We start from the raw sequence: 72089 nt of genomic DNA on the forward strand, positions 1-72089 counted from the left end.
AGTAGCTGGAGTAGATATCCATGTCTTGCAACAGACAATAGAGAAAACATTTACTCACCATAATGGACAAATGAGTAAATTGTTGATACAAGAGGTGTACTGAATTTTGTGCCCCAGTGTGGACATGTTCTTGGTCTTGTTCCCATTCTGGTGTGTGTGGGCCCATTTTAAATCTCTTCAAAATGTTACTTCACTAAAATTGAGGGCCCACTGAATCACGTTCGGCTTTGATCTGGATTACTGGATGATTTTCAAGGGGAGTAAATGTCAGATGTCAGGAGAGGCTACCTTGTGAGTTGCCATGTGAAAGAAAAGCCAAGGACAAAGGATTACTGATAGGCAGCTGTAGAATACCACAGTATGCTGGGAGAAAGCATCACCTCGATGATGCCTCAATTTCTTACTTCTCCTAAACTCAAAATCATGAGTTAATAAATTCCCATTGTTTAAATCAACACGTAGTGTCTTGTTTTAGCAGCAAGGAAACTACATAACCTTTTAACAGAAAAAGATCATGGCAGTCTTAGTTTGTTAAATATTCTGGTTTGGAGGTGTACTGGACTTTGTAGAATATTCTTCTACACTGACAATTGTCATTTTAATTTTTATACTAGTAAGAAATATAACATAAAATTCCCCAATGAATCATATTCAAGTATAGAATTCAGTGGTATGAATCACATTCACTATTCTGTGTCACCATCACAACCATCAATTACCAAAAATTCTACAATCACCCCAGTTATTCTGAACCAATCAAGCATTAACTCATAATTCCCCTGGTAAACTTTACTATAGTTTTGACTCTATGAAATTGCTTATCCTAATTCATTCAATATTTGTCCCTTTGTGTCTGGCTTATTTCACTCAATATGATGTCTTTGAGGTACATAAATGTTGTATATATCAGGGAATCATTCCTTTTCACAACTAAATAATATCCCATAGAATGGGTTACCACACTTTGTTTATCCATTCTTCTTTTGATGGAAACATATGTTACTTCAATATTTTGGCGATTGTGAATAATGCAACAATGATTATCAGTATGCAAATATATTTTACAAATCCTGTTTTCAATTCTTTTGGGTATATATTCAAATCTTTTTGGGTATATTTCAATTCTTTACGGATTGTCACATCATATAGTGAATCTGTACTTAAATTCATGAGGAATGCCAACTAGTTTTCCACAAACTGCAGCATTTTGCATTACCACAACAATGAATATTATTTCTTCACATCCTATCCAACAATTTTTCATTTTTCTAATAGTAGCCATTCTACTGACTGTGACATGGTATCTAGTTGTGGTTTTGATTTGCATATCAATGATGCTGAGTATTTTTTGTGTACTTCTGAGTTTTTTGTATCTTACTTGGAGAAATTCCTATTGAAGTATTTTGCCCAATTTATGATTAGATGGTCCTTTTGTAGTTGAGTTGTAAATTTATAAAATATATTCTGATTAAATCATTAGCAGATAGGTGGCTTCCAGATATTTATCAATCTGAAGGTTTTCTTTTTATTTTCATGATGAAGTCCTTTGATGCAAAAAGAATGAGGTACCATGTATCTCAATTTTTTGCTGCTTGTGCTTTAGTTGTATAATCTCCAAAATCCATGGCTGGCATAAGGTCTGGAAGCTGCTTCCCTATGTTTTCCTAGTACCATTTGATGGAGACTGTTTTATCCCAATTGAGTGGACTTGGCACACTTGGGAAAAATCAACTAGACTAGGTGTGAGGGTCTATTCCTGAATTCTGTATTGGGAAAGTGAGTCCTCCAACTTCATTCTTTCTCAAAATGGTAAGGAGTATGGAATGGTTTGGAGTTTTTCCCAGACTGATGAAAATGTTCTAAAATTGACTGTCGTCATGAATGCACAACTGTGACGATACTGTCAGCCACTGACTATACTTTGGATGGATTGTATGGTGTGTGACTATATCTCAATAAAACTGCATTAAAAACAAACAAACAAAAATACTAGGAAGCATGTATACAATAGTAGGATTAGAAACTGCAATCCGGTAAGAACTTTTCTATTGTGGTTCTGCTTGCACCCTTACCCTGAATCCTCATTTCGCTCTTGAAAAAAATGTTTCTTCATTTGATGTGTGTCCTTGGAACCATTTCCATAGAAATGGCAATTTCAGAAGCATGAAATAGGCTTCAGAGAAAGAAAAGAAAATGATCACAAACAAAAAAAAAAACACCTCCCAGTAAAGAAAGCCCCAGACCAGATGGCATAACAGGTGAACTCTACCAATCATTCCAAGAAGAATTAATACCAATCCTGCTCACACTTCCATGCAAGAGGAGGGAACACTACCTAACTCATGCTATGAAGCCAACATCATCAACCTAATACCAAGCCACATAGATACTACAGAAATAAAAGTAAAGACTATTATCCCTTATAAACATATGTGCAGAAATCCTTAAGAGGATATTAGTAAATTGGATTCAGTAACATACAGAAAGGTTAGATACATCATAATAGTGAGACTGAAAGCTTTCCTTCTAAGATCAGGAACAAGACAGAAATGTCCACTGTCACCACTGATATTCAACACTGTGCTAGAAGTTCTAGCCAGAGCAAATAGGCAAGAAAAAGAAATGAGGCATCCAAATTGGAAAGGAAGAAGTAAAACTGTCACTACTTGCAGAAGACATGGTCCTATATTTAGAAAATCCTGGGGAAAAAAAAAACACAACAAAACTACTTGAGCTACTAAACAAATACAGCAAAGTGGCAGGATACAAAATCAACACACAAAAATCAACGGTCTATCTATACGCTAGTAGTGAGCTATCGAAGAAGGTAATCAAGAAAAAAATTCCATTTACAATAGCAACTAAAAGGATCAGATAATCTGGAAATAAATTTAACCAAGGATATAAAGAACTTGTGCACAAAAAAGTAAAAAAACATTGCTAAAAGAAATCAAAGACCTAAATTAATGGAAAGACCTTCTGTGTTCATGGACTGGAAGGCTAAATGTCATTAAGATGTAAATTCTATCCAAATTGATCTAGAGAATCAATGAAATACCAATCAAATTTCCAACAGCTTACTTTACAGAAATGGAAAAGCTAATTATCAATTTTATTTGGAAGAGTAAGGGGCCTCAAACAGGGAAAAATATCTTGAAAAAGAATGAAGTGGGAGGTCTTATGCTTCCTGATTTTGAAGCATATTATAAAGCCACAGTGGTCAAAACGGCATGGTACTAGCATAAGATAGACATATTGATCAATGGAATCAAATTGAGAGTTCAGAAATAGACCCTCAGGTCTAAGGTTAATTGATATTTGATAAAGCTCCCAAGTTCACTCAACTAGGACAGAATAGTCTTTTCAACAAATGGTGTGGGGAAAACTGGATATTCATAACCAAAAGAATGAAAGAGGACCCCATATCACAGCCTATACAAAAATTAACTCAAAATAGATCAAAGACATAAATATAAGAACCAGTACCATAAAACTCGTAGAAGAAAACGTAGGGGAACATCTTTAAGATCCAGTGATAGGGGAACCTAAGATGGTAGCTAGGTGAGACAGGGCAAAAAAACATCTCCATGAAAAATACTAGATAAAAACCAGAAAGTGACCCAGAACACCAGTTCCAGCGATGCACCAGCTGGACAAGGTCTGCTAAGTCCACAGGGACTGTGCATATGGTGAAACCGGGAGTCTGCATTCTGAAATGAGTGAGTGAGCCGGCTGAAAGTTCAGCGGCCGTTCTGCAGTGTGGGGAAACTGTGGGTTGGCGTTTGGAAATGGACTGTTCTTTTTAAAAAAAAAAAAACCCGGGAGCAGCTGCGAATATGATGGGGAGAACTGCGCAGTGAAGCATGGCAGGAGCGGGCTGTACCAATGCCTCGGTGTCTGGCGTGGAGGATAGCCCTTCCCACACCCACTGCTGATTGTCTCGGGGCCAGGGGAGCAGAGGGGAGCCAAAAGGAGAAAGAAACCACACCCCTTGCAGCCATCTCCCCAGCAGAATGGGGACACTCCTGCCCGGGGCCAGACCCACAGCCCAGAGCCGTGCCAAGAAACCCAGTGGGACGGAGAATGTATCCCGCAGCACCGTACACACACCACAATATCGGCCATGGACAGTGGCCTTTATTGTACCCACAGCTAATTGTCCCAGATCTGGGAAGGTGGAGCTGTGCGAAAAAGGGGAAATTAACAGGCCCCATTCAACCATCTTTACATCAGGCTGGGAACACCCCTGCATGGCCTGGCAGCCCAGGGCTTCCCTGGAGGGCCGGTGTGCACTTGTGATGTAGCACAACCTTCCCTCAGCAGAGGTCCTGGAAGAGCACAGCTGAGAAGGGGGACCCACTAGGAAATCCTAGGGACCCTACGCCAATATCAAGGACTTCTGGGTTAGCGGCAGAGACAATCTGTGGCAAAACTGAAACGAAGGCTTAGCCTCTTGCAATAGACTTAAATCTCTGGGAACACCTGGAAGGTTTGATTATTAAAGTTTCCCTGCCTCCCTAACCACCCAGATACATGCCCCACATTCAGGGTGGACAGCACCAATGACACACCCAAACATGATGCACCAATTGAACCCCACAAGCATAATATCCCCACACACCAAACTTGGGGAGAACTGAGTTGAGGGGAAGGGTGAATCGCGGACGCCATCTGCTGGTTAGTTGCAGAAAGTGTACGCCACCAAGCTGTACATCTGACAAATTAGAGACTGGTATTTTTTATAACCTGAAAGAACCCTATCAAGTAAAGCAAATGCCAAATGCCAAAAACAACAGAAAATCTTAAAGCATATGATAAAACCAGACGATATGGAGAACCCAAACCCAAACACCCAAATCAACAAATCAGAAGAGACACAGTACTTTGGCACAATTAATCAAAGAACTAAAGAGAAACAACAAGAGCATGGCTCAGGATACAAAGGACATAAAGAAGACCCTAGAAGAGCATAAAGAAGAAATTGCAAGAGTAAATAACAGAAGATCTTATGGAAATAAAAGAAACTGTTGGCCAAATTAAAAAGACTCTGGATACTCATAATACAAGATTAGAGGAAGCTGAACAATGACTCAGTGTCCTTGAGGACCACAGAATGTAAAATGAAAGAACAAAAGAAAAATGGGGAAAAAAAATCAAAAAAATCGTAATGGATCTCAGGGATATGACAGATAAAATAAAACGTCCAAATTTAAGACTCATTGGTGTCCCAGAAGGGGAAGAGAAGGGTAAAGGTCTTAGAAGGAGTAGTCAAAGAAATGTTTGGGGAAAATTTCCCAAATCTTCTACACAATATAAATACACTAAGCATAAATACCCAGTGAACTCCAAATACAATAAATTCAAATAAACCCACTCCAAGACACATTCTGATCAGACTGTCAAATACTGAAGAGAAGGAGCAAGTTCTGAAAGCAGCAAGAGAAAAGCAATTCACCACATACAAAGGAAACAACATAAGACTAAGTAGTGAATACTCAGCGTCCACCATGGAGGCGAGAAGGCAGTGGCATGACATATTTAAAATTCTGAGAGAGAAAAATTTCCAACCAAGAATACTTTATCCAGCAAAACTCTCCTTCAAATTTGAGGGAGAGCTTAAATTTTTCACAAACAAATGCTGAGAGATTTTGCTGATAAAAGACCTGCCCTACTTCAGATACTAAAGGGAGCCCTACTGACAGGGAAACAAAGAAAGGAAAGAGAGATATAGAGAAATTTAACAGACGTATATAGAACTTTACATCGCAGGTCACTGGAACACAAATTCTTCTCTAGTGATCACAGATCTTTCTCCAGAATGGACCATATGCTGGAACATAAAACAAGCCGCAATAAATTAAAAAAAAATTTTTTGAATTTGTTCAAAGCACATTCTCTGACCACAATGGAATACAAATAGAAGTCAATAACCACCAGAGACTTGGAAAATTCACAAACACCTGGAGGGTAAAAATGAGGGGGAGATGAAAACATTCCTGGATAATCAAAAGCTGAGGGACTTCATCACCAGTAGAGCAGTCCTATAAGAAATGGTAAAGAGAGTTAAGCAGACTGAAAAAGAAGGGACACTAAACAATGACCGAAACTACATGAAGAAATAAAGATTTCCAGTAAAGATCGCATGGTAAATATAAATACCAATACTACTGTATTTTTTATTTGTATTTCCACTATACTTCCTACAGGATCTAAAATACATAAACTGTAATGATAAGTCAGTGGTTTTGGACTCCATGTAAAATATGTAATTATTGACAAGAACTACATAAAGGTGGGGGAATGGATTAGTATAGGAACATAGTTTATGTGTCCTATTGAATTTGGTATCAAAGAAAAGCAAGATTGTTATAGACTTTAGAGGTTAAATTTAAGCCCCAGGTAAACATAAAGAAAGTATCAAAGAATATGACCATAGAGATGAAAAGCAGAGTATGGGTTAAAAGAAATGGGGGAAGGGGCAATGGGGAGTTAAGAAATGAGTGTAGGGTTTCTGTTTGGTGTGAAGGGAAATTTCTAGTAATAGATGGTGGGAAGGTGATAGCACTGCAACATTCTAAATGTGATTAATCCCACTAATGGAATGCTAGGGAGGGGTTGGAATGGGAAGATTTAGGCTGCATATGTTTCCATAATTGAAAAAATAAAAAGACAGTCTAAATAGATGACAATTAAATGCCAAGGATAATCCTGGATGGGATGTGAGGATGGAGGAGGAGGCTCAAAGGGACACAGATGGGACATAAGGAAAAAAAAAGGGACATATAGAATGTAAGCTTTGTATCAATGTTGAATTTCTTGAACTTCTTAGCTGCGCTTAATGGGACTGCATAAAAGAATGTTCTTGTTCATGGGAAATGTATATGTGAATTGTATTGTTTGTTCAAAGATGTGTGCAGCTTGCTCTCATATGTTCAGAAGACAGAGCAATAGATGATGGATGACAGATAGGGAGGGAGGGAGGGAAAGAAAGAAATGGTGGTGTGACAGGATGTTAAAATTAGTGGATCGGGGTATCAGGGGAGGGGGGTCAGGGTATGCTGTCTATGGGGTTTGTATTGTTTTTGCAACTGTTCCTGTAAGTTTGAATTTATTTCAAAATAAAATTTAAAAAAAAAAAGAAAAAAAAAGATCCAGTGATAGGCGGTAGTTTCTTAGACCTTACACCAAAAGTATAAGCAATGAAAGAAAAAAACAAATAAATGGGAACTCAAAATCGAATACTTCAGTGCTTCAAAGAACTGTCAAAAGGGTGAAAAGGCAACCAGCTCAATGGGAGAATATATTTGGAAACATATCTGATACCTAAAATATATTTGGAAACATATCAGATAAGGGTTTGATATCCAGAATATATAAAGAAATACTACAACTCAACAAAAAAAAAAACAAACAAACCAATTTAAAAATTGACAGAAGACATGAGTAGACATTTTACCAAAGAGAAAATTAACAGTGCTGAATTGTGGGTGAATGTGATTGAAAGGGTAAGTTTAGAGTCATGTGTGTTACCAGAAGGAAAGCTTGAGGTTAAAACATGAGAATGTATAACACAGTGTATCTTGTGGTAGACAATGACTGTGATTAACTGTATAAATATTAAAACATTCTTTCATGAACTAGGACTAATGTATGACAGTATTATAAGGAGTTAATAATAGAGGGTTATATGGGGAAAAATCTACCTATTGCATACTATGGACTATAATGAACTGCAATATCTTAATATTCTTTCATCAGCTAACAAATGCACCAAACCAATACTGGGGGACAAAATTTGGGGGGGGGGGTATAAAAAAATAAGGGGTATGGGATGTTTTGGGTTTTCTCTTTTATTTTTATTTCTTTTTCTGGAGTAATGAAAATGTTCTAAAATTGATCATGGAGATGAGCATACAACTATGTGATGATACTGTGGGCCACTGTGTATTTTGGATGGATTGTATGGTTTGTGAATACAGCTCAATAAAATTCCATTTTAAAAAGGCACCATTAAGAAGATGAAAAGACAAGCCATAGACTGTGAGAAAATATTTGCAAATCACATTTCTGATATAGGATTTCTTTCAAAAATATATAAAGAACCCTCACAATGCAACAAAAAAAGGAAAAGAAATCAATGGGGAAAAGGTTTGAATACATATCTCACTAAATACATGTGAATGACCAATAAGCAAAGAAAAGATGTTCAACATCATTAGAGTTTTAAAAATGTAAGATCAAACCATAATGTGATGTTCCACACCAACTAGAGCTACTATAGACAAGCAATAATAAGTTATGATGAGGATGTGGACAAACAGGAACCCTCAGACATTGCTGGTGGGAATGTAAAATGAGATCCGAATTGGAAAAAATGTTTGACAATTTCTTTAAAAGCTAAATATACACTTACCATATGATCCAGCTAGCCCATTCCAAAGAATGTACACAATAGAAATGAAAATGTATTCATACAAGGTCATGTATATTAAAGTCCATAGCAGCATTGTTCACAATAGCCAAAAAATGGAAATAATCCAAATTTCCATCACAGGTTGACTGGAGAAACAAAATAACAGTCATAAAAAGGAATGAAATATGATACATGCTTCCTACCAAATGAATAAACCTCAAAAAGCATTTTATTAAGTGAACCAGGCTAGACTCAACAAAAGAAATATTGCATAATTTCACTTATAGGAAATGATAAGAAAAGGCTACCTTATAGAAGAGGTCAGTCATTGCTGGGTCTAGGGGTGACAGCAAGGATTGACTACAAACAGGCTTGAACTAATTCTTTTAAGCAACAGAAATGTCCTAAAACTGGATCATGGTGATGCTTGCACAATATAAATTTACTAAAAAACAAATGAACTGAAAACATGCAATGCGTATTTTTTATGCTATATAATGGTACCTTAATAATGTTTAAAAAGAACTAAACTGAAAATGTCAAACAAAAAATACAGTATTTATGATTAAAGAAAAAACTCACTAGATCTCCCAATAGCAGATTAAAGATGAAAAAGTTGTTAAAGTTGAAGACACAACAATACAAATTATTCAATCTGAACACATGCAAAGAAAACAAGAGTGAAACAAAACAAACAGCACCTCAGATATCTAAGAGGGCAATATCAAATCCTCTAACCTACATATCCAAGAAATTCAACACTACCACAACAAGATAAATTGAAAGAAAACCACACCTAGAAATCACAATCAAACTTCTGAAAACCAAAGAAAAAAATGTGAAAGCAGCTACAAAAGCAAACACACACACACACATACAAAACAACAAAACACACAAACACATTACATATGGGAAAACAGTGATTCAAGTAACTGAAAATTTCTTATAAGAAACCATTGGGGCTTCTTGGCAGGGCAAGATGGCGGACTGCTGAGCTGTATGTTTTAGTTACTCCTCCAGGAAAGTAGGTAGAAAGCCAGGAACTGCGTGGACTGGACACCACAGAGCAATCTGACTTTGGGCATACTTCATACAACACTCATGAAAACGTGGAACTGCTGAGATCAGCGAAATCTGTAAGTTTTTGCGCACAGGGGACCCACGCCCCTCCCTGCCAGGCTCAGTCCCGTGGGAGGAGGGGCTGTCAGCTCCAGGAAAGAGAAGGGAGAACTGCAGTGGCAGCCCTTATCGGAAACTCATTCTACTGATCCAAACTCCAACCATAGATAGACTGAGACCAGACACCAGAGAATCTGAGAGCAGCCAGCCCAGCAGAGAGGAGACAGGCATAGAAAAAAAACAACACGAAAAACTCCAAAATAAAAGCAGAGGATTTTTGGAGTTCTGGTGAACATAGAAAGGGGAAGGGCAGAGCTCAGGCCCTGAGGCACATATGCAAATCCCGAAGAAAAACTGATCTCTCTGCCCTGTGGACCTTTCCTTAATGGCCCTGGTTGCTTTGTCTATTAGCATTTCAATAACCCATTAGATCTCTGAGGAGGGCCCTTTTTTTTTTTAATTCTTTTTTCCTTTTCTAAAACAATTACTCTAAGAAGCCCAATACACAAAGCTTCAAAGACTTCCAATTTGGGCAGGTCAAGTCAAGAGCAGAACTAAGAGAGCTCTGAGACAAAAGGCAATAATCCAGTGGCTGAGAAAATTCACTAAACACCACAACTTCCCAAGAAAAGGGGGGTGTCCGCTCACAGCCATCATCCTGGTGGACAGGAAACATTCCTGCCCATCGCCAGCCCCATAGCCCAGAGCTGCCCCAGACAACCCAGTGTGATGGAAGTGCTTCAAATAACAGGCACACACCACAAAACTGGGCGTGGACATTAGCCTTGCTTGCAACCTCAGCTGACTGTCCCAGAGTTGGGAAGGTGGAGCAGTGTAAATTAACAAAGCCCCATTCAGCCATCATAACAGCAGACTCGGAACCTCCCTACACAGCCCAGCAGCCCAGAACTGCCCTGGGGGGACGGCACTCACCTGTGACATAGCACAGTCATCCCTCAACAGAGCACCCGGGGTGCACGTCCTGGAAGAGGGGCCCACTTGCAAGTCTCAGGAGCCATACGCCAAAACCAAGGACTTGTAGGTCAGTGGCAGAGACAAACTGTGGCAGGACTGAAATGAAGGATTAAACTATTGCAGCAACTTTAAAACTCTAGGATCACCAGGAAGATTTGATTGTTAGGGCCAACCCCCCTCCCTGACTGCCTAGAAACACGCCCCATATACAGGGCAGGCAACACCAACTACACACGCAAGCTTGGTACACCAATTGGACCCCACAAGACTCACTCCCCCACTCACCAAAAAGGCTAAGCAGGGGAGAAGTGGCTTGTGCAGAACAGGTGGCTCATGGACGCCACCTGCTGGTTAGTTAGAGAAAGTGTACTCCACGAAGCTGTAGATCTGATAAATTAGAGATAAGGACTTCAATTGGTCTACAAATCCTAAAAGAACCCTATCAAGTTCAGCAAATGCCACGAGGCCAAAAACAACAGAAAATTATAAGCATATGAAAAAACCAGACGATATGGATAACCCAAGCCCAAGCACCCAAATCAAAAGACCAGAAGAGACACAGCACCTAGAGCAGCTACTCAAAGAACTAAAGATGAACAATGAGACAATAGTACGGGAGACAAAGGAAATCAAGAAGACCCTACAAGAGCATAAAGAAGACATTGCAAGACTAAATAAAAAAATGGATGATGTTATGGAAATTAAAGAAACTGTTGACCAAATTAAAAAGATTCTGGACACTCATAGTACAAGACTAGAGGAAGTTGAACAACGAATCAGTGACCTCGAAGATGACAGAATGGAAAATGAAAGCATAAAAGAAAGAATGGGGAAAACAATTGAAAAAATCGAAATGGACCTCAGGGATATGATAGATAATATGAAACGTCCAAATGTAAGACTCATTGGTGTCCCAGAAGGGGAAGAAAAGGGTAAAGGTCTAGGAAGAGTATTCAAAGAAATTCTTGGGGAAAACTTCCCAAATCTTCTAAACAACATAAATACACAAATCATAAATGCTCAGCGAACTCCAAATAGAATAAATCCAAATTAACCCACTCCGAGACATATACTGATCACACTGTCAAACACAGAAGAGAAGGAGCAAGTTCTGAAAGCAGCAAGAGAAAAGCAATTCACCACATACAAAGGAAACAGCATAAGACTAAGTAGTGACTACTCAGCAGCCACCATGGAGGCAAGAAGGCAGTGGCACGATATATTTAAAATTCTGAGTGAGAAAAATTTCCAGCCAAGAATACTTTATCCAGCAAAGCTCTCCTTCAAATTTGAGAGAGAGCTTACATTTTTCACAGACAAACAAATGCTGAGAGAATCTGCTAACAAGAGACCTGCCGTACTGGAGATACTGAAGGGAGCCCTACAGACAGAGAAACAAAGAAAGGACAGAGAGACTTGGAGAAAGGATCAGTACTAAAGAGATTCGGTGTGGGTACAATAAAGGATATTAATAGAGAGAGGGGAAAAATATGACAAACATAAACCAAAGGATAAGATGGCTGATTCAAGAAATGCCTTCACGGTTATAACGTTGAATGTAAATGGATTAAACTCCCCAATTAAAAGATATAGATTCGCAGAATGGATCAAAAAAAATGAACCATCAATATGTTGCATACAAGAGACTCATCTTAGACACAGGGACACAAAGAAAGTGAAAGTGAAAGGATGCAAAAAAATATTTCATGCAAGCTACAGCAAAAAGAAAGCAGGTGTAGCAATATTAATCTCAGATAAAATAGACTTCAAATGCAGGGATGTTTTGAGAGACAAAGAAGGCCACTACATACTAATAAAAGGGGCAAGTCGACAAGAAGAATTAACAATCGTAAATGTCTAAGCACCCAATCAAGGTGCCACAAAATACATGAGCGAAACACTGGCAAAACTAAAGGAAGCAATTGATGTTTCCACAATAATTGTGGGAGACTTCAACACATCACTCTCTCCTATAGATAGATCAACCAGACAGAAGACCAATAAGGAAATTGAAAACCTAAACAATCTGATAAATGAATTAGATTTAACAGACATATACAGGACATTACATCCCAAATCACCAGGATACACATACTTTTCTAGTGCTCATGGAACTTTCTCCAGAATAGATCATATGCTGGGACATAAAACAAGCCTCAATAAATTTAAAAAGATTGAAATTATTCAAAGCACATTCTCTGACCACAATGGAATACAATTAGAAGTCAATAACCATCAGAGATTTAGAAAATTCACAAATACCTGGAGGTTAAACAACACACTTCTAAACAATCAGTGGGTTAAAGAAGAAATAGCAAGAGAAATTGCTAAATATATAGAGACGAATGAAAATGAGAACACAACATACCAAAACCTATGGAATGCAGCAAAAGCAGTGCTAAGGGGGAAATTTATAGCACTAAACGCATATATTAAAAAGGAAAAAACAGCCAAAATCAAAGAACTAATGGATCAACTGAAGAAGCTAGAAAATGAACAGCAAACCAATCCTAAACCAAGTAGAAGAAAAGAAATAACAAGGATTAAAGCAGAAATAAAAGACGTAGAGAACAAAAAAACAACAGAGAGGATAAATATCACCAAAAGTTGGTTCTTTGAGAAGATCAACAAGATTGACAAGCCCCTAGCTAGACTGACAAAATCAAAAAGAGAGAAGACCCATATAAACAAAATAATGAATGAAAAAGGTGACATAACTGCAGATCCTAAAGAAATTAAAAAACTTATAAGAGGATACTATGAACAACTGTATGGCAACAAACTGGACAATGTAGAGGAAATGGACAATTTCCTGGAAACATATGACCAACCAAGACTGACCAGAGAAGAAATAGAAGACCTCAACCAACCCATCACAAGCAAAGAGATCCAATCAGTCATCAAAAATCTTCCCACAAATAAATGCCCAGGGCCAGATGGCTTCACAGGGGAATTCTACCAAACTTTCCAGAAAGAACTGACACCAATCTTACTCAAACTCTTTCAAAACATTAAAGAAAAGGGAACACTACCTAACTCATTTTATGAAGCTAACATCAATCTAATACCAAAACCAGGCAAAGATGCTACAAAAAAGGAAAACTACCAGCCAATCTCCCTAATGAATATAGATGCAAAAATCCTCAACAAAATACTTGCAAATCGAATCCAAAGACACATTAAAAGAATGATACACCATGACCAAGTGGGGTTTATTCCAGGCATGCAAGGATGGTTCAACATAAGAAAATCAATCAATGTATTACAACACATTAACAAGTCAAAAGGGAAAAATCAATTGATCATCTCAATAGATGCTGAAAAAGCATTTGACAAAATCCAACATCCCTTTTTGATGAAAACACTTCAAAAGGTAGGAATTGAAGGAAACTTCCTCAACATGATAAAGAGCATATATGAAAAACCCACAGCCAGCATAGTACTCAATGGTGAGAGACTGAAAGCCTTCCCTCTAAGATCAGGAAAAAGACAAGGATGCCCGCTGTCACCACTGTTATTCAACATTGTGCTGGAAGTGCTAGCCAGGGCAATCGGGCAAGACAAAGAAATAAAAGGCATCCAAATTGGAAAAGAAGAAGTAAAACTGTCATTGTTTGCAGATGATATGATCTTATATCTAGAAAACCCTGAGAAATCGACGCTACAGCTACTAGAGCTAATAAACAAATTTAGCAAAGTAGCGGGATACAAGGTTAATGCACATAAGTCAGTAATGTTTCTATATGCTAGAAATGAACAAACTGAAGAGACACTCAAGAAAAAGATACCATTTTCAATAGCAACTAAAAAAATCAAGTACCTAGGAATAAACTTAACCAAAGATGTAAAGACCTATACAAAGAAAACTACATAACTCTACTAAAAGAAATAGAAGGGGACCTTAAAAGATGGAAAAATATTCCATGTTCATGGATAGGAAGGCTAAATGTCATTAAGATGTCAATTCTACCCAAACTCATCTACAGATTCAATGCAATCCCAATCAAAATTCCAACAGCCTACTTTGCAGACTTGGAAAAGCTAGTTATCAAATTTATTTGGAAAGGGAAGATGCCTCGAATTGCTAAAGACACTCTAAAAAAGAAAAACGAAGTGGGAGGACTTACACTCCCTGACTTTGAAGCTTATTATAAAGCCACAGTTGCCAAAACAGCATGGTACTGGCACAAAGATAGACATATAGATCAATGGAATCGAATTGAGAATTCAGAGATAGACCCTCAGATCTATGGCCGACTGATCTTTGATAAGGCCCCCCAAAGTCACTGAACTGAGTCATAATGGTCTTTTCAACAAATGGGGCTGGGAGAGTTGGATATCCATATCCAAAAGAATGAAAGAGGACCCCTACCTCACCCCCTACACAAAAATTAACTCAAAATGGACCAAAGATCTCAATATAATAGAAAGTACCATAAAACTCCTAGAAGATAATGTAGGAAAACATCTTCAAGACCTTGTATTAGGCGGCCACTTCCTAGACTTTACACCCAAAGCACAAGCAACAAAAGAGAAAATAGATAAATGGGAACTCCTCAAGCTTAGAAGTTTCTGCACCTCAAAGGAATTTCTCAAAAAGGTAAAGAGGCAGCCAACTCAATGGGAAAAAATTTTTGGAAACCATGTATCTGACAAAAGACTGATATCTTGCATATATAAAGAAATCCTACAACTCAATGACAATAGTACAGTCGGCCCAATTATAAAATGGGCAAAAGATATGAAAAGACAGTTCTCTGAAGAGGAAATAAAAACGGCCAAGAAACACATGAAAAAATGTTCAGCTTCACTAGCTATTAGAGAGATGCAAATTAAGAACACAATGAGATACCATCTAACACCGGTTAGAATGGCTGCCATTAAACAAACAGGAAACTACAAATGCTGGAGGGGATGTGGAGAAATTGGAACTCTTATTCACTGTTGGTGGGACTCTATAATGGTTCAGCCAATCTGGAAGTCAGTCTGGCAGTTCCTTAGAAAACTAGATATAGAGTTACCATTCGATCCAGCGATTGCACTTCTCGGTATATACCCGGAAGGTCGGAAAGCAGTGACACGAACAGATATCTGCACGCCAATGTTCATAGCAGCATTATTCACAATTGCCAAGAGATGGAAACAACCCAAATGTCCTTCAACAGATGAGTGGATAAAGAAAATGTGGTATATACACACGATGGAATACTACGCGGCAGTAAGAAGGAACGATCTCGTGAAACATATGACAACATGGATGAACCTTGAAGACATAATGCTGAGTGAAATAAGCCAGGCACAAAAAGAGAAATATTATATGCTACCACTAATGTGAACTTTGAAAAATGTAAAACAAATGGCTTATAATGTAGAGTGCAGGGGAACTAGCAATAGAGAGCAATTAAGGAAGGGGGAACAATAATCCAAGAAGAACAGATAAGCTATTTAATGTTCTGGGGATGCCCAGGAATGACTATGGTCTGTTAATTTCTGATGGATATAGTAGGAGCAAGTTCACAGAAATGTTGCTATATTAGGTAACTTTCTTGGGGTAAAGTAGGAACATGTTGGAATTTAAGCAGTTATCTTAGGTTAGTTGTCTTTTTCTTACTCCCTTGTTATGGTCTCTTTGAAATGTTCTTTTATTGTATGTTTGTTTTCTTTTTAAATTTTTTTTCATACAGTTGATTTAAAAAAGAAGGGAAAGTTAAAAAAAAAAAAAAAGAAAAACAAGGAAAAAAAAAGATGTAGTGCCCCCTTGAGGAGCCTGTGGAGAATGCAGGTGTATTCGCCTACCCCACCTCCATGGTTGCTAACATGACCACAGACATAGGGGACTGGTGGTTTGATGGGTTGAGCCCTCTACCATAAGTTTTACCCTTGGGAAGATGGTTGCTGCAAAGGAGAGGCTAGGCCTCCCTATGGTTTTGCCTAAGAGCCTCCTTCTGAATGCCTCTTTGTTGCTCAGATGTGGCCCTCTCTCTCTGGCTAATCCAACTTGAAAGGTGAAATCACTGCCCTCCCCCCTTTATGGGATCAGACACCCATGGGAGTGAATCTCCCTGGCAACATGGAATATGACTCCCGGGGAGGAATGTAGACCCGGCATCGTGGGACGGAGAACATCTTCTTGACCAAAAGGGGGATGTGAAAGGAAATGAAATAAGCTTCAGTGGCAGAGAGATTCCAAAAGGAGCCGAGAGGTCACTCTGGTGGGCACTGTTACGCACACTTTAGACAACCCTTTTTAGGTTTCAAAGAATTGGGGTAGCTGGTGGTGGATACCTGAAACTATCAAACTACAACCCAGAACCCATGAATCTTGAAGACAGTTGTATAAAAATGTAGCTTATGAGGGGTGAGAATGGCATTGGGAAAGCCATAAGGACCACACTCCACTTTGTCTAGTTTATGGATGGATGAGTAGAAAAATAGGGGAAGGAAACAAACAGACAAAGGTACCCAGTGTTCTTTTTTACTTCAATTGCTCTTTTTCACTCTAATTATTATTCTTGTTATTTTTGTGTGTGTGCTAATGAAGGTGTCAGGGATTGATTTAGGTGATGAATGTACAACTATGTAATGGTACTGTAAACAATCGAAAGTATGATTTGTTTTGTATGGCTGCATGGTATGTGAATATATCCCAATAAAATGAAGATAAAAAAAAAAAAAAAAAAGAAATGGAGTTTGAATGAGAGCAAAGGGCACAAAGAATGAGGGTTTTCCATCTCTGCAGGACCTTTCCAGGTCTAGCATGGAAGAAAATACAGATTTACAGCTTCAAAAAAAAAAAAGAGACTATTCTTTAAATGTCCACTGAATTTGGTTGGAACTTCTGTCCCATCAAAAGAATTTTCCAAATGGCTTCAAGGGGATAACTATGGAAGCAGAGGTCTGAACCAATGCGATCTCCCCAGGCCAAGAAAGAGGGGCTTCCATACAACCCGACGGATAGCGCAGGATTCCTGCCCTGGTGCTTGGAAAAGGCAGGCCTTTCATCTTGATGTTCTGGGAGAGTTCAACCACTACCCCAATGCTCAGAGAGGGCGGGACCTAGAACCCAGTATTCCGGGAAAGCACGACTGCTGCCCCAGAGCTTGACAGGCGTGGGGCTGCCACTCTAGCAGGCCCAGAGAAAAAAGCATTGACCCACAGATCACTCAGACCTTGAAATTGAATGAAGTTTGCCTTCCTGATATCAGACTTGCTTGGGACCCATGATCCCTGTTTTCCTTCTAATTTCTCCCTTCTGGAATGGGATTATCTATTCTATGCCCAAGCCACCATTGTATTTTGGAAGCAGATAACTTGGTTTCCGGGTCTCACAGGTCCACAGATGAAGAGGAATTTTGCCCCAGGATGGGCCAAACCCATAACTGATTCTGATGAGACTTTGGACTTAGAGTTTTTACTGAAATGACTTAAGTCTCTGGGATATTGGAATGGGTGAATGTATTTTGTATGTGGGAAGAACCTGTTTTGGGGGTCCAGAGGGAAGATTGTGATAGGTTGAATTATTTACCTGAACATAGACATGTTCTTAATCTTAATCTGCATCCCTGTGGGTGTGAAGTCATTGTAAATAGGACCTGAAGACATTAATTTCAGTTAAGGTGTGGCCAATTGAATCTTAGTCTACATTACTGGTGGGTTTTAATCTATATTGTTGGGGGCTTTATAAAGAGAAACCAGAAGTCACAGAAGCCAGAAAGGAGACGACATTGCCATAGGACAGGAGACAGAGAAATAAGCCAAGGAACCTTAAGAATCACTGGTAGCCTGCACAGAACACTACAGACTCTGGGAGAAGGCAAGCCTTCTGATATCTTAATTTTAGACTTTTTCTAGCCTCAAAACTATGACAATGCATGTTGCTTGAGCCAAAAAAAAAAAAAGAATTTCCTGTTAAAATCAAGTAAAGCTGGCAGAAGCCTTATATGGTAATCCTAAAACCTGAGGTCACATCTCATGCCAGGATGTTGTTCCTGATCTCTGCAGGATGCACAGGGAACAAAACTAAGAAGGGTCCTGGGGGCCTGCTCTGGGACACAGGTGTGCTGTTAGGGGGGCAGTAGGCATCTGTCGGTCCCCCTCAGGCACGTGTTATGTTAGATTTCCCAGGTAATCTACTGATAAAAGCGTTTCTGCAAAGGGATATTTCCAGTGAAAGGGCTTTGTGCCAGATCAGATCTGGCCAACATAAGAGTCATTGTGGCTTTACACCCAGAGCAATAACCCCAGTCGAGGATTCCTCCCGGGAAGACAGCTGCCTGCCAGCATGGCTCAGGAATTTGTGAACAGCAAAATCCACCCCGGGAAGGTGGTTGTGTTTATCAAGCCCACCTGCCCCTACTGCAGAAAGACCCAAGAGATCCTCTGTCAAATGCCCTTCAAACAAGGACTTCTGGAATTCGTCGATATCACAGGCACCAGTGACACAAACGCGATTCAGGATTATTTCCAACAGCTCATGGGGGCAAGAACGGTACCTCGGGTCTTTATCGGAAAAGATTGTATAGGTGGATGCTCTGATCTAATAAGCATGCAAAAGAGTGGAGAACTGGAGACCTGGCTACGGCAAATTGAAGCTCTAAAATAATTACAGCAGAGCAGACACCAATGATGTCCCCCTTGGGAACTGGATGGCCTCACCAATGAAGACAACACTTCTTGGTGGATGGATATGGGGCCATTCCTATCAGCTATAGCAACTGTTTATTATGAAATACAGTTATCAAAATAATAATAATAATGGTAGGGGGAGTGGTGAAGTATGGGCAGGGAGGAAAGCTTGTCTTCTTTTGGATCAGTATTAAAAAGACTAACTTTCCCCACACCATGGGGCTGAAAAGACTGATGGACCATCTTGGGTTTCTTCTGGATTGGCCTTTTGAGTTCCAAAAGACCATGACAAGTTCTGGTTTAGGATTCACCCATTGACCCAAAAGATGTACTTTTGGACATGTTTTTCCTACTGACTGTTCTCAATGTGCCAGCACTCCTCTACCTCTAAACCAGGGTTTCTCAACAGCAACCATGTTTATTTCAAGCCCCCTAGAATGGATCTATATTTGGTTTTTGGTACTACCTATAAGCCAATTATTTTCCTGAGCTTGACTTTCTAGAGTTTGCATTATGAAATCAATAGCTTCTTAAATGTGCTTTTTCAAACTACATACCTATCTCCCTTCACCATCTTTACCCCACCCTATCCATTTTGAGAATCATTGCCCTGAGCCAATGTTCACAACCTTGACAACTTAAGAGTTCTCATGGGAAATATGCAACAATTCCCTGAAACGGCTGAGGGCCAAGTTGAGAAACTCTGCAGGAAAAGTTAAGCACTGTTAGTCTTCACTTGGTGCCACAGGGGTCAGAGACATAAGTACAGATGTTGCAATCATGTGGCAATATTTTTATATAAGATGCTTGTCCAGGTAATCCTGAATGAGTGTGTGTTGTTTTGCAGTATCATCAAAATTAAAATGCAAAATTTAAAAATCCTCATAGAAATCTTGTAGCTCCTTCCCCCAAGAATGTGTCTGGGGAAAGAGCTAAATTTGAGAAACACCATCCCAAATGGTTCTCAATGTTTCTTTTTGTTTTTCTTTTTTCTCTCTGTGAAAATTTAAGAATCCCTTACCATGAAGTTTAATTTTGTATTCTAGAATTGCGAGATTATGTTCATTTCCTTTTGTGATCTCTAGTATAAATAGACGATGATTCTGTTTTTTGTTAAATTCTTTTCCATGTCTTAAACCTTTAAGAAATGATATTAGTGTGAAAAACACAGACTTAAAACTATTCATGTTTGTCCCCTACCATTATAAATAAAGGCATGTGTTCTTGTCAAAAAAAAAAAAGGAAAAAAAAGAAACCATTGGGACAGAAAATAATACAACAGCATCTTTAAGGTACTAAAACAAAAGAATCGTTATTGGACAACGATACACAGTGTAAACGTCCTTCAGACTGAAGACGAAATTAACTCATTTTTAGATGAAGGAAAACACAGATAAATCACCTCAAGCAATGTTGAAATGAAATGATTAAGGAAGTTCTTTAGTATGAAGGAAAATTATATCCAAGGGAAGCTGGGAAATATATAAACACTATCTCAAAATGTATTCAGACACCCAGGGAAGTGAATCTCCCTGGCAACGTGGAATATGACTCCCGGGGAGGAATGTAGACCCGGCATCGTGGGATGGAGAACATCTTCTTGACCAAAAGGGGGATGTGAAAGGAAATGAAATAAGCTTCAGTGGCAGAGAGATTCCAAAACGAGCCGAGAGATCACTCTGGTGGGCACTCTTACGCACACTTTAGACAACCTTTTTTAGGTTCTAAAGAATTGGGGTAGCTGGTGGTGGATACCTGAAACTATTAAACTACAACCCAGAACCCATGAATCTCGAAGACAGTTGTATAAAAATGTAGCTTATGAGGGGTGACAGTGGGATTGGGAATGCCATAAGGACCAAACTCCACTTTGTCTAGTTTATGGATCGATGTGTAGAAAAGTAGGGGAAGCAAACAAACAGACAAAGGTACCTAGTGTTCTTTTTTACTTCAATTGCTCTTTTTCACTCTAATTATTATTCTTGTTATTTTTGTGTGTGTGCTAATGAAGGTGTCAGGGATTGATTTAGGTGATGAATGTACAACTATGTAATGGTACTGTAAACAATCGAAAGTACAATTTGTTTTGTATGACTGCGTGGTATGTGAATATATCTCAATAAAATGATGATTAAAAAAAAAAAATAATAAAAAAAAAAAATATATGAAGAGATGCTTCAGGGCTCTGTCCTTCAACAGAAGCTTTGAACAGCCAGCAAGAACTGGCAGAAACATCTTTAAAAAAAAAAAAAAAAAAAAAATGTATTCAGATATACAATTATATGATAACACTAACAAATGACTGTACACTCTGGATGATTGTACGGTATGTGAATATAACTATAAAACTGCAGGGAAAAATATAAACAGATACAAGTGCTGGAGAAAACATGGAGAAGGGGATGTACCTATTTACTGTTGGTGGGGAAGTAGAATGGTATAGCCTATCTGGAAGACAGTGTGGTGGTTTCACGGGGCGCTAAGAATGTGGGTGCCATAAGGTTCTGCAACTTCATTATGGGGTACATACTTGGAAGATCTGAGAGCAGTGACATGAATGGACAATCGCACACTGGTGTTTATGGCAGCAGTATTCATGATTTGCAATGGATGGAAGTGGCCTAAGGGGACATCAACTGATGAACAGAATGGTAAACTGTGGTGTATGCATACAATAGAATATTGAGCAGCTGCAAGAAGGAATGAAGCTGTGAGACACAACTAGGTGAATGGATCCTTAGGACAGAATTTTGAGTAAAGTATGTCAGAAATGAAATGACAAACTTAATAATGCCTCACTAATATGGACTATCTATAATGTGTAAACTCTGAGAACTGAATCGTAAAGAACAGCTTATCAGGGGCATACTTATTGTAATGGCCGCTAGATTGTAAGCTCTTATAGCAGTCACATCTATTCCTCAGTTGTAATAGTTATCTCCCAGTTGCAAGATGCTGAGCTCTTTGTGTATAACCTGATTGGTCTCAAACTTTGGGTTCTGGTATCTGCATGATACCAGAAACTCAGAGCTAGAGCTCGGCAGCTATGAATGTCAGTATTACCTCATACAACAAATGTTCAAAAAGCTGAAAAAGAGTTCAGACTTCAATTAGAAATATGAATCAAGCATATCTGGTTAGGACTATGGCAAATAACGCCAAAGGGTAAAGGATAATACTGACTGTGTTCAAAAACTTCAACTTCTGTGTGAGACCAAGGGAAGAGATATTTATATGGTACAAGATCTATACGTTCTGCAGCATACAATATTTAACTTGTATAGTCAGTTTATTCAAACACTATAATTACATAGAACTTTGAATAGGAAGTGAGATCTGGTAGGTTTGTACAGATTAGTGTGAAATCCCAATACATCCCAAAGTAACTTGGGTAGAGAATATAAACATATTTGCAGGATCCCCCTAAGGAACTGGGGAAGAAGTGGAAATTTTGGACTTCCCCAACTGGATTATTACTGATATTCTCACACACTTTGAGGAATAACAATTTAGTAGGCCAAGCCCTGGAATTTGGGGCTTGCCCTCATGAAGCTTGTTACACAAAGGAAAGGCTAAGCCTACTTTTAATTATGCCAAAGAGTCTCCCCCAGAGAACCTCTTTATTCCTCATATGTGGCCTCTCTCTCTCTCTAAGCCCACTTGGCAGGTGAATTCACTGCCCTCCCCCCTACATGTGACATGACTCCTGGGGGTGTAGATCTCCCTGACATCATGGGACATAACTCCTGGGGATGAGCCTGGACCCAGCAATGTGGGATTGAGAAAATCTTCTTGACCAAAAGGGGGAAGAGAAATGAAACAAAATAAAGTTTCAATGGCTGAAAGATTTCAAATGGAGTTGAGAGGTCACTCTAAAGGGCATTCTTATGCACTATATAGATATCCCTTTTTAGTTTTTAGTGTATTGGAATAGCTAGAAGGAAATACCTGAAATGGTAGAACCGCAACCCAGTAGCCTTGATTCTTGAAGATGATTGTATAACTATGTAGCTTACGTGGTGTGACGGTGTCACTGTGAAAACCTTTGGCTCACACTCCCTTTATCCAGTGTATAGACAGATGAGTAGAAAAATGGGGACAAAAACTAAATGAAAAATGGAGTGGGATGGGGGGACAGAATGTTTTGGGTGTTTTTTTAACTTTATTTTTGTTATTTTCATTCTTTTTGGAGAAAGGAAAATGGTCAAAAATTGATTGGGATTATGAATGCACAAGTATATGATGGTACTGTGAACAGCTGATTGTGCACCTTGGATGATTGTATGTTTTGTGAATATATCTCAACAAAACTGAATTTTCTTAAAAAAAAATGTAGTCAGAGACCTAATTCTAAAAGCTAAAGCTAATAAGAAACTTAAAATTCCTGAGACTAACATTTACTAGATATGAAGACAAATCATTAAAAAAAAAAAAAACTGAAAATCAGAATTCACTGAGTTCAAAACTTTTTCCTTCATAAGACAATTTGAAGAAAATATTACAAACCTCCTATCTGAAATATGACTTTCACCCAGAATATAACAAGAACTATCACAATACAGTGAGACAAAAAGTCCATCTAAAAAATTGGAGCAAAACATTTACATGCATTTTTCACAAAAGAGAATACATGAATGGCTCCATAACAGATGAAAAAGTGCCCTATTTCATTAGTCATTAAAGAAATGCAAATTGAAACCACAATTAGCTGCTATTTAACTGCAACCATAAAAGAAAGACAGTAACAAATGTAGACAAGGAGGTGGAAAATCAGTAACCCTCATACATTACTCATGAGAATATAATGTGGTACAGCCATTTTGGAAAAAAGTTTAAGAAATTTCTTAGAAAGTTGCATATGAAATACCATATGACCTAACAATTCATCCAAAAGAGAAATGAAAATATGTCCACACAAAGATCTGCACACTATTTACAGAGAAGAATATTCATAATGGTCAAAAAACGTAAAGAACCTAAATTCCCATCAAGTGTTCAATGGAGAAACAAAATGTAGTATATCCATAAAATAGATAATTCTCAAAAAAAAGAAAAGAAATACTGATAAATATTACAACATGGCTGAACATCAAAAAATTAACCTATGTGAAAGAACCCAGATGCAAAAACCACATATTATAGGATTCTAATTAAATTAAATGTCCAGAAAAAGCAGATCTATAGAGATAAAGCTAGATTAGTGTTTGCCTGGGTTTGAGGGTGGGAACAGGGACTAAGTGTAAGCTTTTATGAGGGATGTTACTGGGGTGGTGAAAATGTTAAAAGCTGGATTATGATGATGGTTGCAAAACTCACTAAATTTACTAAAAATCATTTATGCACTTAAAATGTGTATGTAAACATTACCAGTAAAAAGACAGACAATGACATACTGGATAAAAAGCAAGACCCAAACACCTACCTACTTACTGTGAACAAGAGACATACTTTAACTATAAAGAAATACAAAGGTTAAAAGTAAAAGGATGAAGAAAGCTATACCATGAAACAGTAACCAAATCGATATTAATTTGAAACAAGTAGACATCAGATAAAGGAAGATTATCAGGGAATAAAGAGAAACATTATTAAAAGATAAAGGGGTGATTGGCTGCCGGGAGGGAAGTGGAGTATGTCTACCCCTTTTGAGGAACGGAGTGGAGTGGTTCTGTGCGGGACGCCGTGGGGCCAGTGGTATCAGACCCTGGAGGAGGTGTTCATTGAAGTTCTGGTTCCTCCAGGCACTCGCGCCCGGGATATCCAGTGCGGCCTGCAGAGCCGTCATGTGGCGCTGGCTGTGGGTGGCCGCGAGATCCTCAAGGGTAAACTCTTTGATTCTACAATAGCTGATGAGGGAACATGGACTTTAGAGGACAGAAAAATGGTTCGTATTGTTCTTACGAAGACAAAGAGAGATGCAGCAAACTGTTGGACTTCTCTTCTAGAATCTGAATATGCGGCTGATCCTTGGGTGCAAGACCAAATGCAGAGAAAACTTACCTTGGAGAGATTCCAGAAAGAAAATCCTGGTTTTGACTTCAGTGAAGCAGAAATTTCAGGAAACTACACTAAAGGTGGACCAGATTTCTCAAATCTTGAAAAATAACTGTTTTTTTTTTTTTTGGTGTTGGTGTGTTGTTTTTTTTTTTTTTTTTTTTCCTATATTCCATGGATCCTAGAAGATATTGGCAACCCAAATCAAAGAAACAGATTATGTGGTGGAAGAAAAATGTGGATGCTTACAATTAATGAATTGCAAAATATAGTTAAATGTGGTTCTAAAAATTGTATTCAAACGTGATTTATATAGGAAACATCATAACTACTGTGGGAAGTATTCTGTGGATATATGGTAACCTTTTTTGGATTAATTTTTGCTCAGTATGAAGTTTTATATGTTCCTATTTAAACTCAGTAATTTTGTATTTAATCTGTATTTTTAATACAAAAAAACCCATTAGAGTATAGTTCATGTGAGATGTCAGGGTGCCTTCATGGAAAATTAAGTTTTTCTTTCCATAAGTGTGATCCAGGAATAATGTTGAATAAACTTTTCTAAATAGGAATTGTGTACCCCTTTGTCTAAGCATACTAGGTCACACAAGGAAATTATTTTACTGAAAAAAATGACAAGAAAGGAAAGAAACAATCCACAATTGTATTTTGAGCAAATTAATTTTCAAAGATAAAGAAAATTTCTTAATTAATATTACTCTTTGAGAGATTACTTTATGTCAGGAAATTGAAAAATAGTTCAAAACTTTTAAATTTAAGCTTTCAAATTTACAGAAAGTTGCCAAGTACCCAGAACTTTTTTCTTCTTGAACCATTTGTGAATAAATTGACAACGTGATGCCTTATTAGCTCCAAGTACTATAATGTGCATTTCCTGTAAAGGAGGACATTCTCTTAAATAGCTACAGTGCAATCATTAAAATCGGGAAGTTGATATTGATATATTACTACCATCAAAGCTTCAGACTTCTTTACCATCAAGTATTGCGTCAGCATCAAGCCTTGCCTTTAGATGTCAGGTGTATTTAATCTACTTAAAGTATTCAACTTCATTTTTCCCTTGACTGTCACGACCTTAGCACTTTTGAAGATTATAGGCTGGTTTTGTAGAACATCCCTCACTTTGAGTTGTCATGCTTCGAATCAGGTTATACATATATGGAAGAAATGCTATAAAGTTAATCCTGTGTTCTTTTTGCATTCTATTATGAATTAATTTCAAGTTGACCCATTTCTGATACGTAATTACTTGATTAAGGTGGTGTCTGCCAGGTTTCTACACTGTAAAGTTACTCTTTCTGTAAGTATTTTGTGGGAAGGTAGTTTCAAAGTACCACCTTGTTTCTCATCAAAGTTTCAATTTATTTTTATCAGTGTAGCTCATAAATTCCTATTCTAGTCAGTGAGTTAAGAAATCTATTACTTTTGTAAATTGATGCTCAAAATTTTTTCAGATTTGGCCAGTAAAAGCCCATTCTGGATGGCTTCTGTGTCCTTTCACTACATCCTCATAATTCCACAAACAATTTCTTACTTTGTGGCATAAGACATATCACCCTCATTGTGCTTTCCCTGCCTCTGCCCACAAATCAGCATTTTGTCCAAAGAACTCTGGTTCTCTTTAGTAGAGAAACATGTCTAGAAGCCAAGATATGCTAGATGTGCTCACTGCTGTTGGTGTTTGTATATGATATGTATATTTACATATATATTTGTTTTTATCTCCATGTATATTGAAAACCATGACCACAATGATATTTTAAATTCTGATCCCATGGGGCTCATTTGAGCTTTCTCCTTTGCCATATTTGTAACTCAACAACATTTAACAACCGTGAGAAACCCGGTTCCTGTTATCCTTAATATATTTGATTCCCTAATCTGAGCCATCTCCTCCATGTGAATACCTTCCCCACCTTTACTCAGGCTCCAACACCCTGACAAGCAGGGATGCTCTCTTAACTCTGCTTGGATCCTGACACCTCACTCTGGGCCACTATGGCTCACGCATATCCTCTGGCAAGATGTCTGTTTTGTCACCTTTATACATAGCTTTAGGACTGAATTGTTGGGGAAGAGGATTTTCTCCTTGTTTTAAAAAAATTGGTTTCTCTTTTTGACGTTTAAAAAACTTTCTTTTTTAGATAAACATGTAACATTGTTTGTTAAAAAAAAAAAAAAAGATAAAGGGGTGACTTCTCTCAGACCATAACACAATTAAACTAGAAATCAGTAACACATATCTGGAAAATCCTCAAATACTTGGAAATTAAACAACACACTTCTAAATAATACATAGATTAAAGAGGAAGTCTGAAGAGAAATTTAAAAAAAAAAACATTGGAGTAGAAGAAAATAAAAATAAAGCATACAATCTGTGAGATGCAGGTAAAACAGTGCTAACCAGGAAATGTATAGCATCAAATCCATACATTAGAAAAGAAAAAAAGATCTAAAATCAGTAACTAATGCTAGCAGCTAAAGAGACTTAAAAAAAGGAGCAATCTAAATATGAATCAAGTAGGAGGAAATAATAAAAGTTAAAACAGATATCCAAAAAATTAAAAACAGAAAAACCAATAAAACCTAAAGCATTCTTTGAAAACATCATTAAAATTGATTTCTTAGATGTTTTTAGACAGGCTGACCAAAAAAAAGAGAAAATATAAATTATCAATATTAGAAATGATGCCAAAGACATTAAGAGGGTAATTAGGAAATGCTACAAACAACTCTATGCCCAAGAATTTGATAACTTAGATGAAAAGAAGTAATTCCTTAAAAGACACAGACTACCAAAACTCTCTTAAGGAAACCTGAATATCCCTGTATCTGGTAAATAATTTGAACTCATAGTTACAAACTTCCCAAAGATGAAAATTTTGCCACGCCTTGATGAGTTGGTTCACTGGCAAGTTCTACGAAACCATCAAAGAATAACAGCAATTCTACACAGGCAATTCCATTAAATAGATGAAGGAATACTTGGCAGTTATGAAGCCAGCATCAATTATCCTGATCTCAAAACCAGAGAAAAACATTACAAGAAAAGGAAATTAGAAATTAATATCTCTAGTGAACACAGATATAAATATCGACAAAATATCAGCAACTCAAATCAGGCAATATAAAAAATGGAAGCACATCACAATCAAGTGGGCTTCATTTCATCCAAGGAGTACAAGGCTGGTTCAGAATTCATTAAAATAAAAAAAAAATCAGACTGAAAGAAGCAAGATCACACAATTGCCTCAATGGATGCAGAAAAAGGGACATGACAAATTCAATATACTTCCAAAATAAAAACTTAGAAAACCAAATATTGAATGGAAAGTGCTTAACCTAATAAAGGGCATCTATGAAAAATCTACAGCTAATATAAATAATGGAAAGAAGGAAACCTAAAAGATGGCCTCTAGAACTATCCCTGCAAAAGGGTCCCAATGTCATTGGATCAGACTATGGAACAATTTATGCCCCAGGTCATGGTCAATAACAATAGAGCAATCAGCCTGCAACTAATGCAGCTTAATGGCTGCGTGATAACAAAAGAGTCTACTAGCTTGACAAAAGAATCAGAAAAAAACTATGAAAGAGAGCCCTACGAAAACCACTATATCAGCCCATGGTGATTGTGCCCATCCCCAAGGATGTCTCTTTGGAAAGAAATCAGCAGCTCCACAATGTAGGGGGAAAACACTTTAGGCAATGTCCTGCCATTTAACAAAACAAATAACCAAGCAACAACTACAAGCCCCAGAGAGGAGGAGAGTAGCAGTATCCAGAACTGCTATAATGTTATCTAAAATTACACTTCCAACAAAAAATATAAGACATAGAAAGAAACAAGAAAGTGAGATTAAAGATTAATACACAGGGAAAATAAAAAGCCAATGGAAAATGCCTCTGAAAGGCCTGTGCAGAATGAAGTTTACATATCAAGACTGAGGCTGTTATCCTTAGAAAGGCCTGTTTACAAGGCTGGAACTTTGCTGATGTTTGTGAACTTGGATTTTGAGAGGGCTGCCATTTCCTGATAATAATGGCTCACTGTGTCCAAACAGACTATATAAACAATGTGGTTTATACTAAACATGTGCTTTCCTGCCAGGAGTCTGGAATTTTGGTTTCAAGCTAAGCAAATAGTGCCTACATGAACATCCCCTAATAAAAGCCCTAGGCAATGAGTCTTCAACAAGATTCCCTGATAGTAACACAACACACATATTGTCACAATCCATGCTGGAGGAATAATGTCCTGTGTGACCCCACGGGAGAGAACAAAGGAAGCTTGCAACTGGTTTCCCTTTCCTGAATTTGCCTTGTATCCTTTCACTGTAGTAAATCAAAGCTTTGAGTATATGCTGGGTCCTGTGGGTCCTACCTATCAAATCACTGAAACTGGGAGTTGGCATTAGGAACCTTAACAAAATGAAACCGATGTCAGACTTAGCAAAGACTTCAAAGAAACTATAATAAATATTTTCAAGAAAATTTTTAAAAGAACTAAATTAAAGTACTGAAATTGAAAAATACACTATGCAATGAAAAATTCAAGAGGAACTCAGCACTAGTTTTACCCTAGTGGAAAAAAAAGAAGCAGTGAACTTGATAGATCAATAGAGATTATGCAATCTGAACAGAAAAACAAATGAAGAAAAATACACAACACCTCAAAGATACGTGGAACATCATTAAGTACACCAATATATGTATAATGAGAATACCAAGAAAGAAAAGAAAGAAGCAAATAAACATTTGAATAAATAATGGCTAAAACCATGCCACTTTAGTGAAAGCATGGGTCCATTAACCCATCCAGGAAGCTGACAAACTCCAAGTCAGATAAACGCAAAGAGATCCACACACAGGCACACCATAGTAAAAATGTTGAAGCCAAAGTCAAAGAGAAAATCTTGAAAGCAACAAGAGAAAAATGATCTGTCACAATCAAGGGAACTCCAATAAGATTAACAGCTGACTTATCAGAGAAACAAGGAAAGCAAGAAGACAAACAGATGACATATGAAGTGATAAAAAAGAAAATTGCTCAACCAAGAATTTTATATCTTGCAAAACTAAAACCGTCTTTCAAAAAAGAAGGTAAATTATTCGTCATTGGGTTAGAAGTTCTAGCCAGAGCAATTTGGCAAGACAAAGAAATAAAAGGCATCCAAATTGGAAAGGAAGAAGTAAAACTGTCATTATTTGCAGATGATATGATCTGATATTTGGAAAACTCTGAGAAATCGGTGACATAGCTACTTGAGCTAATAAGCAAATTTAGTAAAGTGGAGGGATACAAGATCAATGCACGTAAGCCAGTAAAGTTCCTATACACTAGAAACGACCTAACTGAAGAGACACTCAAGAAAAAGATTCCATTCTCAATAACAACTAAAAAAATAAAGTACCTAGGAATAAATTTAACCAAGGAAGTAAAAGACCTATACATAGAAAATTACATAACATTACTAAAAGAAATAGAAGAGGATCTCAAAAGATGGAAAAACAGTCCATGTTTATGGATAGGAAGGCTAAATGTCATTAAGATGTCAATCCTATCCAAAATCATCTACAGATTTAATGTAATTCCAATCAACATTCCAACAACCCACTTTGCAGACTTGGAAAAGCTAGTTATCCAATTTATTTGGAAGGGAAAGCTACCTTAAATTGCTAAAAACATTCTAAAAAAGAAAAACAAAGTGGGAGGACTTATACTTCCTGGCTTTGAAGCTTATTATAAAGCCACAGTAGTCAAAACAGCATGATATTGGCACAAAGATAGACATATTGATCAATAGAATTGAATTGAGAATTTGGAAATAGACCCCCAGATCTACAGTCAACTGATCTTTGATAAGGCCCCCAAATCCACTGAACTGGGACATAACAGTCTCTTCAACAAATGGGGCTGTGAGAACTGGATATCCATATCCAAAAGAATGAAAAAGCACCCCTACCTCACACCCTACACGTAAACTAAGAGTCTTATATTGTAGAATGTAGGAGACCTAGAGATAGACAGCAACTAGTGAAGGGGGAACGATAATCTAGTAAGAACAGATAAGATATTGAGGGTAATCTTAATGATATGGGAATGCCCAGGAATGACTATGGTTTGTTAATTTTCTTTGGGTATGGTAGGAACATGTTGGAAGCAATGTAGTTATTTTAAGTTTTTTGTTTTGCTTATTCCTTTATTTTGTTTTGACTGAAATGTTGTGTTTTTTTAATTTTTTGATAAAGTTAAAAAAAAAAAACAGAAGGCCAAAAAAAAAAAGACATTACCCAACAAAATAGATTTTTTAAACTGGAAGAAATTTGTTACTAGCAAACCCGCCCTATAAGAAATACTAAAGGAAATTCTTTAGGCTGAAAGCCAATGGTCTCAGACTGTAATTCATAACCACATGAAGAAAGAGAGCTCGTAAAGATAATTACATGAGGAAAAAAAGCAGTAGGGTTGAATATTTCTCCTCCTTTCTAGCATATCTGATTGTAAAACAACTGAATTTAAAAATACCTATGTAATAGCACTGTTTCAGCTATAACAGAAACATTATATGTTTGACAGCAACAGAAAAACAGAAAGGTGGGAGCAAAGCTATGTTGGGCTAAGGAAACGACTCGATGGGACCTCAAATTCTCAGGAACAGATAAAGAGAACCAGAAATGGTTAACAAGAAAGTTACTGTATCAAATATCTAAGCATATACTTGTTCTCAGCTTCTTTAAAAGACACAAAAATATTCAAAGTAAAAATTTTAACTCATTGGTGAGTTTGTGACATATATAGATGTAATACACATAATAATAACAGCACAAAAGGAAAGAGACAGGCGCTATATAGTACTGTTTCTTTATTACACTAAATTTTGGAATGACAAAAATGTTCTAAAATTGATCATGGTTATGGTTGCACAATGCTGAAAATATACTAAAACTCATTGAATTGTTCCCTTAAATAGGTGAATTGTAATGTTAAAGAAACTATACCTCAATAAAGCTGTTAAAAAAATGGTCAATATATTTTTAAATTTAATGAGACACCAAACTACATATCCAAGAACATGAATGAACATGAAGCCAGATAAATATGGAAAAAATAAAATAGAAACACAGACTCAGGCATATAATATTTAAAAACTGAATATCCTGAAACATAGGATATTATACCAGCCAACATGTCTTTAAAAGTGAAGGACAGGGGAGAGTGAAGTTAGCAAGATGAATCTTGAAAGAATTATGTTGAATGAAATAAGACAGAAACAAAAGGACAAATACTGTATGATTCTACTTACATGAAATATCTAGAATAATCAAATTCATAGACACTGAAAGTAAATTAGAGGTTTATAGGAAGCAGGGGGGAGAAATGAATGTGAAGTTATTATTTAATAAATACAGTTTTTGTCTGGGATGATGAAAACGTATTGGTAATAGATAGTGATGGTAGCACAACATTGTGAATGTAATTAATACCACAGAATTGTACACTTAAAAATTGTTAAAGTGGGAAATTTTATGTTACATATTTACCACAATAATTTTTTTAAGTGAAGAAGCAAGGTTTTTTCAGCTAATTGAGGGAATTCACTACCAACTTATCTCCCATTCAGGAAATGCTAAAGGATATTATACAGGCATAAAAAATATGAATACAAAAGAAAACGAGACATAGAAAAAGAAATGAAGAAACCTGAAAGTTGAACAAATGAAGATGAAATTTAGTTTTAATTTCTCTATAAAATAACTGTCTAAAACAAAAATGTATCAACGTAGTGTGTGTTTGCAGTATATCTGAAAGAAAAAATGCATATAGTAAAAAGGATACAAGGGAGGAATACTTAATATACATTTTTAATGTCCTTACACTTTACATTGGGTGGTATAAAATGATTTTAAAGAAGACTTTGAATAATTGAAGAGGAATATTGTGAACTCTACAGCTAGCACTTTAAAAAAAGAATGTATTAACAAGAATCTAATAGGGAAGATGAAACAGAGTTTTTAAAATGTTAAATAATACAAGAAAAAAGCAGAAAAACAGGAAAAAAGAAACAGAAGGGATGGAGCAACAAAAAACAGTCAAGAAAACAGCAAATTATATTCCATCCATATCATTAGTCATACTAATCCTGAGTGTTCTAAACACAACAGTTAAAACACAATGATAAATGGAATAAAAAGCCAGATCCATGTCTAAGTTGCATACAAGAAAAAAACAAAGATAAAGGAAAATGTTGGGATAGCACTATCCAGAAAAAAACTGGATAAATTTATATCAGACAGAGTAGCCTTCAGAACAAGCAATATTATCAGGGAACAAGAAGGAAGTTACATAATGATATGAATCATTTCTCCAAGAAGGCATAACAGACCTAGATATGCACGTAGTCTAACAACACTTCTTCAAAATATATGAGGCTAAAACTGATAAAACAGAAAAAAGACACAGAAACCCCAATTGTAGCTAGAAATTTCAAGAATCTTTTTTCAGTAATTAACAGAATGCAACGTTACATTAGTATATATATGTATATATATACACATATATGTGTATATATGTGTATATATATACGAATATATGTGTATATATATATATTTAGGTATAGATCTAACAAAACAGATACAAGATCTACATGAGGAAAACTACAAAACAATGCTTAAAGAAATCAAAGAAGATATAAATAAGTGGAGGGATAGTCTATGTTCATAGATAAGAAGACTCAATAATAGTATAGTGTCACATCTCCCCAGCCCAATATATATATATATATATATTCACCAGTTCCATATATATATATATATAAATATATATATATATTCACCAGTTCCAATCAAACTCCTAACAAGTTATCTTTGGTTGTCAACAAACTGATTCTAAACTTCACATATAAAGGCAAAAGATTCATGGAGAGTGATGATGATTGTACAACTAAGGGAAGATATGCTATGTGAAATTAGGAACTACCTACTTAATAACTCAGCCCTCAATCTTGAGGCTTGCTCTTGTGAAACTTATGGCTGTAAAGGGGAAGCTAAGCCAACCTATAATTATGCCTAGAGTCAACCCCAGAGAACCTCTTTTGTTGCTCAGATGTAGCCTCTCTTTAAGCCCAATGCTGCAAATAAATTCATCACCGTCCCCGACGTGGGACAGAACTCCTGGGTGAGTCTCCCTGGCAACATGGACCCAGATCCCAGGAATGAGCATGATGCTGGCATTGAGGGATTGAGAATGCCTTTTTGACCAAAAGGGAAAAGAAAGGAACAAAATAAGGTTCCAGTGGCTAAGAGATTTCAAATAGAGTCGAAAAGGTGTCCTGGAGGTTACTTCTATGCAAGCTTCAGGTAGATAAACCATATAGCCACAGTATGATAAGCCCAAATCAAGAGTAGTGCTGAAAATCTGAAAGAATATCCAGGTCCCTATCTGAGACTACAAAGTTTCACTCACTACGTTTATTTTTGAGAAACTTAAATCCTCCAGAGTGTTCCTATCCCAGATAAGACCCAAATCCCAGAGGCAACAGCCTCTTCAAGAACATCAACCAGATGCATCCCCCTTTCCTATAATGTTGACACCCCTTTTCAACATGAATAATACCTAGATATCCCTGAAGATTGGGAAAGTGATTAAACTAGAGGAAGAGACAGCAACAGACAAGATAGAATTTAACAAAGGATTACAAATACTGAATCTTTATACACTTTTTTTCCTTAGTTGCTATGGTATTAGAATAGCTAGAAGGAAGGAACTGAAATGGTAGAACTGGAACCCATAACATTCTTTGAAATTTGCTCTATAGCAACTTGTTAATTTCTACTTTGAAAGTTATCACCTTTCTGTATATGTATTTCACAATAAGGAAATAACTGAAACTATAGTAACTGTAACCCAGAACATTCTTTGAAATTTCCTATATAACTACTTGTTAAGTCGTACTTTGAAGATATCACCTTCCTGCATATATTTCTTTTTTTTTTAATATTTAACAAATTTAATAAGCCAACCAACATTCTGCTTTAATTTGCATTTAATTTATGATGAATTTATTCCCGAGCCATAAGTTTTTGTTTCTTCAGTTTCTTCTGGGATATCTGTTTCTTCTGTGCAACCTCTTCTTCTGGTTTAGGAACAATCTGTTCTTTCTTAGTAAGGATCATCTCAGTGTGGCAGGGGGAACTCATGTATGGGTTAATCCGACCATGAGCTCTGTAAGTCTGGCGGTGCATCTTGGGGGCTTTGTTCACCTGGATGTGCTCAATGACCAGAGAATCTACATCTAAACCCTTAAGTTCAGCATTACTTTCTGCATTTTTAAGCATGTGCAACAAAAATTCAGCACTCTTTTTGGGCCATCGACCCTGCGTCCAGCCCCACTGTTTGGCCTGGGCACACCTACCAACACCACCATTGTAACGACAGAATGGCACACACTGCTTCTGTAATGTGACATTTTTCAGATACTTGGTGGCTTTTCGAATATGCATACCCTTGATGGCCTGAGCAGTTTCTTGGGTGTTCTTAAAGTGAACACGAAGATTTGAACCTCTTGATTTGCATGATTTTGTGGGGTTTTCAGGGTCAAGTGAGGAGCGAATCATTTTCAGAGATCACCTCGTGCCGCTTACGGGAAGAGCTGTTATATTTCACAATAAGGAAATAACTGAAACTGTGGAACTGTAATCCACAACATTCTTTGAAATTTGCTCTCTAACTACTTGTTAAATCGCACTTTGAAAGTTATCACTTTTATGCATAGATGTTATATTCCACAGTAAAAAATGAAAGAAAAAAAAAAAAAAGCCTGGAAAGTAGAAACACAGAAGAGGAACCCCTAGCAGAGGGCTGGCTGATAAGTCACTGCAAGTAATATAAGTAATATATAATCATTACCTAAGTCAAAGTCTAAGAAACTTGTTCAAAAATAAAAACAACAAATTTAAAAAAAGGCAAAAACAGCTAACACTATACTGAAGATGAGTAACAAAGTCAAAGCACTGACACTATCCAACTTCAAGACTTACCATAAAACTACAGTAATCAAGACAAAGACACATGGTATTGGCAAAAGTATAAAAAATTAAATCAGAAATAGACCCTCACAAACACAGTCAACTGAGATTTGACAATGGAACAAAGGCCATTCGGTGGATATATACACAGACCATACACCTTTCAAAAAAAATTAACTCAAAATGCACAACAGACAAATTATAAAATGTGAAACTATAAAACTTCTAGAATATAGGAGAAAATTTAAGTGAACTTGGGTTTGGTAATGAGTTTTAAGATACAAAACCAAAATCACAATTCGTGAAAGAAAAATTTATATCTGAATACATAAAGAAATCTTCCAAATAATAAGACAGACCACCCAATTAGAAGTAGAAAAAAGATTTGACAGACATTTTGCCAAAAAAGATACACAGATGTCAAAGAACCCATGAAAAGATATTCAAGATCATAGTCATTAAAGAAATGCAAATTAAAATGACAAAAACATGCTACTAAACACCTATCATGCTGCCTCATTATTTTTTTTTTTTTAAAAAGACAATATTATGTGTTGGGAGGATACAGAACATCTGCAAACACTCATACATTTCACTTGGGAATGAAAAGTGTTAAAGCCATTCTGGATAACTGGCAGTGCTTTGCAAAGTTAGGCATATCCTTACAATATGATCCAGTAATCCCACTCCTGCATATTAAGGCAAGAAAAAATTGGAAACATACATCTACACAAAAGCCTGTATTAAAATATTTATAGCAGTTTTATTTGTAATTGCCAAAAACTGGAAACAACCAACACATCCCTCAGTCGGTAAATGGATAAACAGAAAACTATGATGCTTTCAATTTTAAAAGTATTTGTAAATTATTTCTAAATTTTTAAAACAGAAAGATTTTCCATAAATGTGGACAAAATATTTGCAATTTATCCTTTAGGAATACATCTCAATAAAACTGCATTTTAAAAAAATGTAGGAAGCAAGCCAAAGGACCAAAATCCAACAGATAAATGAGAAAAAGAAATAGCTAGCTTACAAATGGAGAAGGCTTTAAAAATGATATTTCAATATATGAAAAATGTTCAAACTCAAAATTACAAAAATACAAAGTTTGTAAATGCTGAATACCATTTCTCACCAATGAAACTGGTCATATTTTAAAAATATAAACATTACAGAAACCTGAATAAGATTGGTAGATTGTATCAATGTCAATTTCCTAATGGTGACATTTATAAGAGTTTTGCAAATGTTACCATTGGGGGGAACTAAGTAAAGTATACATGGGCTCTCTCTGTATTATTTCTTGGAATTGAATGTGACTCTACAATTATTTCAAAATAAAAAGCTTAAGTTTTACAAATGCACAAACCCTATTTCTACTGATCAGGAACTGATCAGAGATAAGAAATCAACAGTAACGCAAAGATACATGTACTGTAAAGTTAAATCACAACATTATATATAATAGTGAGAAGACTGAAAAAAGTTATACAGTCATTAGGAAGGGACTGGTTAAATAGGTTAACATAAGGGAAAACTAAGAAGTCACTTCGTGCAAACTAACACTTTGCAAACACACACGTACAAGCACTTACAACTGACTTGTTAAATGCTAAAAAGCATGGTTGGTAAGAGTCTCCATTTGTTTAAAAATATGTATGTATGTATATGTGTGCGTACACAAACATAGACATACACATGCACATGTGTATATGGACATATACATTATATATACACATACCCATAAACATGCACATACTTATACATATACATATATAAACATATTTGGTTGGTGAGGCTGAGAGGACACAGGCATTCTCATGCATGGCTGGTGGGAATGCAAACGGAATCACCTATTTTGGAGGGGTATTTTCAGTACTCAATAAAACAGCATAAACATTTATTATCCCTTCTAGGAGCCTGCCCTGTAGACATAGCTTCAACAATACAAAAATATAAATGCACAAAGTTATTCATTACAGCCCTGATTGTCATTGGAAACACTGGAAAGAATCTAAATGCCTGCATATATATAGGAGAGTACCTGAATAAACTATAGTCCGCCCAAGCAATGGAAAACAATGCAATGTTAAAAAAAAAAAAAAAAAATGAAGAATATATCTATGAATCAATGTGATTTCCAGGACATACTTTAAATTAAAAAAATCAAATTCCAAAAGAAAAGCTATAATAAGGCAAGACAAGTAAGAAACAATGGGTTATACAAACATGTAATTGCTCATTTGTACAAAGGAATTACATGGAGTATGAAGCAGAAACTACTGAGATTAGTTGACTGCAGGAGGTGGGAAGGAATAGGGTAGTAAAAATAGGGGAATGGGAAAGACGTAATAGCAATGGGGAAAGGAGTGACATTTCTCTTTGAAAGTCTGATACTTAGAAACATGGTAATGGTTCACACACCCAAAAATATATACAAATAACTGAAGCTAATCATCATGTAGGGGGAGACCCCAAAATGGAATTCAAAGGATAAAAAAAAGAACCATGGCACCTCTCAAAATCTGGACATGCACAGTTTTTCTGCTCCAGAACTGTGGTGTGATGCATCAAAAAGCTGACTGGAACAGCATCCATGAGAAGGTATGTCAGCTCTGATTCCACTGTGTACTGCCATGCCCTTCTACAATTCAGAGGAAGAATGGCAGCATGGCCTGCAGCAACTGCAGTTGTGGCAGAAGAATTTGATTAAATTCTGCTATACTGCAGCCCAGAAATATCTCTTTGAAGGAAAACATGAAGACATTGTCCCAGCAGCTTTGCACTCTCTTCGCCTCCACATGAATGTACAAGGCCTGAATTCAGTAGAGCTTGTGCCTGCTTACCTACTGTTGGCTGAAGCTAGCCTTGGTCTGGGCCAGATCGTCTAGCCCAAGGACTATCTGTCCCAAGCCCAGTGGACAGTCCTCAAATCAACCAAATGCAGTAATGCCACCCACTCTTTATTGCATCAGAACCTAGGATTTCTCTATATAGCTAACGAAAACTACGAAGAAGCCCAGTATCATCTGGCCAATGATACTTATTTTGCCAGTTGTGCATCTGGAACAGAGGACATCAGGAACTCAGGAGGCTACTTCCAGATGGCTAATATCTTTCATAAACTTTACAGGCGGGACCTGGCAGACACACTGTATGCCACGATCACTGAGATCTGGTATAAATATTTGAATGAACACTATCAAGTCCTCTCACGGGCTCGCATCCAACAAATCGATTTACTGGGAAGACACTCTAAGAACGACACTAGTCTGGAAGAAGCCCAGGAAGCAGAAGCCATTCGGATCCTAATTTCAATCTTGAACATTCGAGAATCCACATCTAATGGAGCCCCAGAAAAGACTGTCTTTGTTCTCAAAACCCTGGTCATGCTTTACTACCTGGTGATGAATTTGTTGAAGGCCCAGGAACATGCCATGAGAGCCTTCAGCCTAGACAAACAACAATTTAGTGTTGATGAAGAAACAGCCATTCAAGAGTTATTAAATCTCATCTCAGCTGAAGAATTTCATCCCATTACTCAGGACCCATAAGCTCCAAATCAAGGAATTATGAAGGACCTATTGAAAGACAAATATATTCTAGCCTTGCACAACTGCTTTGAGGTACTATGGATTGCTGAAATTTCCACTTTCTTCCCTTAGGATAACACACAACTGTGAGGGAAAGTAAAGCTTTAGGCACAGAAATCAGTAATACTAACTTCATGGCACCACAATATTTGTTGTTTATCATGATGTTTGTACTTAGTATCATTACTCAACCTTGAGTAATGTGCTGTCAGATCACTAATATGGTATTTACAATTAAACTGCAAGTAGTTTGCTGTATTTCCCAGAAGTTTTCCAGTGATGCATGCTTCATAGGTCTCTGCCAAAGGAAGAGTTAGGGAATGAAGCTATATTGGAACAAGTTTCTCTATTTGATTAGAATTAAATTAGCATTGATCCAAAATAGATTGTGATAAAATGTCCGTTATAGTCTCTAGAGCAATCACTAAGAAAATAACTCCAAAAAATAGTAAGAATAAACAAAGGAATTAAAATGGTACACTAGAAAATATTCAGTTAATACAAAAGAAGGCAGTAAAGAGGGAACAAAGAAACAAAAAGGATATGAATCACATGGAAAACAAATAGCAAAATGGCAGACATAAATTATAGGTCTTTGCCAGAAAAGGCCCCTAAGCCTCACAAGGAGCCCCAGTACAGATTGGCTGAGATACCATTCCAGGTTGGTGTCTTTCTTTTCTCAGACAATGATTTGAAGTACACATGAGCCATCTATAATATCTAGGGGACAGGGACACTGACTGGTGTTGTGATGCAGGGACAGAGTACAGGCCTTGGAGTAAGACAGCCTTTGTTCACATCCCAGCTCTCTCACATAATAGCTTTGTGACCTTGATCCCTTGAATGCCTCATTTGTTATAATGGCCCAGATGTGGCCACGGTTGTTTCCACTTGTCTAGTCTTGATGACTCTAGTCATTTAGCACATCCTTTTTTTCTCCCTTAGCTCCTTTCCAGACTCACCAAGCAGCCTACCAGCTAGCACCTGGCTTTCTGGGTAGGTGTGCCCCCAGAAAGAGTAACGATATGCAGATCGAACACTTGTCAGAGATTTTTATATTCCTCAGTGTAAATTACTTTACTCACACACATACAATAAAAATACGTCAGATGGAGGTCACACTACCCCTTCAGCTCCACACCTTTGGGTATTCTAATGCTTCCCCAAAATGGCAATGAAGTCCCATTCTAACCATATCTCCCTCCAATTTTAGCTTGAATTTAATTCTCACTCTTCAAGAGATCCTTTTCACCATGGGTTCACACCCACGGGAAGGGGATTAAAATTAAGAACATGTTTTTTCTAAGGTGCATAATTCAACCTACTACAAATGCCATTCCTCTCACTAAACTTTTGATTTATTTTGGGAAATATCATTTTAACATGTTATTTATGCTAATGTGTAGTAGGTTTGTTATTGTTATTTTAAATGAATTAATAAATATTTTTAAATTTCTTAATTTTAACTTCTAATATGGCAAATATTGACAGATATAACCCATATTAAAAAAAGCTCTTTGGGGTAAAAAAAAAAATGAACTGTGGAAAACGTTTTGGTGGTTCCTCAGAAAATGAAGTATATGACCTGGCAAGCCCACTTCTAGGTGTGTATCCAAAAGAATTGAAAGCAGGGACTGGATCTCCATTAGCAAAAACGAGGAGGACCCCTACCTAATACAATATACAAAAACCAATTCAAAATGGATCAAAGACCTAAAATAAGAGCTAAAACTATCAAACTCCTCGAAGAAAACAAAGGGACGCAGCTTCAGAACCCTATGTTAGGCAATGATTTCTTAGACTTTACACTCAAAGCACAAGCAACAAAAGGAAAAATAGATAAATTGGACCTCATCAAAATAAAAAACATTACTGCCCCAAAGAACGTTATCAGGAAAGTAAAAGGACAACCTGCACAATGGGAGAAAATATTTGGAACCAATATATCTGATAACGATTTAACATGCAGAATATATATAGAAAGCCTTCTACTTAATAACAAAAAGACAAACAACACAATTAAAAGATGGGCAAAACTCCCCTCTACGTGGGATCAGACACCCAGGGGAGTGAATCTCCCTGGCAACGTGGAATACGACTCCCGGGGAGGAATGTAGACCTGGCATCGTGGGACGGAGAACATCTTCTTGACCAAAAGGGGGATGTGAAAGGAAATGAAATAAGCTTCAGTGGCAGAGAGATTCCAAAAGGAGCCGAGAGGTCACTCTGGTGGGCACTCTTATGCACACTTTAGACAACCCTTTTTAGGTTCTAAAGAATTGGGGTAGCTGGTGGTGGATACCTGAAACTATCAAACTACAAACCAGAACCCATGAATCTCGAAGACAGTTGTATAAAAATGTAGCTTATGAGGGGTGACAATGGGATTGGGAAAGCCATAAGGACCACACTCCACTTTGTCTAGTTTAGGGATGGATGAGTAGAAAAATAGGGGAAGGAAACAAACAGACAAAGGTACCCAGTGTTCTTTTTTACTTCAATTGCTCTTTTTCACTCTAATTATTATTCTTGTTATTTTTGTGTGTGTGCTAATGAAGGTGTCAGGGATTGATTTGGGTGATGAATGTACCACTATGTAATGGTACTGTAAACAATCGAAAGTACGATTTGTTTTGTATGACTGCGTGGTATGTGAATATATCTCAATAAAATGAAGATAAAAAAAAAAAAAAAAAAGATGGGCAAAAGACTTGAATAGATGTCTCTCCAAAGAAAATATACAAATGGCCAGAAAGCACATGAAAAGAAGCTCAACATCATTAGCCATCAGGGAAATGAAAATCAAAACCACAATGAGACACCATTTCACACCCATTAGAATGGGTGCTATTAAAATAAGTTGGAGAGGATATAGAGAAATAGGAACACTCATTCATTGCTGGTGGCAATGTAAAATGGTGCAGGCTCTATGGAAAACAGTCAGGTGGTTCCTCAGAAAGCTAAGTATAGAACTACCAAATGACCTGGCAATCCCACTACTAAGAATATACCCAAAAGAAATAAGAACAGGGACTTAAACAGATATTTGCACACTGATGTTCACAGTGGCATTATTTACAACTGCTAAAAGATGGAAGCAACCCAAGTGTCCATCAAGCAATGAATGGATAAATAAAATGTACACATACAATGGATCATTACTCAGCCATAAAGAGGAATGAAGTCCTGATACATATGCCAACATGGATCAACCTCAAAGACATCATGTTGAGTGAAATAAGCCAGACACAAAAGGACAAATATTGTATGATCTCACTGATGTGAAACAATTAGAATAAACAAACTCTCATAGACTCAGAGTCTGGAATAAAGGTTACCAGGGGATGGGGGTGGGGAGGGAATAGAGATAGAGAATGGGAAGTTAAGGCTTAAAATATGCAGGGGTCCTACTTGGGATGAGGAAATGTTTTGGTAATGGATGGTGGTGATGGTAGTACAACTGTGAACACAACTAACAGCACTGAAAATCTTGATGTAATTAAAATGGGAACTGTAAGAGTGTATATATGATAACAGAATGAAAAAAAAAAAAATCCATGGAACTACTAAATTTAACCCTAAGTTAAACCATGAACTTCAGTTAATCAGTACAATTATTCAAATGTACTACCACCAATTGTTACAAATGTTCCATACCAATACAAGGTATTGGTGGTGGGATGGCATATGGTAATCCTATATTTTATGTATGATTGTTCTATAAACTCATAACTTCTCTAATAAAGAAAAAAGAAATAAATTTTTTTTAAAAACTAAACAGCAGCAGGTAGATTAGGGAAGCACACCAGAATTCAGAGAACCATAAAATCAGTGAGGAGTTCACCATTTTCCCAATCCAGTAACCCACACCCTGGACTAAATGCAGTCATAAAGCAGGTTAATAAGCACTGTGGCCCAGAAGAAGAGAATTTTACAATCTCTCTAGCTGTGGCTCAGTGACCAGGAGAAGAAAGGAAACTCCTAATGTTCATAGGGAGTGTGGAAAGATAACATGACAATCTCCAAAACCACTTAAAAATTTAAACTATAGTTTTCCACATGAGGTTCAATTATTGTCTTTTTGATATCTTTCTTATTTCTACTTAACATTTTCAGTCATCCCTCTACAATCATAAATAACTTCTAATGTCCTTAACCATTAACTCTACCATCTGTTATTTCAAAGTCAGTTTCTATTGATAGATTTTTCTTTTTGTATTTTCTAGTTCTACACGTCTAGTAACTTTTTAAACTTCTTTTAAATTTGCTTTACTTGCTTTTCAAAATAAAAATAATTACATATATATATATATATATTTTACCTTTCTAATCTTGTAAAACATGTTGGTATTCAGAAATTATCAGCATAATTATATATTTTTTTCTCATACATCACAGTAAGCAATGCTTTTGTGTACTGAGTCTTTATTTCTACCTTTCAACTTGGTAAAATGGAATACACTCATTTAATTGCATACTGTTGAAAAAACAAGCTATTGCATAAACATTTTGTGATAATCAATGATGGGGATAGTGGTGGTAGCTTAATATAGAGGTATAGGTACAATAAATATTTGTTTAAACTAGGCTTGGCAAACATTTTCAGTAATGGGCAGATATTATATATTGTAGACCTTGTGGGTCATATCATCACTTCACAGTGATTCAATTCTATCATTGTAGTGTGAAAGCAACCACGGACAACATGTAAACAGATGAGGATAATGGCATGGCAGTAAAACTGTTTCTGGACATTGAAATTTGAATTTCAAATAGTTTCATGAGTCATGAAATATCTTCTTCTGAATTTTTTGCAATAATCTTAGCTTGCTAGTCATACAAAACCAAGATAAGCTAGATTTGGCCCACAAGTCAGTTTGACAACCTCTGTGCTAGGCAAAAAGACAATTTAAAATAAATTTGAAGGGACTGAAATCATACAAAGAATGTTATCCAACACAATACAATTAAAATAACAATCAAAAACAAACAGACAAAGGTACATAGTGTTCTTTTTTACTTCAATTGCTCTTTTTCACTCTAATTATTATTCTTGTTATTTTTGTGTGTGTGGTAATGAAGGTGTCAGGGATTGATTTAGGTGATGAATGTACAACTATGTAATGGTACTGTAAACAATCGAAAGTACAATTTGTTTTGTATGACTGCGTGGTATGTGAATATATCTCAATAAAATGATGATTAAAAAAAAAAATAACAATCAAGAGCAATAGAAAATTTGGGAGATTCACAAATAATTGAAGATTAAACAATATATTTCCAAATAACATGAGTCAAAGAAGAAATAATAAGTGATTTTAGACAGTATTTTTGAACTGAATTAAAATGAAAAAACCAATATATGAAAATGAGAGGACAATACAGAAAATGCAGGGTAAGGAGCTCCAAGGATGAGGACCTCTACTGAAGAAAACCTAAGCTGGCAACAACTGTCAGAAATCAACTCTTTCATAAATCTGGAATCAAAACATAAAACAAACAGAGGAATGCATAATAAAGAAAGACACACCAAAATTTTGGCATTTAAGGAAATCTCTGCCAGCCCACTAGCTCACCACTGAGATAGCAGAACAGAGACTTCAGTGACCACATGGAACAAAGTCACTAAACAAATGAATGACTGCAGACCACAACAAATGGTAACAGCGAACTCTGAGGAGGGCAGAGAATCTGATTTCAAAAATTACCACGTTGTAATATCCAAAACGCCCAGTGTTCAAAAAAATATTAAGATGCTATACAAAGAAACAAGAAACTATGGCCAATCAACATGGGGAAAAAATTAACAGAAAGGTGACCCTGAGTAAGCTAAAACATAAGACTTACTAGACAGACTTTAAACTAATTCCTAAAATATGCTCAAAGAACTAAAGGAAACCTTAGAAACCTTAGAAAAAGAACTAAAAGCAACCATGAGAAAATGTCTCACCAAAGAGAGAATTATCAAAACAGAAAAACTGTAAAAAAAAAAAAAAAAAAAAAAAAAAAGGTAATTCTAGAGTTGAAAAGTACAAGGAAGTGAAATGAGAAGTTCATGAGTAGTTCAAAAGCAGATTTGAGCAGGCAGAAGAGAAAATCAGAGAATATGTAGAGAGGTCAATTGATATTATCCACTCTGAGAAGCAGACAGAAAAAAGAAACCATGCTGAACAGAGCATGAGATCAATGTTGCATCATCAAACATAACATCATACACAAAATGGGAGTTCCAGAGGAGAGGAGACAGATAAAAGGGGCAGAAAGAATATTTGAAGAAATAATGGCCAGAAGTTTCTGAAATTTGATGAAAGATACTAATCTACAATCTAAGAGGCAAAGGAAACTCGAAAGAGGATAAGCACAAAGCTATCCACACCAAGACACAATTTAATCAAAAATTTGTAAAACAGAGAAAATTCTCAAAGCATCAAGACAGAAGTGACTCATCATGTACAAGAGACCTCAATAAGATTAACAGCTGATTCCTCATCAGAAACCAAGAAGACCTGAGGCAGAAGGATAATGTATCAAGAAAGAAAGCTATTGACCAAGAACTATATTGATAAAAGGTCAATTCAACAGGAAGATAACAATTATAATAATTATAATTATTTGTTTATAATAGATGCACCTAATGCATAAGGCAAACATTGACATAATGACAGGAAAAATAAGACTGCTCTATAATTATACTTCAATACAGCACTTTCAATAATGGATCGACTATATAAGCAGAAGATCATAAGGAAACAGAGAACCTGAACAATACTATAAACTAGGCCTAGTAAGACATATATAGAACACATCACCCAACAATGGCAGAATACGCGTTCTTCTTAAATATGCATGGATCATTCTCCAAGATAGACCATACGTAAGTCCACCAAGCAAGTCTCAATAAATGTAAAAAGACTGAACTCATACAAAGCACCTTCTCCAATCACAATGGAATGAAGTTAGAAATCAATAATAGAAGGAAAACTCAAGTCAGCACTATGTGGAAATTAAACACACTCTTAAACAACCAAAGGGTCAAAGAAGAAACCACAAAGGAAATTAGAAACTTGTTAGAGATGAATGAAAATTAAAACACAAGATATCAAAACTTATGGATACAGCAAAGACAATGATCAAAGGGAAATTTATAGCTATAAATGCCTATGTGAAAAAAAGATCTCAAATTAATAACGTAACATCACACCTTGAGAAGCTAGCTACAAAAGCACTGTGAGGGGGAAGAGGCTGGGCCTCCCTATGGTTGTGCCTAAGAGCCTCCTCCTGAATGCCTCTTTGTTGCTCAGATGTGGCCCTGTCTCTCTAGCTAAGCCAACTTGAAAGGTGAAATCACTGCCCTCCCCCCTACGTGGGATCAGACACCCAAGGGAGTGAATCTCCCTGGCAAAGTGGAATATGACTCCCGGGGAGGAATGTAGACCTGGCATCGTGGGACAGAGAACATCTTCTTGACCAAAAGGGGGATGTGAAAGGAAATGAAATAAGTTTCAGTGGCAGAGAGAATCCAAAAGGAGCCGAGAGGTCACTCTGGTGGGCACTCTTACGCACACTTTAGACAACCCTTTTTAGGTTCTAAAGAATTGGGGTAGCTGGTGGTGGATACCTGAAACTATCAAACTACAACCCAGAACCCAAGAATCTCGAAGACAATTGTATAAAAATGTAGCTTATGAGGAGTGACAAGGGGATTGGGAAAGCCATAAGGACCACACTCCACTTCGTCTAGTTTATGGATGGATGAGTAGAAAAATAGGGGAAGGAAACAAACAGACAAAGGTACCCAGTGTTCTTTTTTACTTCAATTGCTCTTTTTCACTCTAATTATTATTCTTGTTATTCTTGTGTGTGTGCTAATGAAGGTGTTAGGGATTGATTTGGGTGATGAATGTACAACTATGTAATGGTACTGTGAACAATCGAAAGTACGATTCGTTTTGTATGACTGCGTGGTATATGAATATATCTCAATAAAATGAAGATTAAAAAAAAAAAAAAAGACATAATGCTGAGCAAAATAAGCCAGGTACAAAAAGAGAGATATTGTATGTTACCACTAATGTGAATTCTGTGAAAAATGTACAATGTTTTATACTGTAGAATGTAGGGGACCTAGAGATACCAATTAGTGGAGGGGGAATGATAATCTAATAAGAACAGATAAACTATGGAGGGTAATCTCAAGGTTATGGGAATGCTCAGGAATGATTATGGTTTGTAAACTTTCTAGGATATAGTAAGATCATGTTGGAAGCAATAGAGTTATTTTAGGTTTTTTTTTTTCTCTTATTCCTTTGTTTTCTTAGGGGTTGTTAATTTTCTTGGGGTATGGTAGGAACATGTTGTAAGCAATGTAGTTATTTTAGATTATTTGTTTTTCTTACTCCTCTGTTTGGACATGGTTTATTAATTTTCTTGGGGTATGGTAGGAACATATTGGAAGCAAAGTAGTTATTTTAGGTTATTTGTTTTCCTTAATCTATTGCTTTGTTTGAAATGTTGTGGGGTTTTTTTGGTTGTTGTTTGCCTGTTTGTTTTTAATTTTTTGATAAACAAAGTTAAAAAATTGAAAAAAAAAATCAGTAGAAAAATGGGAGTAAAAACTAAATGACAAATAGGGTGGGATGGGGGGATGGTTTGGGTATTCTCTTTTCACTTTTATTTTTTATTCTTATTCTGATTCTTTCTGATGTAAGGAAAATGTTCAGAAATAGATTGTGGTGATGAACGCATAACTATATGATCATACTGTGAACAGTTGATTGTATACCATGGATGACAGTATGGTTTATGAATATATTTCAATAAAACTGAATTAAAAAAAAAAAAAAAAGCACTGTGAGGAAAACTGGGAAAATCTGCATATGGATTGGGCACTAAGTATCATTAAGGAATTATTGTTAATTCTATTATATTTAATGATGGCATTGTCATTACATAAAAAAGTCCTTATTTTTTATATATGTATTCTGAAATATTTAGAAGGAAATGTCATGATGACTTTAATTTATTTTAAAATATTTCAGGGGAAGAAAGGCAAACAAGGCAAAAAAGATAACAGACCTAGGTTGATATAGGAATTTGTTATACTATTTTCTCTACTTTTGTTTGAATGACATTTTTCATAATAAAATGCAAAAATATAAATTAATCACTGACCTAGTAACTCACTTCTCTCCAATTAAATATCTACATTATTATGAAAATCATTATTCTTGAAATAACATTTGTGAAGGAATTTACAATATAGGGAATTAACAATATTCATTACTTCAAAACATCCTTTAAGGAATTTTTATACTGTTATGTTTCAGAAAAATAGGCTCCTATAAATAGAAAATGTATAATTTTCTAATTATACATTTCAATTAATATGCTACTGCATAAAATCATTTACTGATTAATGCCCTATAAATGTCTATTCTGTTCTGGTGCTCCAGCTTTTCTTCCTCTAACCCCCAACCAGCCTAGATTTATAACTTCATCACTAAAATGGTACAACTTCAAAAAAAGCCATATAAAATAGTATCTGGACAAGCAACAAGGGACACATCTATCCCGCCGTAAAATAAGAGAGGAACCAAGGAGAGATAAGTTTCATTTTAGTCTGTTCCATTAACTAATCACCACTTTTTTCCTTTTTTTTTTTCCATTTTGAGTGACTGTGTCAAACATAAAATTACCCTTAAATATTATGAATTCCCTTTTTAAAAAATTTGTTGACAATTATTTTATCTGAAAAGTATCAGTTTGCATTTATACGTTATTCAAAGGTATGCTCATGTTTAATTTATATCTTAAGAACATTTTAGAAAAAGAACTATATCTCTAACTTTATCAAGGAAGTTGATAAGGAAAATGGAAAAAATGGAAAAATAGGATTAATATTTCCAAACCAATTTTGAGGGATACTCCTAATATACAAATTATTAGCGTCTTAAATATTTATGAAACATTCTATTTACTGTAACTCCTTACAAATAAGTTTTTCAAATCCCATATTTATCTTTAATTACAAAATCTAACTCTAGCTTGTCAAGTTTTTCTCTAATGTTCCCTTAACAATTTGTACCCTTGGATACTAAATTAAAGTCAAACGCAGTTCCTGCAAATGAACTTGTCACTAAGCAATTAAAAAAAAAAAAGCTAGCAAAAATAAGTGTCCAACACTGTTACTATAACAAGAACATATTAACAATAATGTGTAAATATATAATATATATTATATATAATAATAATACATTATTTTTGCAACTGTCCTGTAAGTTGGAAATTATTTCAAAATTAAAAGTTTTCTTTTTAAACAAAGAACACGTACAAAATTAACACACTAATAGTCAATACAATTTCTAACAAACACTGGCAAGAAGGGAACAATAATTTGGTCTTTATGTAGATTTCATTAAGTGCTCTGTCTTCTCAAGGTTGAAAGTTTAAAACCATGAGTGTTCAGAGCTAGAGCTCAGCAGATATGAATGTCAGTATTAGTGCATACAGCCACTGTCAAAAAAAAAAAAAAAAAAAAGCTGAAAAAGAGCCCAGACTTCAATTAGTGATATGAATGAAGCAGGTCTGGTTAAGACCAGGGCAAGCCAGGCCAAAGGGTAAAGGTTGAAACTGATTGTGTTTTAAAACTTCAACTTTCATATGAGACCAAGGGAATAGATATCTATTTGGTACAGGATCTAAATTTTCTAAACGGTACAACTCTACAGTCGATTTGTTCAAACACCACCATTGCATGGAACTTTGAATAGGAAGTGAGATATGGTAGGTTAGTATAGGCTGGAGTGAAATAGTGACACATCCTAGAGTAATTTGGGCAGATAATAAAAAATATATTTACAGCCTCCCCTTCCCCAGGCCCGAGGATCTGGGGGAAGGTGCGGATGTGTTGGACATCCTCACCTGGACTGGTGTTGATGTTGTCACAAACATTGGGACTGGCGGTTTGATGTGCTGAGCCCTCGAGCATGGGACTTGCCCTTATGAAGCTCATTACCACAAAGGAGAGTCTAAACTTGTATGTAATGGTGCCTAAGAGTCTCCCCCTGAGTACCTCTTTGTAGCTCAGATGTAGTCCTCTCTCTCTCTAACTGAGCCATCTTGACAAACGAACTTGCTGCCCTCTCCCCTACGTGGGACCCGACTCCCAGGGGTGTAAATCTCCCTGGCAATGCAGAGTATGACTCCTGGGGATGAATGTGGACCTGGCATCGTGGGACTGAGAGTATCTTCTTGACCAAAAGGGGGAAGCAAAATGAGGCGAAATAGTTTCAGTGGCTGAGAGATTCCAAATGGAGTCTAGAGGTCACTCTGGTGGACATTCTTACGCACTATATAGATAACACCTCTTAGGCTTTAATGTATTGGAATAGCTAGAAGTAAATACCTGAAACTACCAAACTCCAACCCAGGAGTCTGGACTCCTGAAGACAATTATATAATAATGTAGATTACAAGGGGTGACAGTGTGATTGTGAAGACCTTGTGGATCACATCCCCTTTATCTAGTGTATGGATGAGTAGAAAAATGGGGATAAAAACTAAAGGACAAATGCGGTGGGATGGGGAGATGATTTGGGTGTTCTTTTTTCACTTTTATTTTTTATTCTTGTTCTGGTTCTTTCTGATGTAAGGAAAATGTTCAGAGATAGATTGTGGTGATGAATGCATAACTATGTTATCATACTGTGGACAGTGGATTGTATATCATGGATGATTGTATGGTGTGTGAATGTATTTCAATAAAACTGAATTTAATAAAAACAAACAAAACAAAACAACAACAACAAAAAAAACCATGAGTGTTCTAGCCAATTGTCTACAGGGTTGTTCCACTAACAAAATCCTTGCCCAGGACCAAAGGATTGCTAAAATGTTAGGTAGGCGGCAGAAGATTAATGTAATAAAATGTTAGGTATGCGGCAGAAGATTAATGTAATCACACTAATATGATACCAGAAACAACTGCCACATCTACAAGCAATCTGTACCTCCAGATGCCTCCAAAGCAACTGAAGTTTATAGGTTTTATCTAGTTAAAAGTACAGTGCAAATCAACTAGGAATTGCATAGGGAGCTAGGATTTGGTTTGGTTTGGTTTTCAATTTCAGACATCCTACTTATAGAACATTACTTGCTTGAGATTGCTTCCACTGCCAGCTGCTAACGTTCTTTTCCATTGGTATATACTTTAATCCCTTTTGACTCAGCTACTTTCTAGATACTGCCCTCAATTTAGAAGGAATTTCAATTGGTCCCTTTACAGTAATCTAGATGACATTCAGATGCGCACTTAAGGTTTTTTGCTTTTCTTTTTCATTGACTCTTCTTTTTTAATTCCCTCTTCAAAACTTACAAAAAATAACCCATGCTAGAAAAAGTTCATATGCCACAAAAATATAAGAAATACATGGGAGATATAATCACTAAGCATAAAAATAATGGTTACCTTTGTGGATGGAGGAAGAAAAAGATGCAACCTAGGATGAGTACACAAAGAACTCCAACACTAATGGTACTGTCAGAAATAAAGCAGTAACTCTAAGGGAGTAAACGCTCACTCGGTTTTCGAGGAGAAAAGAATTTATTTACCATCTTGCAAGATAGAGCGTCCAGCCAAACATGTGGCAGGCTGGCGCGCCAGAGGAAGAGAATGGCGATCTTTAAATCTCCTACTCCTAATTCGCAAGTCCCTCCCCTGTTTCCCCATTGACTGGGTACTACAGAGGTTACAGCCTGTCCGAGAACACTAATTCACCTTTTGAGATTTTAATTTGTACAGCTAATCCCAGAGAGCCAGCTAGCTCATTACTGAGATTTTGAACTGATCAGCCTATTCCAGAGAGTTCACTTAGTTTAAAAAAAGTTTTTCTTTTTGCGCTGAGTTCCTGCCTCTGATTTTACCTCATATTTTTTTACATTCCAGTAACCATGGTTACTTTTTCATATAAGGGGCTGGCAGATTCTTCTCTTTATCATGGGGCTTGTTTAAACTGGTTTTGCCTCCATTTCCCTTATTCCATGCTGTCTCTATGTGAAAACTAAACTTATCCCTTTCTTACAGATTCCCTCCTCTTTCTTTTTTAAACCCTTTTAGTTTTTACATTTTAGATTCTCAAATTCGTTAAGGGCTTTTTTACATTTCTCATTATAGGGATTTTTCTTATTTTTGATTTGAGTGGTTTTGATGGGTTTTTGAACTAGCCTCTGGGCACATGGGATGATGTAGCATTCAGCTGTTATAAACATTTTGGCTGGAATGATAAGGAAAATTAAAATAGACGTTGCAATTCCTTTCTATTTCTCGAACCAATTTTCCAACCATTTTGTGAGTGGGTTGTTAACGCTAGAATTTTTTTTGCCAGTTTCTGAAATAAGGCTGTTAAGCCTTGTAGGGCTTTGGTGATAGTGTTATCAGGTGCGGTATTATTGGGGATGAATGTGCAACAATTTCTCCTACCTATAGCACAGACGCCTCCTTTTTCAGCTAGCATCACGTCTAGGGCCATTTTGTTTTCCCATGCCATTCAGTTAGTGGCATTTAACTGTTTTGCTATTCCTTTAATGGCATTCCTGGTATAGTTGATAAATTTTAGCTGATGATCTACATTTTCATTGATGGTGACCCACTAGAATAAGGACAATTTAAATTCTGCAGCTACTTGATTTTTAGCTTTAAACTTATTAGGAACTTTCTGGGGGACCCCTATACTATCTACAAACATTTTTTTTATTGAAGGAACCGGGTACATTTTGTACATTTTTTTTTTTTTCCTTTGCTTTGGGTTGGTATTTTCTTATTCCTTTCAAATGCCAGGGTGAATGAGATAGCCAATTGAACCAGAGCACAGGTTCCTCTCCACCTTTCAGGTAGTGTTGGCCAGAGGATACCCTTCTCACAGTACCACCAGAGGTCTGCTCGGGGTATAGTTAGGCTGGAGAAGTTGCCAGTACTATCCTTGCTCACATTGAATGCCTGTGTACACAAAGCCATGGTACCAAGATCCTGGAGCTCTTCTTCCCATCTGGAGAGACAGGCAGAGTGGTTTCTGGTTCCAAGGTGAGAAGCTGATATGGCTTTGACACTTCCCTTCTGGACTGAAGGGAAAAGGGAGGACAACGTACTACAACTTTCACCAGGAGTAGCATTTTCAAAGAGGAGTGTTATACATTTAAACTCCTTTTCATGCTTTTTCATCCCCAAGGGGAAGGGCATAATCTGAACAGTGGGTTGTTTGGTTGCACAAGCATAACAGTCACTTCTGTTTGGACTCTGGATGATATATTTGACCCATTCTACCCAGGCATTTGTATTTCCATAACCCGTCTCTATTTCTGTGGTTTGCTTTAACTCTTTGGCCTTAAGTATTCTAATGACCTTGGGGTCAATTTGAACTGGAGAGTTAAACTCCAGCCAAGTTTCCCTTAATGGTTTTTCCTTCAACCTGGGTAAGACCCATCCCTCATACTGTGTGGTTTACCAAACAGTGTTTCAAGAATAACAGGGGTTAGATGACTCATAAGTTATACTCTCAAATGTTCACCCTCCAATAATTTTGCTCTCTATTTGAACAGTCTGCTTACATCAATGCTTATAGTCTCCCTCAGTTGTTGCTGATGTATCAGATTTTTACAGCTAATTACTTGACAACCATCAAATTGTACAGTTTGAGACTTTAAGCCTTTGACTACACTTGTAACCAGCTTAGCAGAACCTGTTACTCCTTGAATATACAACATTATGATCAGTACAAGCAATTTCATTATTAAGCTATACACAGAGCACAATGCAAACACAGGGTTTAATCCAGCCCTCCCTCCCTCCTAGTATGTTCTTTCAACGACTGCCTATTTAGAGTGATCCTTAGGGGATCTGAGGTGGGAGTCACTTTCCAGGATTTAGGTTGAGTTGCTGGATACTTATCGTCTGGTTCAGGCACTGGTCCCTTTACTCGTGTGTAATGAGTCCAGCCTCTTTCTGCTGTTTGGACTGCCATCTCAGTCGTCAGCAAGATTTGACAGGGTCCCTCCCAGATCGGTTGAAGTTTGGATTCTCTCCATGACTGGATCAGAACCTAGCTGCCGGGCTGATGTCGATGGGCAGCAAATTTAAGAGGCAGGGTCTGAGCCAGCAGTTCACGGTGCCTGAGAGATGATGAAGTAGAAGACAAGGCCAGTATATAATTTTTAAGGGAAGAAAAAAAAATCCTTTGGGTCTAGGGAGGGGAGCTCTTCAGTCCTCCTGGGGAAAGGCAAACCAAAAACCAAAGGCCTACACCTTCTAATTGCCTAAGTACTAAATTACGCATGGCTTGCACCCCTTTAATGACTCCCCTAGTGTAAAACTGCTAATACCTGCTTTAGGTACAGACACTCCTGAAGTCATGTGCATGAAGAGCAGCAAGAACTTACCAACATTTCGGGCTGGAACAATTAGACTAAAGGACAACAATAGTTTACAATAACCTTAGATTAATGAACATAAAAAGGCTTACCACTCTTAAATGCCAGCTTAAAATTCAGTTTTTAGTACACCTAGTTTAGCGATGCTTGAATATACGTGAATCACATATATGCATACCCTGAACATACACACAAGTTTTGCTGTTAGATGAGTAAAAACCCACTCTCCAGGGAGAGGAGGACAAGCCTTGGTGTTTAGTATTTGACAATATATGTGGTGTCTTTATTCCTATTAGACTCAATTTCAGGACAGCAACCTGGCATCACCAAATGAGAAGAGATATGAACCACTCACTGTTCTAAGTTTGTTTAATTCAGCTTTAGTGAACCTTAACCACTTTTATAGGAATATTTACTTGCACTTTGAGTATGGACCTTTTGCTTTTGCCCAAAATATATCAGAAAAATTATTCTGCTTTGTACAGGAATACAGAGTCTCATATATCTGGAACACAGACACATATAACTTATATACACACTCATAACCATACGAAACAGACATACATTCCCATTTACAAGCATGTATAGCCGATACACTACTGTTACACATACATAGAAAACTTTTACACAGTTTTTCTCACTTTTTTTTTTCATTCATCACACTATTGTGAAACTGCACACAACTGCCCAGCTTTAGAGTACGCACAAACTAGTATACGCTATAAAGACACAAAGAAATAGCTTCAGTTTACTATAGATGAGTACACAGGAAATTTTTGCCAAGTTTTAAATTACACACTGACAAACTTCCACAGTTTCAAAGACTCCTAAGTAATTATATTACATGCTTTTATTACATACAAATACAACTATACCACATTCCTGTGTAAACATACAACTTAAACTCCCATTAGATTCATGAAGTTTTAACTCTCAGAATGCATCCAAATACAGTCCTAAAAAATGTGCATATAACTTCCTGTATACCCTGATACACACATTAAGGGACTTTAAATGTAGCTTCCACATGCCTTAGACTTAATTACACAACACACTAAAATATGTAAATGTATTTATTAATACCTGTTTAGCCCCACGTAAGTATATGAATAGAGAATCACACAAACCTCATGCTACAAATTCCCTTCCTCGTTTTTTTTTTTAAACTGCTCCAATTACTTCTCTATCTCACTGTTGTCTGTTTCCTCCCTGCCTTGTAGACTTTCTGAATATTTCCTCCAGTGGCTTATTCAGCCATTCACCGATTTTTGGATCTTCTCTGAATATTAGGCTGAAATTTCTTTATATAGCTGACCTTTTAAAGTCTGAGTTATTAACAGAATGACATTGTATTCTTGGGGCTTGAGGGAGTGGGAGTCCAACCCTTTTCAGAGGCTTTTGTGGCAGCCCTTTTCTTTTCAAAGTCTGGGGTGATGTTGGGGAGATTACCTTTTTGGCCCCACCCTTCTTAAACATCGGGGTGCCACCCAGACTCTGCCTCTTCGGGGTAAAGGCTCTACCTTCTCTGAACAGTGAGGTGGCGGCCAGGCTTTTCCCATTCCCCTGGGAATGTGCTCCACCCTCTGGGTCCTGAGGTGGCAAAACTTTTCTAGAGCATTGAGGTGGAAGGCCCACCCTTAACCCCCAGGGCAAACTCACCCTTTTCATGCATGTGGGCCACTCCACTCTCCCAGCCTGAGACCACTTGACTTCAGACCTCAACTTTCATCGTTCTTTGGGGATATGGGTACAGCCAATTGTATTTTAGGTGGATGCTGTCTCTCTCTTTCTCTGATAGCCGCTCTCTTTCCCATTCCCCTTTCTTCTCCAAACAAAGGGATATTTACATAAAGCAGAGTTTAAGAATCGATTTAATTGTTATTCAGCTAGCCTTGCTAGGCTTTTTATTAATGATTCTTACCTTCCTTTCTTTAGGAGCCTTTCGAAACAGAAACTTTTGGAAATCTCTCCATTTTTTTTTTTCTTTTCTTTTCTTAACTTTTGGTGGGTTGTAATTACTGGAGCAGTCAGCATTAACTGGCTCTCCAGTTGCCTGGGGGCATAGACTGGTTCCACCAAAACCCCAGGCTTTAATGGTTCCCACCCCAGTGGGTGAGGGGAAACCATAAGGTGAGGGAATGCTTATCCCAGGTTTTAGTTTCTTTTTTCCCTGTAGCCAGCACATGGCACAGTTCAATTCTGCCTTGGAAAAAGGTTTATTTTTATTAACATGACACATGAGATCAGCACAGAGCCAACCCTTATCTGCCTTATATTTTGGCTAGAATACATTTGGCAGCAAAATGCCTTTTTTTTTTTTTTTTTGTCTAAACATAACAATAATATTTGATCATTTTCTTTTACCCTTTCCCTTGGTCCAATTACTTTTAGCCCAATGTTTTAACGTGTTTCCCAATGGATTATTTAGAGGAATGTTCCCCGGGGACCCTAAAGGTACCGCCTTCCCTTTATTCCCGGCCGGCTGACTGCCTCAATTCCCCATTCTGAGTCTTGCCTGAGCATCTTTCCCTTAAGATCAGCTCTAGGCTCATCAGAATGTCCCCATTCCGAGTCTTGTTTGGGCATCTTTCCCTCAGGAGCAGCCCCACACTCTTAGAATGCTTTAACCACCAAGGTAATATAATATTTCTTTTCTTACCTTGGTCTGTGCACGGAGTTGCCTGGTTAACCAGAGGCAGGCTTTTCCTTTTCCCCCTTTTCTCATCCATAACCAGCAGATCCAAGCGTCTGGTCTCGGGCCCTTTAACTGCCAGAGATGGGCCCCCAATGGCGGACTCCGAGACGGCTCAATCAGCGGGGCGCGCCTTCCCTTTGTCCACCTCGGGGGACCCCCTCCAAAGCTTCGGATCCCGGACGAGCCCCCATGTTGTTGGAAATAAAGCGGTACCTGTAAGGGAATAAACGCTCACTCGGTTTTGGAGGAGAAAAGAATTTATTTACAATCTTGCAAGATAGGGCGTCCAGCCAAACATGTGGAAGGCTGGCGCGCCAGAGGAAGAGAATGGCGATCTTTAAATCTCCTACTCCTAATTCGCAAGTCCCTCCCCTGTTTCCTCATTGACTGGGTACTACAGAGGTTACAGCCTATCCGAGAACACTAACTAATTCATCTTTTGAGATTTTAATTTGTACAGCCAAACCCAGAGAGCCAACTAGCTCATTATTGAGATTTTGAACTTATCAGCCTATCCCAGAGAGTTCATTTAGTTTAAAAAAATGTTTCTTTTTGCTGTGAGTTCCCCCCTCTGATTTTACCTCATATTTTTTTACATTCCAGTAACCATGGTTGCTTTTTCATATAAGGGGCTGGCAGACTCTTTCTTTTCTTCATCACGGGGATTGTTTAAACTGGTAGTAGGAAATTTAAAGATCGCCATTCTCTTCCTCTGGCGCGCCAGCCTGCCACATGTTTGGCTGGACGCTCTATCTTGCAAGATGGTAAATAAATTCTTTTCTCCTCCAAAACTGAGCGTTTATTCCCTTACAGGTACCGCTTTATTTCCCACCGTTACACATCACTCTGTATTCTTCCTCACATAGTTAACATATTATGTTTAACAAATATATTTTCATCATGAGATTTGAACACTGAAAATCTAGCTCTTCGCTTACTCAGAAAGTAATCAACCTAACAATTTTTTTCAATCGCAAATTGATGTAGCAATTTCACAAGTAACACCTGTACACACGCACACGCACAACTGAGATGCTTGAAGAACGAACGTTAATTAAATTATATGCCCAATTTGAGGTACATAAAAGGCGGACAGACAATTATTTTTAATTTGGTCTATAATGAATTTCTTACGAACTGGTTAGTTCATCAAAACAAGGAAGTATGGATGTAAAAGGCAGAGCGAAGGAAATAAACAAGGAAAGGCCCAAGAAGTTCGGCTATTCCTGAAAGCGCTCTGGGGAGATGCAGTCTTTCCTTCTGGAGAGGCAGGGTGTCAAAAAAAACTCATTAAGACAAGGAAAAAACTAGAGGAGAGGGACAAGGGAAAAAGAGAACGACCCAGAATCCCTGCTAGGAGCTAGTTTCCGCAACCGCCTAGCCTCATTAGTGGCGGTAAAGCGATCAGGAAGAGAGAATTAGTGCTCAAGCAAACAAAGCCGCCCATAAAGGACTTTTTCAGATATCTGGAAGAGGCAAGAAGGAAAAATGTAATCCAGACCCGCTCTCCCGCCCCCACCTTAGGCAAGCCAAGCGATCTCGCAGTGTGAAGCGTCTCTAACCGTCACTTCACTAGCCGACTTGAGGCGCAGCACTCACCACAGCACAAAAATTGACGAGTTTCTGGGCTTCCGTTAGTAGATCCATCTTTCTGGCCGCCTTACCAACCTCGCTACTCATGCAGTAATTGGACGCTGCGTAAACGCCGCCATCTTAGGTCTTTCCCTAACTCTAGGGCATAGGTCGGTAAAAATTTGGGATGGGCGTCACAGCCAAATATGCCCCGCACCCATTCGCCTTGCTCTTTCCAAATGGCTCCGCCGGCAACGCGACACCACCGCCCTGTGTCCTCACCTGCAGTGTTTTCAGCCGGGTGCAGTTCCTCTCACAGCCTTTGCCCATTGCTTTCTTTTGGACCATCTCCTTTAAAATTTCCTTGTCTTCCTCCTTTTCTTTCCCTTCATTTCTTTTTTTCTTTTTCTCCCCAAATTTTATTTTACTTTTGCCCCCACTCCTTTTCTCCTTCCCCATTACCATATATTTCCTGTCATCAATTTATTTTTTAGTTTACCTTACAAGCTTACAGCCCTTTTTAATAGACATGGCCGTTCTTCACTAGTCTCGCCAAATTAGTTCAACATTGTAAAATAATCTGTATTTTATAAATGTGGAAACTAAGGCCCACAGAGGTGAAGCAACTTCCCAGAATTTACAACAGCTAGTAAGTATTAGAGCATACAAGAATGTGGTTCTTTTCACTCCAGTAAGCCCCATGTTCCTATAGATCACGGTCTAGTTCAAGCAACAAATTGAAAAGATGGGAAAACTTGAGCCAAAGATGGGAAAGATTTGACCGAAAGTCATACAGTGAGCCAGTCAAGGTAAAACTGAATTCAAAACATGTAATTCTGTTTCCCTGGTCATTTAATTCTGTAACAGATGGGTCTATAAAAAGGAGTTAGGATGCTATTCTTCAAGCCTGAAATTCCTTACCCTTCCTCTTTTAAGCTCAGCTCACCTACTGACTCATCTAAGAGGCCTCTAAATTTATCAGGATGTTTGTCTTTTTTGGTCCCTCTCCATGATGGAAAACACTTCCTGGAAGCCTAGCCCCCAGAGTATTAAAAAAAAAAAAAGAAGAAGAAGAAGAAGCTGAAACTTGTGGGTGAAGCACAGTGTAGAAAGGTTACTTCACAGGTAAGGAAAAGACAATTTAGAAGCCCTAATCCCTTTCCAAGGCTTATAGTTCCTTTGTACACTCTCTTTCCACAAGAATCCAGCTTAGAACACATTATTCTATTCATTTGAATCATTGATTTTTCTACCTTTATTTTGATAGTATCATCCTCAAATAGAGGGTAATGGTAGAGAATTGTGTAAACATCCGGTCCTTAATGTACAGCCGTTGCCATGTAAAGCACTCCCTGAAGCCTGTATGTAAAGTTGTCAGTAATGTCTGTGGTGAAGTGGAGAGGTCTTAGCTTAAGCCTAAACTGTTTCCTCTCCTGAGGTTTAGACATGTGTGAGCACATCTTGGAAACCAATAGGGCAGACACTAAAAGTCTATTTGCAAAAGGATCTGCTGAGCTCCTGGGACATATTTCATCCTAAGAGAGGAGGGAATCAGGCAGACAACCTAGGACAAATGGAGGCCCAATCCTGAGTATTGCTTAAGAATTATCACTTAAATCCTACCACTGACTCAGCACCTCTCATCATCCATGGGCTCATGATTATGGTTGAAGGAGACTGAAGACCTCGAATGAAAACTGAAAGGGCTGTTTTTACTAAAAACTATTTTTCTAAAAATTCCGTAAGAATTTTTGATGTGGACAAAGAGGTTGTACATTGGTACCCCTGTATAATGGCACACACGCACAAAAAAAAAAACAATTACTTTCTCCTTTACCATAGAACTCTGTGCAGCTTTGACACCTGCAAACTCCAGTGTATTAATAGTATCTAACACCTGACATAGACAGGAGTATATGACAGATACCATGTAATAACTGAGTGTATTTGCTTCAGTGAGATATGTAAAACACCCTCTTAGTATACCTGGATAGAAATACCAGGGTTGGGAGTGTCTCTGTAGGAAGTTGAAGTCCTTTTAGCAGGTTGGCATGAAAATACAAATATGTTTATATATTTTTGCAAATTTACCACATCTTTAAGCCCGTGCTACGGTAGACTGGGAAAACACAAGTTTTATGTATGCCAGGCATGTTCCTGAGCCCCAGAAATTGAAGGAAGAGAATGCAAAATGATTTACAAAGTAAATAAAATACTATGTTCAGTATATTTAAGATTTCCGTTCTTTTGAGTTCCAGGATTTGGGTTAGAGCCCTTTTATTCCCAAAGAAAAAGGAAAAAGACCTGGCAGGTAATATTGTAGGTCCAACTGACTACTCCAGTGTCACCCTTAAAGAGTTGAAGGTAACCTGGAAATAGCAAACTTGAGCCCTCAGTATGAGGTGAGATTGGGGAAAGTAAAAAACAGGAGTAAGATATGGGTAGAAGAGTTAGTATGGACATGATCACTTCTAACCCTAGTCATTCTCAAACTATTAGAGGCTGCTAGTTGCTACTACAATAATAGCTAGTATTTATTAAGCACTTACTATGTGCCAATTATTGTTCTAAAGGCTTTAGATATTATTAACTAATGTAATGCTTAGCAATTTATTACTTAATGTTACAGATGAGGAAACTATAATTAACTGGCTCCAGGTCACTGTGCTGGTTCAGATGTATTATGTCACCCAAAATGCCATGTTCTTTGATGCAATCTTGTGGGGGCAGATTTATTAGTGTTGATTAGGTTGAAATCCTTTGATTGAGTGTTTCCATGGAGATGTAACTCAATCAACTGTAGGCAAACAATTTGATTAAATTATTTCCATGGGGATATGGACCCCACCCATTGTACCAATGTACAACCTCTTTGCCCACATCAAAAATTCTTCCAGAATTTTTAGAAAAATAATTTTTAGTAAAAACAGCCCTTTCAGTTTTCATTCAAGGTCTTCAGGGTGGGTCTTGACTAAATCATTGGAGTCCTATACAAGAGCTCAGACAGAAGGAGCTTGCTGCTACAGCCAAGAGAGACATTTTGAAGATGGCCATTGAAAGTACACTTTTGCTACTCCAGAGTTTGCCAGGGAGAAACTAAGAGGATAACCGCAGACTAGAGAGAAACGTCCTGGGAGAAAGCCATTTTGAAACACAACCTGGGAGCAAAGGAAAAAGATGCCAGCTGTGTACCTCCTAGACAACAGAGGTGTTCCAGATGCCACTGGCCATTCTTCTGTGAAGGTACCCTATTGTTGACACCTTAGGTTGGACACTTTTATTGCCTTCATACTGTAACTTTGAAACCAAATAAACCCCTTTTATAAAAGCCAAAAACATTTCTGGTATTTTGCATAATGGCAGCATTAGCAAACTGGAACAGTCACAAAGTGATAAACTGTGGAACCAGGATTGAAACTCAGGCAGTCTGACTCCAGAGCCTAGCACTTAGCTAGTCTTCAATACTGATCTGGCACAAACAGTGGTTGTTTTTAAGTGAAACAAATTAGAGCAAAATAAAATTTACAGAAAAGCTGCAAGTGAAGAATTACCATATTCCTATCTCTGCATCCAGCTGTGAAGCAGTTGGGGTTCTTAAAGTAACTGAGGAATTTCTGCTAGCAACTGCAGTGGTTGTTTCAAAGTAGAGGAAAAAATATATGTGGCTAGAGAAGTAGTTATTTGAAAAGAAACATTTTTCTTGTTTTTTTCCCCCAAAAGTTGAGTGCAGAAAGATGTACAAGGAGGAAAAATGCAAATTGTATAGGTGGGATATATGAAAAGGTAATTATGCAATTATGGCACCCAGAGTGAGGTATGCAGTTCTGTTTAGGAATTGGTGCAGCAATGTAATTTCAGTAGTCGTTGATGTTTTCCTCAGGTGAAGGAACAGCAGTAATAGAACTTTTGCAAAGAACAGGTTTTGAAAGTAGAAAGCTAAAGGAAGATGTTGCAGGGAAAGCACAAAAGTGCCTTAAAGCAGAGGGGGGTGGGATTCCTCAGACATGATGAAGGAAACAGAAAAATTTGACAAAAAGACTGAAATAAACTTCAGCTTTGACATGCTATCATAAATCGAGTCTCCATTCTTCTAGTGGAAAGTGTTGGTTAATAACTGCAAACCCATTGGAGTGCCTGCTCTGTCTTCAGCTACTAAGTCTGATCTAATAGTCTTCTGTCAGCTTGAAAGAAAAATGACCCTATTTTCCAAGGTCACGCACCAAATTAACATTGAACTAGGTTTCAAATATGGTTTTCTTGAGTCTCAGTGTAATATTCTTTTCCACTATTTCTAACATTAATTCAATATGTAGGGAAAACCCTTTGGGCCTGAGTTCCTTTAAGTGTAAAAAGAGAACTTGGATTAAATGATATGTAAGAGCCCTTCCAGCTACAATAATCTATGATTTTTTTATTCCATTATGTCTATGAATTTTTATTCCACTCTACCATGCCTTCGGATAGTTTCTTTCTGTCTACAGATGCTTTAGGCATTATTACTGTTCAGGCTTAAATGCCAGTGCATTTTTAGGAAACTGGAGTCCATAAGATCCCAATTCCTTTGCATCTAACCCATCCCGGCAAGATCTGGGTTTTTCTTTTTCCACATTTGTATGCTTTTTAAAACCCTGATTTTTAAAGGGGGTGGTTGGATGCCATAAATGGTTTTTCGTTTGGAGTAGAAGGTGTCAATCTCAGATTCAGTCAGAACCTGAAAGGACATTCCTGCTTTAACAAGTTTAAATATCTAAGATTGCAGAGCAATACCTTCCTCTTTTCTGGCTCCTCCTCCCCCAAGGCAACAGAAATAGCTGCCTGGAGAGTGATCAAGAGAACAAGAACTGAGGAGACAGAACCCCTCAGGAGACAGAAACCAAATGCATGAGGACAATGTCCTAAATTAGGTGGCATATTGACTTGGAAATTGAGTTCTGGGAGCAGCTATCCTTTCTGCCTTGTTATTCAAGATAAGTTACTACTGGCTACAAAATACAGGCTTGGGAGTAGATGATATCAATGGGGACTTCTGTTTCTAAAATGTTATGAGTCTACCATGTTTTATGAAACTTTCTGTTTGTATGGTACGAGATACATTTAAAAAAATATTTCTGCAATTATTTTCTCATTTTGAATTTATAAAATGTTTTAGTATAGTAAAAAAGATTGCTAAATATACATTTCATAATTATTTTCAATGAATCATGCATATTGAAAGTTACCTTTGGCAAAATGGTTAGATAGGCAGGGTTTATCCCCCAGAAGTTCCTTGTCTCCCTTTTGTTTTCCATATCTCCCTCTTTCATGCTCTTAATCCCCTTTCCCAGTCTTCTACACCCAATGCCTAACATTCCTCCTGTTGGAAAGTAAATACTTAATGAGAATTAATTCAATAGGTGCCCCCTCCTAGGAGCCTTTGCCTTAAAAAGGTGGCAGGGGGGAGTGTAAGAGATGAATCTCAAGAGTGGAATATTAAGTACTTTGGCACCTGGTAAGCAGAGATGGGTTGGGGTGGAGCTGAGAAGTCCTCTTTATCCTTAAATTCAAAACCACCTTAAGCTTATGTGCAATGCTGGCTCTGCTTCTAACTCACTGATTTAAAGATATGGAAAAGTCCAGAGAATGCATTTCTCTTTATTTTGCCTCAACCTGTGCTTAAAATAGGATAGACTAGAGCAGCAGTAAGGGTACTTTAAGAAACAGATTTAAAACAGATTGGCTTTGCCGTCAATCACCTTTTCCCATCAGATGGCATGTGTCTCTTGATTATACCACAAAATGAATTTATTTACTTTTATATTAGCTGGGATGCTAATTTTCCCCCTTTTCCCCAGCAGTTTTATTGAGATATATCCACATCTCATACAGTCCATCCAAAGTGTATAATCAATGGTTCACAATATCATCACATGGCTGTGCATTCCTCACCACACTCAATTACAAAATATTTTTATTTTGAATTAGACACACAACATTTCTCTGCAGTGGCTTAATGGTAGAAAGGTAGAAAGAAATCAGTAAAACCTGTTGCACTTTTGTTCTGATGATTCTCAGGACTTTTTCTTTCTGGAAAAAGTGAACATTTGGATTTTAGAGAAATACATATAAGTAAATAATCAGCAGGAAGCATTACTAAAGCAATAAGCTTGTGAAGCTGCCTGCCAAGCTTAGGAAAAAAAATCTGATACACTGATTTTGACTGGTGGTGTTTCAAATTGAAAGGTGCCAGACCCAGAGACCTAGGGGCAGAAAATATATAGCTAGTATGTAAACTTCCCATGTCTTTCTTCACCCTCTTACATTTGCTTTGTTCTACATGCCTGGATTCCAACCCAAGAAAAGTGCCACCAGGAAACCCCAGAGACAGTTTGGTTGCCAGCATACAATATTTAGTCTTCAAGTCTAATTCTCTTAGCTTCCTGGACTATTGATCCAGTCAATAATTATTTTGTTCTCTATGGGAACTCACTTTTCCTCCTTCATAAGTTAATGTTTCACAAGAAATCTCTCTCTTGCAAGGAGATAAAATCTAAATAGGCAAAAGAACAGGTGGAATTTCAACATCATCCACCAATATTTAGCTGGCACTTACTTGCAGAGGAATCTCAATTGGAGAAATTACAAAGAAATTTGCATAGGAATGACTCCCTGGTGTGGCAATAGTTTCCATTATCTAGGCATTCACAATATAAGAAAAATGAAAAAGGATCGTAAAATGTCAGGCAAAAAAGATAGATGCCTTGTTAGACTGGAATGTATTCATGCATTCATTTGAACATGAATTAGGAAAAAGTACAATTTAATGTGGCGAGTGGGAGAGCCGATATAACAGAATTTATTCATTCATTAAGAACTTATATGTGAAGAATAGATTTAGGCAGGGTAGAAGTGGAAAGCACAAGTACGAATGCTGCCTAGTTAGTATTGGTCCTCACAGAGTTTACTTTCAAGTTTGGGTGGAGAAAAATAAGAAGAGATCTAAAAGAACTGTAAACAGAATCTTTGTACCAGGCACTGTGCTAGGTACAAATGAGAATAGAGGTAAGGGTTGGATGTGGGGAGAGAATATGGATGAATCTTCCATGAATCTTAGACCTGGGGAACTTACAGACTAGTAGGGAGAAATAAAACCTGAAGGTTGAGTAATATATTTCTTAAGCAGGGGACTTAAGGAAATGAAAAAGTATTTAATACATCTCAATGCCCAAAAATAATTTACTAAAGTCATACTTTTTACAAGGCACTGTACTAAGTGATTTTAGGAAAGAGAAGAACCAAAAAAAGAAAAACCAAGAAGGAATCTATGCACATAATTCAGGCTAATGAGAGGAATAAAATGAAGGATCTATGTTGAGAAGTCTATAATTACAGCACTTGCACCATGTGTCAAGTTGACCTCTTCTGAAATTTATTTTTATTGAGATATAATGCAAGTAAATTCAGTGTTTGGAATAAAACCCACTTAATCATGGTCTATAATTTTTTAGTATGCTGTAGGATTTGGTTTACAAGTATATTGTTGAGGATTTTTGCATCTATATTCATTAGAGAGATTGGTCTGAGGTTTTCTTTTCTTGTAGTATCTTTATCTGGCTTTAGATAGCAGGGTAATGTTGGCTTCATAGAATGAATTAGGTAGTGTTACCTCTTCAATTTTTTGGAAGAGTTTGAGCAGGAATGGTATTAATTCTTCTTGGAAAGCTTGGTAAAATTCACCGGTGAAGCCATCTGGTCCTGGGTTTTTCTTTGTTGGTAGGGTTTTGATGACTGATTTAATATCTTTTCTTGTGATTGGTTTGTTGAAGTCTTCTATTTTTCCTTGAATCAGTGTAGGTTGTGTGTTTCAAGGTAGTTGTCAATTTCATAGAAGTTGTCTAGTTTGTTGGCATATTGTGCTGGTTTGAATCTATTATGTACCCCAGAAAATCCATGTTCTTTTAATCATATCTTGTGGGTGCAGACTTATTTGGGTGGGAACTTTTGATTAGATTGTTTCCATGGAGATGCGACCCACCCCATTCAAGGTGGGTCTTAGTAAGTTTTCTGGCACCCTCTCAGACAGGACAAAAGGCAGAGACATTTTGAAGAGAGCTCAGAGCGAATACAGACACGGATATTTGAAGATATTAAGCTAAGAGATGAAGCCCAGAGTTTGCCCCAGAGAAGCTAAGTGAGAACCCATAGACATTTATGGAGAAAGCCACTGGAATAAGATGAAAGCAATGCAACCTATGAGCAAAGGACCAGCAGATGCCAGCCACATGCCTTCCCAGCTGACAGAGGTGTTCCCAACACCGTCGGCCTTTTCCTCAGAGAAGATAGCTATGTCTTGATGCCTTAATTTCAATGTTTTCATGGCCTTAGAACTGTAAATTTGTGAACTAAAAAGCCCCCATTGTAGAAGTCAATTATTTCTGCTATTTTGCATTTTGGCAGCTTTAGCAAAGAGGAACAGATTTTGATACCAGAAAACTGGGCTGCTGTGATTTGCAAATACCAAAACTGCTGGAACAGCTTTATAAATGGATAAGGGGAAGATTCTGAAATAATTGTGATGTGCTTGATAGAAAAGGCCTAGATTGCTTGGAAGAGACTGTTGGTAGAAATTTGGACCCTAAAGAGATACTTCTGATGAGGCCTTAGAGAGAAATGATGAATGTGTAATTGTGAACTGGAAGAAAAATGATTCTTGTTTTAAAGTGGCATAGAATTTGGCAAAATTGAGTCCTGATGTTGGATGGAATGCAGAATTTTGAAGCGATGAACTGGATACTTAGCTGAAGCGATTTCCAAACTAAATGTGGAAAATGCAGCCTAGTTTCTCCTTGCAGATTATTGTAAAATGTGACAGGAAAGAGATAAGCTGAGAGCTGAACTCTTGGGTACAATTAAACCAGAAATGGATGATCTGGAAAATTCTGGGCTTCCAGAAAGTGAGACTCAAGATCATACTGCTGAACTTGAAGATTTATCTAAACATGCAAAGTGGCAGCCATTTTGGTACAAGCCGGGATTGGAAATGGAGTTATCCAGGAAGGATTTGTGGAAAGTCCTATTGTCTGACAGTTTTGACCACTGTATGCTGCATAACAAGCAAACAGTTTTTCTTGTGAGATCTGTATAAACAGAACCACTGCCAGCATGGACTAAAAGGGACAGAAAAGGGACAGATTGAAGGGAAAAATTCTTCAAAGGCAGAACCATGGAAGTTGAGGTCTGGAGTCAAGAAACCTTGGGTCAGGAGAGGAAACTCAACCATGCATGGGGAAAGGGTGAGTTCAAAGAGGGTGAAGAACATTCCTTGGGGGATTGGGGAGACACTGGTCACCACTCCACTATTTTGAAGTGGTTGAGCATGTGCCTCTGAGATGGCAGAGTCAGGGTGCCACCCAGACATTTGAGGAGGGTAGAGCCAGGAACAAGGTGGTCTCCCAACACTTGGATATGTTGGAGCAAACACCCTAGCATTTAGAAAGAGTGAGGCCACTACATAAGCCTCTGAAAATGATGAGACTGCCACTCTCTCAAACCCTGAGGATAAAACATCATTCTATAAATGACTCTAAGAATTTGAAATCTAATGAGGGTATTGGGAATAGTTTGAGTCCTGTGACCCCTGTTTTCTTTGTAATTTCTCCCTATGGCAATGGGAATATTTATCCTATGACTGGCCCTCCCTTATATATTTGAAGCAGATAACTGGTTCTGAGTTTCACAGGTCCACAGCCTTAGGACAAACACACCAATAACCGATTTTGATACAACTTTGTACTAATCTATTGCTACTGAAATGGCTAAAGCTTTTGTGATATTGTGATGGATTGAATGTATTTTGCATATGGAAACAACATGTCTTGTGGGGGTCCAGAGGGTGGAATGTGCTGGTTTGACTCTATTGTGTACTTCAGAAAAGCCATGTTTTTTTAATCAAATCTTGTGGGTGCAGACTTGTTGTGGGTGGGATCTTTGATTAGGTTTCTTCCATGGAGATGTGACCCCACACATTCAAGGTGGTTCTTAATAAGTTCCTGGGCCCCCTCTAAGACAGGATAAAAGGCAGAGACCTTTTGAAGAGAGCTCAGAGGTGACCCAGACCCAGACATTTGGAGATGTTAAGCTAAGAGATGAAGCCCACAGTTTGCCCCAGAAAAGCTAAGTGAGAGCCCACAGATGCTCATGAAGAAAGCCACTGGAATCAGAAGCTGAAAGCAGTGCAACTCAGGAACAAAGGACAAGCAGATGCCAACCACATGCCTTCCCAGCTGACAGATGTGTTCCTGATGCCATTGGCCTTTTCCTCAGAGAAGGTATCTGCTTCTTGATGACTTAATTTGGACATTTTCATGGCCTTAAAACTGTAAATTTGAGAACTAATAAACCTTCATTGTAAAAGCCAATCCATTTCATCTATTTTGCATTTTGGCAGCTTTAGCAAACAGGAACACATACAGTTGTTCATAGTTCCCTGTTCTGATATTTTTTATTTCTTTTGGGTCTGTGGTAATGCTCCCCTATCATTTCTGATTTATTTTAATTACAAATTCTCTCTTTTTGTCTTTGTCAGTCTAACTAAGGCTTTATTGATTTTATTGATCTTCTCAAAGAACCGACTTGTGGTTAAATTTATTTTATCTACTGTTCTTTTATTCTCCATTTCTTTAATTTCTGTTCTAATCTTTGTTGTATCATTCATTCTGCTTGCTTTAGGATTAGTTTGCTATTCTTTCTCCAGTTTATCCAGTTGTTCAGTTAGGTCGTTGGTTTTAGCTCTTTCTTCCTTTTTAATGTAAGCATTTAGGGCTATAAATTTCCTTTTCAGCGCTGCCTTTGCTGCATCCCATAAGTATTGATACATTGTATTCTTATTTTCATTCATCTCAAGATATTTACTGATTTCTCTTACAATTTTTTCTTTGACCCACTGATTAAGACCATGTTGTGTTTTTAAGTTCTCCATTTATTATTGATGTCCACCTTTATTCCATTATGGTCAGAGAGAGTGTTTTGTAAAATATCAGTTTAAATTTATTAAAATCTGTTTTGTACCCCAGCATATGGTCTATACTGGAGAATGTTCCATAAGCACTTGAGAAGAATGTATTTCCTGCTGTTTGGGGGTACAATGTTCTATAAATACCTGTTAGGTCTATATTAGAAAATCCTGAGAAAATGACAAGAAAGCTACTTGAGCTCATAAATGAGTTCAATGAATTGGCAAGATTAACATGCAAAACTCAATATTGTTGCTATACACTAGTAATGAGCTATTCTGAAGAGGTAATTAAAAAAAATCCATTTACAATAACAATGAAAAATATCAAATATCTAGGAATAAACTTAACCAGGCATGTAAAGGATTTGTATACAGAAAACTACGAAACATTGCTAAATAAAGCAAAGACAACCTAAATAAGTGCAAAGACCTTCCATGTTCATGGATTGGAAGGCTAAATGTCATTAAGATATCAATTCTACACAAGTTGATCTAAAGATTCAATGCAATACCAATCAAAATTCCAACAGATTACTTTGCAGAAATGGAAAAGCTAATTATGAATTTTATTTGGAAGGGCAAGTGGCCTCAAATAACCAAAAACATCTTGAAACAGAAGAGTGAGGTGGGAGGTCTCACACTTCCTGACTTTGAAGCATATTATAAAGTCACAATAGTCGAAACAGTTTGGTACTGGCATAAAAGGTAGACATATCAATCAATGGAATCAAATTCAGAGTTCATAAATAGAACCTCAGATTTATGGAGAATTGATATTTAGCAAGGCTCCAAAGTCCACTCAACTGGGACAGAACAATCTCCTCAATAAATGGGGTGGGGATAACTGGATATTCATATCCAAAATGGAAGAGGACCCCTATTTCACACTATATGCAAAAGTTTACTCAAAATGGATCAAAGATCTAAATATAAGTATGAGTACCATAAAACTCTTGGAAGAAAATATAGGGAAACATCTTCAAGAGCTAATGAAAGGCAGTAATTTCTTAGACCGTACACCAAAAGCACAAGCAATGAAAGAAAAAAATCAATAAATGGGAACTCCTCAAAATTGAATACTTCAGTGCTTCAAAGGACTTTCTCAAAAGGGTGACAAGGCAGCTGACTCAATGGGAGAAAATATTTGGAAACCACAAATCTAATAAGAGTTTTATGTGCAGAATATATAAAGAAATCCTACACTTCAACAATAAAAAGACAACTCAGTTCTTAAAATGGGCAAAAGACATGAATAGACATTCGGCTAAAGAGTAAATACAGATGTCTAAAACGCACATGAAAAGATGCTCAGCTTCACTAGCTATTAGGGAAATGCAAATCAAAACCACAATGAGGTATCATTTCACACCTACTAGAATGCCTGCTACTAAACAAACAGGAAACTACAAGTGTTGTAGAGAATGTGGAGAAATTGGAACACTTGTTCACTGCTAGTGGGAATGTAAAATGGTACAGCCCTTGTGGAAGATGGTTTGGCAGTTCCTCAGGAAGCTAAATGTAGAGTTACCTTATGACATGGCAATCCTGCTACTCAAGATTTACCCAAAAGATCTGAAAGCAGGGATGTGAACAGACATTTGCACACTGATGATCATTGCGGCATTATTCACAATTGCCAAA

General features: G+C 37.3%; 3 protein-coding genes and 1 pseudogene across 3 annotated transcripts; 3 read left to right on the top strand and 1 right to left on the bottom strand.

Annotated features, from left to right (window-relative positions):
- The first annotated feature begins 18788 nt into the window (after positions 1-18788).
- Positions 18789-19456, top strand: LOC119524227 (glutaredoxin-1-like). Its single transcript, XM_037822874.1, has one exon. The coding sequence runs from the start codon at positions 18789-18791 to the stop codon at positions 19107-19109; it is 321 nt and encodes a 106-aa protein (XP_037678802.1). The 3' UTR covers positions 19110-19456.
- A 5308-nt stretch (positions 19457-24764) lies between these two features.
- On the top strand, positions 24765-25243 carry LOC119524260 (nudC domain-containing protein 2-like). The gene has a single exon (XM_037822895.1). The coding sequence runs from the start codon at positions 24765-24767 to the stop codon at positions 25236-25238; it is 474 nt and encodes a 157-aa protein (XP_037678823.1). The 3' UTR covers positions 25239-25243.
- A 9900-nt stretch (positions 25244-35143) lies between these two features.
- On the bottom strand, positions 35144-35764 carry LOC119524224 (60S ribosomal protein L17-like). The gene has a single exon (XM_037822870.1). The coding sequence runs from the start codon at positions 35762-35764 to the stop codon at positions 35210-35212; it is 555 nt and encodes a 184-aa protein (XP_037678798.1). The 3' UTR covers positions 35144-35209.
- Positions 35765-38686: 2922 nt separating this feature from the next.
- On the top strand, positions 38687-39732 carry LOC119524075 (annotated as a pseudogene).
- The last annotated feature ends 32357 nt before the right edge of the window (positions 39733-72089 follow it).

This window comes from Choloepus didactylus, chromosome Y (genome assembly GCF_015220235.1).
Source record: "Choloepus didactylus isolate mChoDid1 chromosome Y, mChoDid1.pri, whole genome shotgun sequence".
Classification (NCBI taxonomy): domain Eukaryota; kingdom Metazoa; phylum Chordata; class Mammalia; order Pilosa; family Megalonychidae; genus Choloepus; species Choloepus didactylus.

Coding starts and splice junctions, on each gene's coding strand:
- LOC119524227 (XM_037822874.1), top strand. CDS start 18,789: ATGGCTCAGGAATTTGTGAACAGCAAAATCCACCCCGGGAAGGTGGTT.
- LOC119524260 (XM_037822895.1), top strand. CDS start 24,765: ATGTCTACCCCTTTTGAGGAACGGAGTGGAGTGGTTCTGTGCGGGACG.
- LOC119524224 (XM_037822870.1), bottom strand. CDS start 35,764: ATGATTCGCTCCTCACTTGACCCTGAAAACCCCACAAAATCATGCAAA.